At 34.9% G+C, this 60948-nt stretch overlaps 3 protein-coding genes, 1 long non-coding RNA gene and 1 pseudogene across 4 annotated transcripts; 4 read left to right on the top strand and 1 right to left on the bottom strand.

The window, feature by feature from the left end:
• Positions 1 to 12776: 12776 nt before the first annotated feature.
• Positions 12777 to 12894, top strand: LOC132639014 (U6atac minor spliceosomal RNA; annotated as a pseudogene).
• A 4605-nt stretch (positions 12895 to 17499) lies between these two features.
• On the top strand, positions 17500 to 20304 carry LOC132638112 (uncharacterized). Its single transcript, XR_009581608.1, has 3 exons — positions 17500 to 17647; positions 18841 to 18906; positions 19877 to 20304. It is a non-coding gene; the product is annotated as an uncharacterized LOC132638112 (long non-coding RNA).
• A 10321-nt stretch (positions 20305 to 30625) lies between these two features.
• Positions 30626 to 39267, top strand: LOC132634991 (MADS-box transcription factor 50-like). The gene is made up of 7 exons (XM_060351196.1): positions 30626 to 31302; positions 35630 to 35717; positions 36848 to 36909; positions 37035 to 37134; positions 37595 to 37636; positions 37731 to 37772; positions 38911 to 39267. Exons 1-7 carry the CDS (start codon positions 31121 to 31123, stop codon positions 39031 to 39033), a joined length of 639 nt encoding a protein of 212 aa, XP_060207179.1. The 5' UTR covers positions 30626 to 31120; the 3' UTR covers positions 39034 to 39267.
• A 6430-nt stretch (positions 39268 to 45697) lies between these two features.
• Positions 45698 to 48038, top strand: LOC132634993 (protein STAY-GREEN homolog, chloroplastic). The gene is made up of 4 exons (XM_060351197.1): positions 45698 to 46061; positions 46156 to 46329; positions 46996 to 47163; positions 47423 to 48038. The coding sequence occupies exons 1-4, from the start codon at positions 45945 to 45947 to the stop codon at positions 47786 to 47788; spliced, it is 825 nt and encodes a 274-aa protein (XP_060207180.1). The 5' UTR covers positions 45698 to 45944; the 3' UTR covers positions 47789 to 48038.
• An 803-nt stretch (positions 48039 to 48841) lies between these two features.
• LOC132634994 (B-type cell cycle switch protein ccs52A-like) lies at positions 48842 to 54182 on the bottom strand. Its single transcript, XM_060351198.1, has 10 exons — positions 53604 to 54182; positions 52821 to 52943; positions 52603 to 52707; positions 51460 to 51639; positions 51298 to 51360; positions 51008 to 51202; positions 49751 to 49852; positions 49575 to 49637; positions 49380 to 49448; positions 48842 to 49295 (listed from the first exon to the last, which is right to left on the bottom strand). The coding sequence occupies exons 1-10, from the start codon at positions 54177 to 54179 to the stop codon at positions 49242 to 49244; spliced, it is 1530 nt and encodes a 509-aa protein (XP_060207181.1). The 5' UTR covers positions 54180 to 54182; the 3' UTR covers positions 48842 to 49241.
• Between the last annotated feature and the right edge of the window lie 6766 nt (positions 54183 to 60948).

Here is a 60948-nt window from a genome sequence, read left to right on the forward strand (position 1 = left end):
TCATACCCACTAATCTCCACAGCCACTTTTGTAATCAGCCTGAGAGTTCGGGTTTATGCATGACATTCCTTAGGGGGTACGACATTACAACGCATATGGGATGACACTGAAAGTAAGGTTTTAATTTTCTAGATGCACTCAATAAAGCCAAAGCGAGTTTTTCCAAATGTGGGTACCTGGTTTCGGCGTCACCGAGGGTTCTACTTACATAGTAAACTTATTGCGTACCTTTCTCCTCTCGAACCAGGATGCCGCTCACCGCTATCTCAGACACCGCCAAATATAGATACAACTGCTCATTCACTTTTGGCGTATGGAGTAGAGGTGGGCTTGATAAGTACCTTTTGAGTTCTGCTAAGGCCATCTGACATTCGGGGGTCCATGCAAAGTCAGTCGTTTTCTTCAGCAACGAGAAAAACCGATGACTTTTGTCCGAGGATCTGGAGATGAATCGGCTTAGGGCAGCTATCCGTCTTGTCAATCTTTGTACCCCTTTATTGTCGTTGATCACGGTGATATCTTCAATTGCCTTTATCTTATCCGGGTTGATTTCAATCCCCTGATTTGATACCATGAATCCGAAAAACTTGCCCGATCCGACTCCGAAGGCACATTTTTCCGGGTTCAGCTTCATGTTGTACTTTCTTAATATGCTGAAAGTTTCCTGCAAAAATTTCAAGTGGTCCTCTGCTCGCAGGGACTTAACGACCATGTCATCTATATAAACATCCATTGATTTCCCTATTTGGTGTTCAAACATGCGGTTGACTGAACGATGATAGGTGGCACCGACATTTTTTAAGCTGAAGGGCATTACATTATAACAATATGTGCCAGACCTAGTTATGAAAGAGGTTTTTTCTCGATCCTCGTGGTCCATTTGTATTTGGTTGTACCTCGGAGTAGGCATCGAGGAAACTCAGTGTGTCGTGACCCACAGTAGCGTCGATCGTGCGATCGATGCTGGGTAAAGGAAATGAATCCTTCGGGCAGGCCTTGTTTAAATCTTTATAATCTACGCACATTCTAAACTTATTCCCATTTTTAGGCACTACTACAACGTTAGCTAACCAATTTGGGTATTTTACCTCTCGAATGAACCCTATATTAAGGAGCTTGGTTACCTCGTCCTTGACGAATGCATGTTTTACCTCGGCCTGTGGCCTCCGCTTTTGTTTGACAGGAGGAAAACTTGGATCCAGGCTCAACTTGTGTGTCGTCACATCCGGTGGAATACCTGTCATGTCTAAATGGGACCAAGCAAAGCAATCCGAGTTATTTTTAAGAAACTCAATAAATTCTTTCCTGAGCTCGGGGGTTAACCCCGTGCCCAGGTATACCTTCTTCTCTGGTAGATGAACGAACAGTATGACTTGCTCGAGTTCTTCGACTGTGGACTTAGTGGCATCTGAATCATCAGGCACCACGAAAGTCCTCGGAACTCCGAATTCTAACTCTTCGTCTGGTGTGTTCCTGCTCCGATCTTCCGAGGACATCGGGATCGAAATCTGTGATTGCTATTTGGTATTTTCGTCTCCGTCCCGATCTGGCGTTTTCGATGTCTTGACAGATTCTTCGACCGCGAACATTTCCTTTGCGGCCTGTTGTTCATCATGAATGGTTTTGATCCTCTCTTGGGTCGGGAATTTCAACGCCTGATGCATAGTTGAGGGTACCGCTCTCATTAGGCAGATCCACGGTCTTCCCAATAATGCGTTGTTTCCCATGTCTCCCTCTATCACATTAAATTTGGTCTGCTGTGTAGTTCCGACCGTGTTGATTGGCAAGGTAATCTCACCCTTTGTTGTTTCGTAGGCCATGTTGAATCCATTGAGGACTCGTATTGCCGGCACGATCTGATCTAGTAGTCCCAGTTGCTCGATGACTCTCCATCAGATGATGTTAGCCGAGCTACCTGGATCAATCAACACACGTTTAATTCTAAATTTTAACTATATGGAAGCATGGGTTTAGACCTATGCTTCGTCGTCCGTCTCTAATTTTTTTTTTTAAAGCGTGGGCCCCATACTAAACACCAACCAATATTTAAAAAAAAATGAAACCCACCATCTCTAAACTTACGGAAAAAAAAGTGGACCCCATATTAACAAAATCAAGCAATATCAAAAAAAAAAAGTGAATCCCATATTAAAAAAACAAACAATGTCAAAAAAAAAGTGCATCCCATATTAAAAAATCAAACAATATTCATGTAATTTCCAAAATATCTCATTAAATCAATAACGATGGATTCATTGCCACATGCCTATCAAACCATTAGTGAGAGCAAATAAAATTATTATACAACAAAAAAAACATGGACCCATATTATTGTTTTTCTTCAAAAGTTTAAGTAGTCAAACCATACAATTTTTTTTATTTTTTATGTTAGCCTAAGATGTAATCTAGATATTGAACTGTTATATTTGCTATTCCGCCATGTTATTTATTTGTTATGTTTACTAAAGTAAAAATACTTAAAATACTTATATTTTAAAATAAAATAGAATTTAATTACTTTTTCATTTTTTTCCTTACTCTAATAAATGTGAAAAAAGATTAATGTCATAAAAGAAAAAATAATATTAAATGGAGATCAAATAATTAATAAGGTAAATTAGTGAAATTCTAATTCTAATTGACGTTTCCTTAAAAAATCGTGCAAAAGATAACACGACAAGTAAAATGAGTTAAACCAAAAATATTTACCAAATATTAAAAAATAGTAGTTCTTCATTTAAATAGAAAATCAAATTTCTACTTTGTTTCATTTTAAACATGTAAAATTAATATAATAATTCGAATTAGAATTATCCAAATCAAAATTTGATAAAACAAATAATAGGTACTGTTTAGGCCCAATCTACATACATTAATAATAGAATATTTTACAACTTTAAATTAACCGAATAAAAACTCAAAGTATCAACTGATGCTTAAATATTGCTATTGTTTTATCTCAAAGAGAGAAAAAGAGTTTCTTTTAAATAAGTCTTCTCTTTTAAAAAGTATTAATAAATTTTTGCCAACTTTATATTCGTAGCAAACACTAATATAATAAAGTTTTGGATACGAAGCACAAACTACAATGTTATATTAATCGTGTTTTGAATATAACATATATATATATATATATATATATATATATATATATATATATATATATATATATATATATATATATATATATTACTTTACTACTATATAGAAGAGTCGGTTTATAAGCAAGATCGTCGTCCGTCCTTTGGTCCCACTTTTTTATTTAAGGGCAAAAAAATGACATTTTATGCTTTATATTACCAACTCTTCTAAAAAGTAGATAGAAATACTTTATTATATTTCTATTTTGCTACTATATAGAAGCATCGGTTTACCCATGCTTCGTAGTCAGTCACTCTTAAAAAAATGTGGACCCCATACTAAAAGGCGTCAAGCAATTTAAAAAATAAAAAAGGAAAATAAGTAGATCCCACCTCTCCAAGCTCATGAAAACAAAGGTGGACCCCACCCTCCTCCAAACTCATGAAAAAAAGTTGACCCCATATTAAAAAAAAAACAATGTTAAAAAAAAAAAACGTGCACCCCATATATTAAAAAATCAAACAATATTTATGTAATTTCCAAAGTATTCCCATCAAGTCAATAATAGTGGATTCATTGTCACATGCGTATCAACCCATTAGTGGGAGCAAATGAAATTATTGAACAGCAAAAAATATGGACCCCATATTATTGTTTTTCTTCAAAAGGTTAAGTAGGCAAATACATATAATTTCATTTTTTTTCTTATATTTAACCTGAGACCAGATCTGCCCGACTTTAGCCACTTGAGGGATGAGGGGTACATGAGTATATGCTTGAGACATAAAGGATAATCTTGGGTTAAGAAAACATTACCATAATAAATATCAGCTTCTATACTTCATCACACCAATCACAGCATCATATCCACTCTAATAATAGACTAACAGAACCAATACTCAAGCAAACAATAGCTTAAACTAGACCACCACATACTGATAATCAGATCCAAATATATATCTGAATTCTACTTCAGATCATTCAATAACATAGGATATATGCTTAACAAGGACAAATTACACAATGCATTCGTATATATTTAAACCAACAGGATGGCTTAAACAAAAAGTAAACTACACATTAATCAGGAGCATCTAAACATGTCTTAAACTGAACTAACATATAATGCAGGCAAGCCGACAACAAGTAATTAAGCAGGACAGTGAAACTACATTCTCTACACATTTAAACACACCCAAGGGATATATTGAGCTAAACAGCAAGTTAAGTATAGAAACAGATTACATATCAGGACTGGAAGATAAAGGATATGAAGTTTACTGACTTTGAACTGAAGCAAACATCATTCTAAACCAGCAAAGCTAACCATATATATACTTATATTAACATAAAGTCATTTAACTATACCAACAGATGAATGTGCTTGCATACAATTGAATCAATAGTAAAATCACAAACCACAATATTGCACCTACTAACAAAATATTACTAAACTGATGCAGGTTCTGCCAACATAATTTGAAACCAACCAACATCTAATCTTCATTATGGAATGACCAACCTTGTTATGACAACCAAAATTAATCAGCATGGAATGCTTACTCAATATAATACCGATTTAAAGGTCACTTAAGGCAGTTGATCTAACATGCTATACTAATCAACCAATTCAACTTTAATATAGCTAACTGTTGCAGGTAGGTCGAGCATAGAGGATCAGGTTAAAATGGTCTATAGGGCCATGAAAATTAGATCAAGCCGAGATGCCTAGACAAATTCTATTATCAAACTGAAACTAAAGTATTAGAAGAAGAGAAAATATTTATGCTGATAACATGAACAGGCTCACACATATTAAGCTTTCATATGTAAAAATGATGAAAGCAACTTGAATTAGATAGGAACAACACAGCTCACACATTTTTGAACCAAACTAAAATCAAACTCCTATGTCCAACATATCCGATGGCATAAAAAGAACTAACTTGGCGACTAAACCATCATGCAGGATTGATTAAATACGAACTGATGTCCACATACAAACAGACTTATCCATTAAACAAGCTAACCAACTCTAACCAAACAGCATATAGAATAGCAACTGAAGGATGTGAAAACAAATAGAAAAGGGGAATTACCTTCTCCGGGTGCAGCGAAATGAGGCGCGGAGTCTCGATTTCTACTCGAACACTTCGAAATTTGATTCCCAGAAATAAAAGGTCGCATAAACAATTGGGATTTTCTACTTAGGGGGATTTTAGCAACAGAATGGAAAAAATCCCAGTTTCCTTGGGGAATTCTGAAAAAAAAAAAAAAAAAAGGGGAGACTTTTATAACCGATTTTCGCGATTTCTCAACCTTGATTCTTAGGGGTGGTTTTCTGTTCCAAAAAAAGGGTCCCTAAAACTGTTCTAGGAACGATTATTTATAGCTCCTCCTCTAGGATTTGGGGCTAGGGTGTTCGTTTTGAGGAAAGGAGAGAGGAGTGGGGGAACAGGTGAGTGGAAATGGCAGCGGTATGGGAGAGGTGTGGGGTAGTGGAGGTGTCAGACGCGTGGGGTGGAGATGGCGGTGATGGAAGAGGGAAAAGGAGGGGCGGCGCTAGGGTTTTTTTGGGGGGAAGAGGAAGAGAGGCGGAAGGAAGAAGAGGAAACGAAGAGGCGGAAGAAGATGAGAGGTTAGGGGAAACCCTTATTTTGTGCGAAATGGGTCAGACCCAGTCCATAAATGGACTGGGTTAATTCTTTTTAGACCGGGTATTAAGAGAATAGGCTAATAAATTAAAACACGAATTATTTTAAAAATTGAGATAAGAGGTGTGGACTAGTCCAAAAATATTAGAGATTAATCGGACTTTGATTTGGGGTCCGGTAAGTCAAATCACGAACTGAGTGCAAGAAATAGTTCGGCTTCTAAATTTGAATAAGAGACCTATTTAAATAACTTGTGTTAAAATATTGATCGACATGAAATGCGCAAACATTAATGCTCAGATAAAAAATGGCGTTGTAATAGCCGCGTAATAATATTCCGAAAATCCACAGTAAGATAAATACTATTATTTAATTATACAAAGATAAATGCGATGCGTGCGTGTAAGCTGGTAAAATGCCGAAATGATAAAAAATTATGAATTTATAATAATAGTAATAAATAATAATGATAATAATAATAATACTAATAATAATAATAAAAATGCGGTAATAGTAATAAGAATAATTAATAGAATAATGCAATAGCGGTATTGATAAGAGGCTAATAATTATAGTAAACATAATATATATATTTTTATTTTTTCCAAAAATATTAGAAGCGCGAAATAGGTATTTCGGAGGAGAGGCGGGACAAAATTGGGTGTCAACAACTGACTTGTCTAGTCTATGAAACCTCTATCATGAGTCTGACTGGAAAACATACTTACTGAGACAAGGCCCCCAGCATACCTTAGATGCATAACTAATCATAAAACAAAAGTTGACTAAACCTTGAATGAGATGGGGCTCACCAATAAGCTAATACGAATGTTGTCCTACTGAGCAAATGTGTCGTCCTGTATATCAGTACCTGCATCGTGAAATGCAGGCCCCCCGGGCAATAGAAAGGGGACGCCAGCACTTTGAATGTACTGGTATGTAAAGCAACTAAATGAAATAGCATGGGACATGCAATAATAATGATAAGAACTGAAGGTGAAACTGAAACCTGGTCATGAACATGTTATATATATATATATATATATATATATATATATATATATATATATATATATATATATATATATATATATATATATATATATAACATGGTAAAAATATCATAAGTAGGGAGAGCAATAACTTAGAATCGATCCATGGTCTGGTGCTTGCGTCCCGCCAGCAGAACACTCAGTCCTTGCCAGGGAACATGAGATTTAACAAAATATGAAAGGATCCAGTCATTATGAGAGATCGTCCAGGACATGGGTGGAGCAATCCTCATCCTACGGTGGCTACGTAGTTTCAGGCTATCTGAAGTCTTCCTCGGTAATTAAAGCAACTCCCAAAATCATGAACATCTAAAATAAGTGGCACTTGCTGCCCATGGTTTTCATGAATATAATTTGCTTGTACATGGATATCATAAATTATAGCTTGTTTGCATGAACTTGTAAAACATGTATTATTTTCTTGAAAATAGCATAATATATCATAAACTAGCATGCATGAACCCATGGAATGAGATATATGGATTTTTCATATATTACGGACAGATTCTTAATAATCATAAAGAAATATTAAGAACTTAATGATGGAATCATAACAATTCATACATACTATAATCATGGACATGGACCTAGGGTTATCATGAGCATGGTATAAAGACCCTAGTTTTCGTAAAGAATCATAATTTATGGATTATGAGGCGTGGGAAAGAACAATAATGTTCCCACACGTAGATAGTAACTCTACATACCTTAGTCGCTCAAAAACTTGAATTAAAGACTTGAGCTTTGAAGAAGATTTCCAAAATCTTGAATTCTTGAACCTTGAGATGGGTTTTCTTGAAAACCCTAGTTTAGGAATGATGATTTCTTGTTTGGATTTTTTAGAGTATATGTTAGAATTGAGTTGGAATAATTAGAGTAGACTTACCTTGGTGTTCTTGATGATGGAGGAGGGTAGGAGGTCGTTCTAGGGCTTGAAGGAATGAAAAATAATGATTTGAACTGATATGGACGAATATATACTGTTCTGGAAAATTGAATTTTACGTCCAGCAAAATACTGTCCGTATTTTGAAATACAGGCCGTATTTTGAAATACGGTCCGTATTCCGTATGGACTGCACTACGTCTCTTCAGTAAAATGGCCATAAATCTTTGTACAGATGTCCGTTTGACCCCCATAATATACCGTTGGAAAATTATTTCAAAGCTCTACAACTTTCATCAAGGAAGTTTTCCTAAATTCGAAATAAGTTTTGAAATACGGTCCGTTTTTAACAATGTAGCCTCCAAATGTCAAATTCCAGAATGCTCAGAAATACTTGGTACCAGTTTACGAATTGAAATATGGGTCGTATACTGAAATACGGTCACTGTTCATGGGCGTAAACCGCCATCTTACAACTGAAGAGAAAATTCAAATTGCCACATTCTTTATCTGGTTTTCTAAGTCTAGGATCATGGTCAAAGCTTAGGTTAAAGGTACGAGGTGTTACACGTTCTCCTTGGTCGATCATTCCCTTTACCGAATGCCATGATACTGAGGCGGCTCTCAGAATCTTATCATCTTCGACCCTGATCTTCGATTGATACCTGTTATGTATATTAGCTCAGGCGATTGCCGGATACTCTATCAAATTTTGCATTAGCTCCATAGATGTGATCGAGCTTCTTGAGTTGAGCCCTTGAGTGAAAGCCTGGACGGCCCAATCATCAGCGACCGGTGGTAAATCCATGTGTTATATTTGAAATCGGGCCACAAACTCACGGAAGGTCTCGTCATCTCGCTGCTTGACATTGAACAAGTTCGATTTTCGGGTTTTGACCTTGATAGCCCCAGCATGGGCCTTGACAAAAGCATCAGCGAGCATGGCAAATGAGTCGATCGAATGCTCGGGCAAGTTGTGATACCAAATCATTGCCCCTTTGACAGGGTTTCCCCGAACTTCTTAAGCAGCACTGACTCTCTTTCGTCATCTGCGAGATCATTTCCCTTAATAGCACACGTATATGCAGTCACATGTTCATTTGGGTCTGTTATCCCATTATACTTTGGGATATCGGGCATGCGAAATCTCTTTGGGATTTTCATCGGCGTCGCACTCGGCGAAAATGGCATTTGAACGAATTTTTTCGAATCGGGTCCCTTCAACACCGGAGGGCCCCCCGGAATTTGATCGACCCTTTAGTTATAGTTCTCCACCTTCTTATCATTCGCCTTTATCTTTTTTTTTCGCTGGATTCGACTTGTTTCGGCCATTCTTCAAGCATCCTTACCAGCTCGACACTATGCCCGAGATGGTTCTCATTATTTCGAGTACCGTGCCTTTCTTCCATTTTCTCGGTCTGTTCCGATGGAGCAACATCGGGTGCTTGATTTCGATTTTGCAATTGCGCTATAATCTCTTGTTGGGCCTGTAACTGAGCCATAGCCATGTCTAACTGGTTTTGGAGCTGTTGCAACATGGCTCTGTTTTTCTCACCGGCCGGTACATTGCCCACCGACGATCCGGCTTGAACAGGATTAACGGGAGGCGCGTTGTTATTTGGTATGCCCCCATCGTTATGCTCGTGATGGCTTGGTTCCACTTGGAAGTTGACAGAATGGGAATCCGACATTTCTGGTATACCTGAAATCAAACCTTAAAGAACAAGTGTAAAATATCGAGCGTAACCAGAATGTTGTACTGAACCGCCACTACTATCTCTGGCCCCACGGTGGGCGCCAAACTGTTTAACCTTAAAATGGAGAACAATTAAATTTATGGTTGATGCCAAAGACATGTGGCTAAATTCAATTCGAGATTAAATTGTGAGATAAGCCAATAAGTAAATAAAGAAGTAGATCGACCAGATATTAATTATGTCTGGCCTCGGGTATAGAAACCAAGGTCGATACCCTCTGTTGAGTACCTACACGATGAATAATAAAGATGAACTTAGGAACAAATGAGAATGGTTTCAAATGATTCTTATTGCTTTTTGATATGAACTTTTTCTCTCTTTCTGTTGCCAACCCCCCTACAATGGATGGGAGCCTCCTCTTTATATAGTAGAGGAGTTCCAACCCTATTACAATTCTAAATAAAGGAAAGAAATCTGGTGACAGCTGTTGCCGAGATCGACACCGAAATATCCGATTGAGGGCGGATATTTTGGTCTTCTCCTTATGGCAATTAATCGCCCTTCCTTTAATGTCTCATCCCAGATCGAGCTCGAAGCCTCGTCCCCGATGAGCCGGTCATATCGTGCCCGAGCATAACCATGACAACGGGAAACTGAGCATGTCAATATCTTCGGTTTTACCCGTACACAGGGTCGTTCTTTTTAGCACAGACTAATAAAGTAATAGGTTCACGTAAATTAAAACGGAGAGAGTATTATATTTGGTATAATCTACGTATCCACAGTATATATGGCATGCTAATGGAATATTTACTTTTATATAAAGCTATCACAATCTAATATATATACTGAAAATGTATTAAAGGTATATTTTTTTAGAAAACAAGATTGTCTAGCTTTAAAATACAATTTAAAGAAAACTAAAGTACTCTGTAAAAAAAGACTCCTAATTTTTTGAGATACAATGTTTTTAAGATATTTATTATAAGTAATAAATATGGTACTTCCTGAAATATGTTAAAATGTTGTAAAACTTGCTATTCTTGAAGAACTGTAAAAATTGTGCCATTTACGTACATGATTTTCTAAAACTGACGCACCAAGTAATTTTTTTTTAATTCGAAGTGGGTTGAGCTGGGCCGGGCCAATGACCCGGTGAGCCATCACCCGGGCTCACTGGTGGGCCGGGCTAGCGGGCTGTCCACCTTGTCCGGCTCAGCCCCCTAATAATCCCACCTTGCCCAGCCCCTTACCTCCTTATCCAGGTCTGTGGTGGGCCGGGTTTGCCGGGCCAGGCCAGGCCACTTGTGAGGCTTAATTAAACTATCCGAACTACATGTCATCTTTTGGTTAATGATTTATCACAATACTTTCTTTCTTTCCTTTTGGGTGGGTGGTTGGACATGGCTGAAATTTGCAGGATTTCCTGTTAAGATAAATAATGAATACTTTTATTTGTTTTAACTTTTTCAAGGAGAGGGCGGGCACTGATAAGAAAAAAGTAATATTATAAAAATGAAGCAATTATTAACGACAAGAGACTAAAAACACATATATATGAACACCAAATGAAACGAAATACATTACTTAGTACTTTAGGAGTAATTAATTCTTTTAAAAAAAAGGCTTTTATATCCATTATTAATATTAATTAGATATGATACAATATTCTAGCAAATGCACCTCATGGTATAAAACATATCTATAAGTTTTAAAGTGATTATGACTAATCTTTATGATAAACATTACTTACAAATTTGATAAACAAAGCATGATAACTAACCTGCTAGTACAAGACTACATGTTAAACCACGCCAATAGTACAAAAGGATCTTTCTGTTGGATATATTAGTAGTAATTACTTAGTAAGTAATCTAATGTTGTTTCATGGAAGATAATGAAGACAACAACAGGGCGGTGCTAAACATAAAGTCGTCATTAAAACCGACTTCCAATACATGAGACCAACTAATCCAACTTTGAACCAATTAAATAAGCAGTTGGTATTCCAATGTTTGTCTCATTAGATAATAAAATATGCTTTGTTTGAAAAAAATTGTGCTTTCTTTTTGTAGAAAAACATCAGTGGGATTACTCGCAAGACTTTATTATTATTGGATATGTGATGATAGTGGAGGAGCCGTGAATTTTATAACATTGAGATTCAAAAAAAAAAAAAATGCTGGTGCCTGGAAATTGAATCTACAACCTAAAGAACTTCTAATCATATTTATTACGAATGATGTACGTATAATAATTCAAAATAACTTATCGATAAAGAGAATTCAATTAAACTCCTTTAAATCATGTACCATATAATGACTCAAGCTCAAACATGCAAAATTCTTCAAAGGAGAAGTGACTATCAAGACTGAAATCCAACATGAAGAATCGGATAGTAAGTTATTGATTAGGCCTATAAAATTGGAGCCAAGTCTGATAGGGTGAACGAAAGAATTCAAACTATGAAATAACAACAATTACTTCAGCAATGAAATTAGTCCTAGCAATTGACTGCGATAGAGAAGAAAATATTACTACATTTTAGTTTCATATTCATAAGAGTTTATTAATTCGTTCTTATTTAAGAAATCCGAATTGGTCGGAGACAACAACACAGCAAGATGAATTAAAGTAGTTTTTTTTTTTTTTGGTTTCCCCATCCGGTATCCGATACTTGCATTGGAGCCCGACTAATCAGGATTCTCGCTGCGTAGGGCTCATTCGGCGAAAGCGCTCTCTACCAAGAATTTTTTTCATACCCAAGACTCGAACCAGATACCTCTGGTTAAAGAAGGAGCGGCCCCATCTGTTGCACCACATTCCTTGATAGTGAATTAAAGTAGTTGCGTAAGTTTCTAGAGTCTAAATCTCTTTGGAGTTGGAAAAAGGATAAGTTGGTTAAAAGGCGGGGGCGCTGTGTGTTAATCTTTTCTCATCTCATTTTGGTGATCTCATGGTCAACTCCTTTAAATTTGAGAAAATAATTTAGATAAACAGCTATAGTTTCTAGGCGACTAACTAATCGTAGCTACTGTTTTTTTAATTACAATTTGTAGCTATGTTTTACTTGTTTTGCGTGTATTCGGGTTCAAATACACAGTTCCACTGTATTCAACTTTTGAGCGAGCTAAATAGGCTTAAAACGCGGATTTGAACCTGTTTTAAAAAAGGCAAAAATATACCTACATTGCAAAAATACAGTCAGCCAAATACATATGTATATAGATCAGTCAGACAACACATAGAGTCAAATGCATCTACATTGTCAAAATACAGTCAGTCAAATACATATGTATATAGATCAATCAAACAACACATAGAGTCAAATACATCTACATTGCCAAAATATAGTCAGTCAAATACATATGTTTGTAGATCAGTCAAACAACACATATAGTCAAATATTATTCGTAGAAAGGAAAGATGGTTGGCCTCTTTCCCGACAGGTACGAGAACAGCCTTCGGGATTTACTAGACATCTAGTTAAGGCTACCCACTTCGGTGGATCTTACCCAATTTTGTCTCGTAACTATGTTAAAAAGAAAAGAAAAAAAAAACATACAGGCAAATATGTCTAGTTTGCCCAAAAATGCAGTCACCCAAATACATTTACTTTATAGCTATGAACTGTAAATACAAACACCTTATCGCTACGGTTTGTAATAAAATTAAAATGTAATTATATTATACTTAAATACCTCTTGTGTTTAGTTACATCATGTAAAATTTTCAAAATAGAAACCAAGGCCCAAAAGGAACAGGGTACCCTTAAGCCTATGATAAGATAAAGCCCAAATAATGGCCCAAATCATAGCTACAGCGCTTTTCTTCAGCCCAAAAGAATCGAATTCCTGGCAATAGCAGTAGGTTAGGGCAATTCGCAGAATTGGCCTTCTTTTGGGGTGGTTTTTAAATTTTGGCCTCATATTTGTAGTCTTTAAATTTTGCCCTTCATATTTGTAGTATTTAAGTTTTTCCCTTCGCTTGGATACCTGAGGTTCTGGGTTCAAACTCCTGCTCAAGCATAAAATAAAAAAATAATTTGACAAGGCAGGGCTGGGGGGAGTGTATGCCGGATCCGTGTGGTATCTTTTATTTGACGTGCAATTGATCTTTTTTACTTATTTTTCTCTGATGTTTCTTCGAATGTATATCATTCGTTTAAGTGAAGTAATAAGTGATTTTAGCGTTGTTTCTCAGCCACATGTCTGTCAAAAAATCACTTCTAATAGGTAGGACATCAAATAACAACATAATGTGGCCTGTGGAGCTTTAACTTAGCATATCATTCACGAAAACTTCTTTCAGAGAAGAAAATTAGGAGGTTCACTAAATATATTGTGATCAATATTTTCTATTTGACAAAATAAATAAGTAATTTTTACTTGGCATAGCTTACTATGTTACATATTTATGGAACATAACTATACTTTTTAATAATTAAGTTTAGTAGCTATAATATTATATTTTTACAACTTATAGCTACCCACTTTTCTACCAATTAACTTACCACTTCCCACACCCCTATTTTTTAGCTGCACACTTTCTCTCTCCCCCCTTTTCCTAAATATACACGTTTTTAACTCCCCATCTCCCCTAATTTCGTGCTTTTCAAATCAGTTTCTGATTTCTTTCACTTTCTTTTTTTACTCTGTATTAACTGCTCATTAATTTCAACCTTTTACCCCCAAAATTCAACTCTATTTCCTAAAATATGTAAGATTCTCTGTTATTTTTGCGTTTTAAACGACGAATATATATTTGAATTCATCTGTTGAAATATCGAATTCAAGTTGAGTTCATAATTGAGGTAACAACGTTTTCACTGCAATTTTTTTTTTTTCTGAAAATTTGAAAAATATAGTCAAAATATATGAAAAATATATATGAAATATAGTCAACAGAAACCAGAATAAGTAATATTGAACATATTAATCAAAATATAATTAAAAAATATAGTCATAATTGAGGTAGCAACGTTTTCACTGCAACTTTTTTTTTTTCTGAAATTTTTCTAAATATAGTCAAAATATATGAAAAATATATCTTAAATATAGTCAACAGAAACCAGAATAAGTAATATTGAACATAATAATCAAAATACAATTAAAAATATAGCCAAAATATATATATGAAAAACAACTAAAACGTTCAGAAAAATATAAAAAATAAAAAAGTTGCAATTACACGGTGAAACGTGTAATTCAGTTGATGAACAAATCAAGCTTTGCATGATTTATGGAACATTAAAAAGAGATTTATTTTAGTTATATTTTGGGAAAAATATGAAGAGAGTTTTTGAATTCAAATTTTATGTGAATGATTAGATGTTGAATGAGATATGTGATTAGATATGAAAGAGAATAAGATTTGCGTGATTTATGGAACATTAAAAACAGATTTCTGTTTAGTTTGAAAAAGATTTTTTTTCCTTAAATAGAGGCATTATTTGCTCAACAGTTCCGTGTATTTAGTCTATATTTTGGCTATATTTTTGCGACGCGTCCAGGACCTAAATATAGGAAAAACCAGCTACGAATTGTAAATAATGAACTTGTAGTTATAGCTTGTTAGAAGCAGCTAAAAGGTAGCTATTTGTGAAAATTTTACAATAAATAATAAACCTGTGGTGGTTAGGGTGAGCACAGTTTGGGCCAACCCGAAATCCAAACCGAAATCTGAACTTTTTAAATATTTGGTTTGGATATTTGGATTATGGATTGGACTTCGGATTTTATTTTTAAAATTTATGGATTTCGAATTGGATATGGATTTAGTACTATGGATTTTTGGATATCCGAAAATCCGAAATTTTTATACCTTTATCTAGACTTACTTATATCATATGTGCCCAGTACTAATAAGTCTAGTTTCTAAAGGTCCAATAGATTAGTACCTAAGGCCCTACCCATTAAAATATTAAATCAAATATACAATTCTATACTAAATCAAATGTAATAGGGGTTTCTTACTTCTCAAGTCTCAAAAGTCTCACGTTAGTGTCACCCACGACATAGTTCTTTGTTATTTTTCCAGATGACTACTTAGATTTTATTTTGTTCATTTCCACTAGATTTTATTTTGTTCATTTCCACTTCTCCAGAATGCCTTTATTTGGTATGGATTTACTATATTGGACATGACTTGGATTTGCTAATCCTAATTTGAACTGGACGACTTTTTTTACTGAGCAATTAAGATTTAGATTTATCTCTGTGGAACTAATACATGAATTTCGTTCCTAATAAGTTTGCCTTAAGTCTCAAGAGTCAAATCCGAAAATCTGAAATCACTACAAAAAAATAGGTAACTTGCGGAGGTTAACTAGAAGAGGCTAAAACCTCCGCGAATTACAACTTTCAACCTCCGCAAGTTACCCCTTTTTTTTGTAGTGAATATCCAAACCGAATAATCCGAAACCAAACTCAAAATATCCAATCCAATACGAACTTATTTGGATTGGATTTGGATTGTAATTTCTTCAATCCGAAAACCAAATATCCAAACCGAAAATTTCATATCCAATCCGATGGCCCGAACGCCCACCCTAGTGCTGGTAGCATTTAGCTGCAGTTATTATAAACTTAATACCTTACATACAGAAATCTTGAGCCAACATTCTATCAAAGGTAGCAAAAAGCATTTGTGTTTCACGTACAAAAGAACAACGAATATGGAGTAAAGTTTGCATAGTTAGAATTTGCTAAAGATATAAATATTCACAGTGTATTGTGATATGAATGAGTAGATATCATTGAGAAATATTAAAACAAGACAAAAGATCATTTGACTTATCCAAAAACAACAACAACAACATACCCAGTTAAATCCCACAGTGTGGGGTCTGGGGAGGGTTAAATGTACGAAAGACCCTCGGCTCAAAAGAAAACAAGAAAACAAGGAGAGAAAAGTCAGATACCGACAGAAAAATCTAAGCAATGCGAAAATGAGAAAAAAACAAGGGCAAAGAAGTCATGATAAAATAACATGGAGAGACAAGACCCAACACATAAAAGCAGGAAACATAGGGCAACAAAAGGTAGAGCAAAGCTACGCTTACTAGTGCGACAGAAAAGCGAGACTACCTACTAGCCTTCTACCCTAATCTGAGCCCTCCACAACCTCCTATCTAAGGTCATGTCCTCGGTAATCTGAAACAGCGCCAAGTCCTACCTAATTACCTCTTCCCAATATTTCTTTGGCCTTTCTCTACCTCTCCTAAACCGTCCAAAGCCAACCTCTCACACCTCCGCACTGGGGCATCTATGCCTCTTCTCTTCACATGCCCAAACCATCTCAACCTCGCTTCCCGCATCTTGTCCTCCACCGATGCCATTCCCACATTGTCCTTGATGTCCTCATTCCTGATCCTATCTCTCCTAGTGTGCCCACACATCCACCGCAGCATTCTCATTTCCGCGACTTTCATCTTCTGCACGTGAGAGTTCTTGACTAGCCAACACTCTGGCCCGTACAACAGAGTCGGTCTAACCACCAATTTGTAGAACTTGCCCTTAAGTTTTGGTGGCACTTTCTTGTCACGCAGCACTCCGGAAGCGAGCCTCCATTTCAACCATCCTGCACCAATACGATGTATGACATCATCGTCAATATCCCCATTTTCTTGTAAAATAGACCCAAGATACTTGAAACTTCCTTTCTTTTGAATTACCTGGGTACCAAGCTTCACTTCCACGTTAGCCTCCTGAGTGTTATACCCCGTACATTTATACGACAAATTATCCGCAAGCAAATCGACTCAAGTTAAAGGAGGAATTATTTTCGGACATGAAATAAGAGCTTTTAATTTTCAACTTTGATTATCACAAAAATTGATTAATTAAAGTTAGACAAGTAAATTTGTGGGACATGTGTCAATGTTAAGGGCTACTTATATAAGGCATAAGATGACTTATATTCCTCCATTATTCACAAAACTCATCCATCAAAGTAGAGTTAGTGAGAGAAGCTCTCAAGTTTAGAGAGAGAGAGAGAAGTTCCCGACGCTACTATTCACGGCGGCGCACTGTTCACGGCGCCGCCACTGTTCACGCGTACTGTTCACGCCATTGTTCACACGCACTGTTCGCGCGTACTGTTCACGCCCGCCACTGTTCACGGGCGGCGCACTGTTCACGGCCAGCCCATTTTTGCCCCCTTCTACACAATTAATTGGAGAGATTTGAAGCTCAAGAGGAGGAAAAAGATGGAGCTCATGGTAGCCATGGCTTTCTTGAAGACATTTCATGGTGAAAAATTAGAGCTTGTCTCTAAGGTAAGATTTAATTCTTTTCTACATATTTTGGAGGTAGTTTAGACTTGTATAGCTTGGTAGATGTGTGTTGAATTCAAACGGGTTATGTATGTTGATGTTGAATTATAAATTGAGCCGTGTAAGGGGGGTGTTTTGAGTAAGAATGAGGAATTGATTTTAGTAGCATTATGTAGGAATTAAATGGTTAAATTTAAAGTTGTGTTATTTTATGGACATATTGCTATCCTTGCTAAATTGAAAGGATTGAGGGTATGATTATGTTCATATGATTATTGTTGTTGTTATCATGGGTTATGTGATGAGAATGAAGGAAATTAATGGTTAGAAACTTTATAGAGGTCGTGTGGGTGTGTGAAGAGGAGTGTGGCCGTGAGCCATAGTAATGAAAGAGAATGGTGAATTAAAATTTATTTAGCTTGTTAGAGGTGTCGTTGTGACATTGATGACGTAGATAAAGGGTTAACGAGTTGAGTTGGTGTTGAAATTGGTTGTATGTTGTTATGAGAAATTAAGTGATTTTTATATAATTTTTATGCAATTATGAAAGTAAGATGCTAAATGTGAACTATGGTTGTTATTAATGAATTTGGAAGAAAACAATGCGATTTGGTAGTTTCGTTGCAATTGTAGAAGTTTCGAATGGAATATGGAAATGGGCGGAATGGTTCGAATCCTTGGATATTGTTTAAAATGTTATTGAAATATGTTTGGGTAATCTTGAGTTAGTTGATGAATATGGAAAAAAAAAATGTTGATATTAGTTGGATGGTGTGAAGTTAGAATGGAAGAGTTACATTATGTGGAAAGGAAGGGAAAAATTTTAGATTGTTGGAAATGTTGTATGAATTGCTTAGAATGTCTTTAAGTATTGTTGGTATGGATTCGGGTTAGTATTTAAATATATATAAGCATCGATGTTGGCTTGAAGGTAAGTCGTCGAGTTGAATTTATGAAAGTTGTTGAATGATGTAAAAGAGAGTTACTATTATTATTTTGCCTTTCGAATTGGTTATCAATGTTACTAGGTTGGTTATTGTGGTTGTTGTTGTTGATTTTGAGCGAGATAAATTCTCGGGATGGCTTATTTACAGGGGAAGTGCTGCCGAATTTTCTGTAGAATTTAATGATTAGTTTGGAATGAATGACTTAAGTGCCCTTAGCTAATGATTGGATATTCGTTGGCATATTTGTAGACCTTGGGGAGCCCGAGGCGTAGATTGGGATTTACTTTAGATTGGCTATCTTGGAGTGCGTACGAGGTATGTAAAGCATCCTCCTTTCTTTTTGGCATGTCTTAGTTTTACATAGGCTAGATTAAAGCCTTAAGGAAATTCCAAATCCGAAATCCGAGCATGATATGATATATATATATATATATATATATATATATATATATATATATATATATATTCCTTGGCACTCTTATGTATGATTTGATGAAATATGAACCATTATGTTTTTGAAAGAAGTGATTTCCAAACTTTGTACAAAAAGGTTTCACTTTAATGAATTTCGTAATTTTTGAATGCATATCTTTCGCATAAAGGCTCGGATTGTTCCAACATTTTCATAAGAGTTTGCATTATGTATAATGAGTATGTTTTCCATAAGCGGGCCCGACTTGGATAAATACCCGTCCGTGGGTCCCGCGACGTTCCTTTATGTAATTCGGGAACTTTTGAAAGAATTCGTTATGACTATTATTTCGATTTTTCAAGTATGATCAGTTTACTTATGTTTGAGTTCATGATAATGATTTTATGCATATGACTACTCACGACTCTACTCGTGCGTTCTGTTATATCTTTCGCCGGTTCCCGGGCCGGTTCTGTTATCGTGCGCATTTTGATATACTCCGGAGTTATGCTGTGTTATGGTTCTCCGAGCTACTCGCTAATGAGGGTCGGGTTCCACATATATTTGGTGTTATGCTGTGTATGGTGTTATGTTGTGATGTGATATGTGACGGGGATACGGAGATTTGAAACTTTCTGGTGTTATGCTGTGTTATGGCGCCATCGACGGGAGGGCGACCATATTCTTCTGTACCCTATGCATGACTTACATGCTTGAAACTAAACATTTTGATATGATTGGATTTGTACTTATGTTCGGCACTTCTGCTTCGTTTATGTCTCAGGTTTGTTTTCTGTATATTCTGCTTTGCATACTCAGTACATATTTCGTACTGACCCCCTTTCTTCGGGGGGCTGCGTTTCATGCCCGCAGGTACAGACGCACAGTTTGGTGATCTACCCACTTAGGACACCCTCTTCTGCTGTTTGGAGTGCTCTTCTCATTTCAGAGCACACATTTTGGTATATATATTCGTTCGCTATGTATATATGTATTTGTTCAGGGGCACGGCGGGGCCCTGTCCCGCCATATGATTCGGTTTGTTTGTTTAGAGGTCTGTAGACGTATTTGTGGGTGTGTGTGCCTACTTCTGTACGGATGTGTTTGCATGACTCTATTCGTTATGGCAGCCTTGTCGGCTCGCACATGTATATGTTGTTCTGTTGGCCCTGTGTGGCCTTTGTTGGTATTTGCTGTGTACAGGGTTATTTTGGATAGTCCGAAAAACAAAGGAAACTCTGCCGAAATTTTCTTTGAAAATCTCATAAATATGAAACACCGCCTTGTCGGCTTCTGTTATATGCCTGGATGGGTTTGATATAATCTGAGGCAGTGTTTGATATTTGTGTTGGTATAAGTTATCTGTTTGCCACTCGGATTTGTAATTGTGTTCGGGTGCCCAATTCGGGCACTAGTCACGGCCACGGGGTTGGGTCGTGACACTGAGGTACACCACTAAACCTGTACTCCACGTACTCTGTTTTGGTCCTACTCAACTTGAATCCTTTAGACTCTAACGTTTGTCTCCAATCCTCTAGCTTAGAGTTGACTCCGCTGCGAGTCTCTTCTATCAAGACTATGTCATCCGCGAACAACATACACGATGGCACCTCACCTTGAATTTGTCGCGTCAATCCGTCCATCACCAAGTCAAATAGAAATGGGATAAGAGCCGATCCCTGATGCAAACCCATCAGAACTGGGAAGTGCTCCGAGTCTCCTCCTATAGTCCTCACTCTGGTCTTGGCTCCATGATACATGTCCTTGATCGCTCTAATGTACGCCACAGGTACACCTTTATCCTCCATGCATCTCCATAGAACCTCTCTTGGCATTTTATCGTAAGCTTTCTCCAGGTCGATGAATACCATGTGCAAGTCCCTTTTCCGCTCCCTATATTGCTCCACTAATCTCCTAACAATATGAATGGCTTCAGTAGTAGAACGTCCCGGCATGAATCCGAACTGGTTCTCTGAAATAGACACGTCTCTCCTCACCCTCATCTCTACCACCCTTTCCCACACTTTCATAGTGTGGCTTAGCAGCTTGATACCTCTATAGTTGTTACAGCTTTGAATGTCGCCCTTGTTCTTGTACAAAGGGATCATTGTACTCCACCTCCTTTCTTCGGGCATCTTCGCTGTCTTGAAAATGACATTAAACAACCCAGTCAGCCACTCCAAGCCTGCCCTTCCTGCACTCTTCCAAAATTCCACAGGAATCGCGTCAGGTCCGGTCGCTCTTCCCCTACACATCCTACGGACAACACCCTTAACCTCGTCGACCCTTATACTCCTACAATAACCACAATCGCGATGCCTCTCAGAGTACTCCAAATCTCCCAACACAAAGTCTCTGTCCCCTTCTTCGTTCAAGAGTTTATGGAAGTACGACTGCCATCTCCGTCTAATGAGAGCTTCCTCCACCAACACTTTGCCATCCTCATCCTTGATGCACTTCACTTGATCCAGGTCGCGTGCCTTCCTCTCTCTGGCCTTGGCAAGCCTGAATAACTTTTTATCCCCTCCTCTGTCCTCTAGTTCTGCATAAAGGCATTCAAACGCCGTCGTTTTCGCTGCCGACACTGCCAACTTCGCCTCCTTTCTCGCCATCTTATTATTTTCCCTATTCGTTCGCCTCCCTTCGTCATCCTTGCTGTCTACCAGCTTCGCATATGCCTGCTTCTTTGCTTCCACTTTACCTTGGACTTCCCCATTCCACCACCAATCCCCTCGGTGCCCACCACGGCGACCTCTTGAGACTCCTAGAACCTCTCTAGCTGCTTCTCTAATGATACTGGACGTCCTATCCCACATACTGCTCGCATCTCCCCTGCTCTCCCACGCCCCCAAAGCCATCAACTTTTCCCCTAATTCTTGGGCACTAGACAAAGTCAAACTCCCCCACCTGATCCTCGACCGGTCATCGGCGACCCTCTTCTTCTTCTTCCTCTTGATCTCCAAATCCATCACCAATAGCTTATGTTGGGTCGTAAGATTCTCACTCGGAATAACCTTGCAGTCTTTACAAAGGCTTTTATCATAATTTCTAAGGAGCAAAAAGTCTATCTGCGTCGCAGCTACCGAGCTACGAAAGGTTACCAAGTGCTCCTCCTTCTTAGGGAAACTCGAGTTAGCTACCACCAAGCCAAAAGCCCTAGCGAAATCCAGGAGTGAGACTACTCATCCGTTTCTGTCTCCGAAGCCAAAACCCCCATGCACATCATCATAACCCCTCGAAACAGACCCAATGTGTCCATTGAAATCTCCTCCTACGAATAACTTCTCAGTAAGCGGTATACCTCCCATCACTTCATCCAAATCCTCCCAAAAACGCCTTTTAACCTCCTCGTCCAAGCCCACTTGCGGCACGTAAGCACTAATAATATTCAGGGTGAACCCTCAAACGACCAGCTTAATCGTCATTAACCCTTCTAACCTCGACTACCTGATCCCTTAGCTCAATATCAACTAAGATGCCTACCCCATTCCTGTCTCTCGACTTACCCGAGAACCAAAGCTTATACCCTTCCACCTCCTTAGCTTTAGGTCCTACCCATTTCGTCTCCTGGACGCGAGCAATATTAATCATCCTCTTCTTAAGAATCTTAACTAGCTCTATAGACTTTCCCGTTAAAGTCCCAATGTTCCAAGACCCTACTCTTAACCTAGAAGCTCCCTTAACCCCCCCCCCCCCCACCCCTAGCCCCCGTCCCCGACCGAAAACATGACCCTAGTCTACCATCCCTCACTAAAGCCACTAAAGCAAACAAACACTAGTCAAAGGTTTATCCAAGACAAATAAAGGTCAATACTAAAGCACAAGTTAAGCTAAAGGCAACAAAGTGAAACAAATATACAATAAAGTAAAGCAGGCAAAATTTGAAAGGCTAAATGGATACTGCCCACTGGAGGTACCAGCTCCAGGTAAAAAGAACCTGTTCACTGCCGAAAATTCCAGTTCATACCGAAAAAACTGTTCATGTTGGAAAATACTGTTCACCGCCGAAAAATACTGTTCACCGCCGAGAATCACTGTTCGCCGCCGTATTCTGCTGGATACTTGTGTACCTGCGCAGACCTGACCGGAAACCTACTGGGAGAGGATTTCCTGGTGCAGGGTAGAGGAGGAAAGAGAAAGAAAAAAAGAGAAGAGAGGAAATGAAGCTCTAGCCGGCCGGAAAACGTACCGCCGGTGGTCGTCGGTGTCAGCGACAGAGGAGAGGGCGGATAGAGTGGGGGGTGGGGGTGGGGGTGGGGGTAGCAGATCTTACCGTTGGAGAGGGTGAGTAGAGGTGATTAATGTCATCTATAACAACTCAAATTGGATAATATTGGACAATACTACGACGTACTGAAATATCAAATTTAAGGAATCATAGAGTTCGGAGATAAATACAACAATTACACAACACCAACAGATACAAATTGACACCTTTTATGTTTCACCTAATAGAGACTACACAACCACACTTCAACAATAATTAAATAAGAGACCATCACACCACACTAGTTGCTACGGTTTGCCGAGGGATATGGTGGCATGGATGTGACCTTTGCTTCCCTAATTGGAGGTCTCAAGTTCTAACTTGAGAATGCCGAACTCCTAATAGGGAGCGATTCTCACGTTATTAAGCCCTTCATTGTAGATTTAAATCATTCGAGTTAGTAGATATCAAATACCAAATGATTGCAAACAATAAAAAAGTGTTAGCATTGAACAAATACCGATCGAGAGGTGTGGGGGTGGTTGTGACCCTTTCTCCGTTGACTATATCTCTCGAATTCTAGATTGGGGAATAAAAAAACTCCTGGTATACGAAGCGCTTCCCCCTTTAATGAGCTCTACACAATGCAAATTTGAATTATTCGAGCCATTTGTAAAGAAATGAATCTTAGGCCTAACTCAACCCCAAAAGCTAACTTGTGAGGAGAGGATTGTCGAAGTCAATATAAGAAGTTCACCATCCCTTAAACCACCGATGTGGTACATTTTTAACACCATTAAATACCAAATGTCAATATGCAGTTAACAAAAAAAGTTCTAGCATTGAACATGAAGATCATGAAAGGTCGGGAATGACTGATTTAACTTTCAGCACTTAACTAACTTTCAGCACTTAACAAGGTTATGTATTCTAAGAAAATATTCCAAAAGTAGATATTTAGAAAGTGTTTTGCTGTTAAAAGCAGGAACACGAGTTCATGGGCTAACTGAGGAGCAGCTATCATGGGCCCAATGACAACAATTCAAACTAATGAAACTGACAGTCCATCAATCTTTTTAATTTCCACAACCTGCTAATGGTGGGCCTAAAAATTGGAATCTGGGGCTGTGGTCAACTGGTATTTAGCTATTACAATCATACCGTCAAAATTATAAATTGAACCATTAAATTCTGATATAATTATATGATGCCTTGTAGTTTATTTGGTCAAACTATAAAAATTTGCTTATTTTACTATTTTTTCTTGAAAAGTAATAATTTGTGTATGACTAATTCATTTGAAAACCTTTTTGATAATATTAAAGCAATAAAAGGGGTTTTGGTCAAGTTTCCAAAAGTGCTTCTAAAGAAAATTATTTTTTTCAACTTCTTAAAAACAAGTGTATGCTATTATTTGAAAGCGTGCTTTTTATCTGAAAAACCTAGCCAAATATCTCAACTTTTTAAAATATGTATTTTTAATAAATTATACTATAACAAAAATCTTTTAGCTTCCGAGAAATTTGACCAAACAAGCTATTATTTTTTCTTAAACATAGAGGCTGCAAGTAACTAATATTTAAATGAGCTAAATTTATATGCACGTAATATGATAAATGTTTACACTATCAAATTAATGATTAGATAATTGTATATGAATTTGGTAACTTAAAAAATATGGCAAGTTAGGCAAGTTACAGGGACACTGATATCTTTATATTGTCAGTTTTTTGAATTAAATAAAGGTGGTGGCAAAAAGATATCGACGTTGTTTGGACATTTTTGCACTTGAATGAATTAAAACCTGCAAAATTGATTGTCAAAAGGACAACCAAGAAAAATATTAGCCCGTGATATGATAAATGTTTACACTATCAAATTAATTATTAGATAATTATATATGAATCTTTTGTCAGTGTTAATTGGTAACTTAAAAAACATGGCAAGTTAGGCAAGTTACAAGGTCACTGATATCTTTATATTGTCAGTTTTTTGAATTAAATAAAGGTGGCGGCAAAAAGATATCGAACTTGTTTGGCCATTTTTGCACTTGAATGAATTAAAACCTGCAAAATTGATTGTCAAAAGGACAACCAAGAAATTTAGCCACCAATTTATGCCGACATGATCATCCAATTAAAATACTTGAAAATCGCTTATACATGAAAAATGTTCAAAGATTGAACATTGAACTTCTTAAGTTCTATTTTAAATGAAATTTTAATTAGCTCAAAACTTAGACTATTTTTAATTGACTAGGGTTTTGGAACATACCTTAGGTACTTATAACTGTAAGATTTATTATGATTTACATTACTTATTATATATTTTCTAAATTAGCTAAATTTGTCTCCGAAATTTAAATAGCCAATTTCCTAGTTCATAATGAAAAAGGGATATTTTGACCTTCCTAGTATATACAACGAATCTCACAGTTTTTTTTTTCTCAGAGGGAAAGAGTGTACATGATGACAAGCAGATGATTAAAATATCTCATAAAAATTACACAACAAACATACTCGCTGAGATTAGTGGCCTATGGACTTCAGATAGTCCTAACGGAAAAAAATTGCTACATGTTAAAATTGAAACAGATTGCAAATAAATTACTGTAACAAGTTTCACAATAGTAACAACCATATCCAATATTTTTATTGATTATGGTAGGTTGCTTGTGCTTACGGCGGGAAGTTCAATACTGAAATGCATGGTAAATACACATAATATACATTAATTTGTTTAGTGTAAACACACTGTATGAATAAGTTTTTCCCCAAAATGCACCATGAGGGAAGGTAATAAAATCGCCGATTACTTAGCTAAGTATGAAGTAATTTTGGGAACTTAATGCTCTCACATGTACCCTCTATTTAATCCGTATCCTCGTATAAACATGGTTGTCTAAGAACTATATATCTTAGACAAGTGACTAGTCAAACTATGTAATAAACTTTCATGATTAATAATATTAATATATTTTTTAATCGAAAAAACAAAAAGAAAGACATGAGCGCTAAGGGGTCATTTGATCACTGATAAATTATCGTGTAATTATAATACTGCATACTTTAGCAATCATTGGACCATATGTAGGCGTATTTTGACGAATCTTCATATTCATTACAATACACTAAAATTACGATGTATAATATGAAATTTTACAAATTTACTGTTACTTATAAAGTCAAAGATAATGAAAAGATGAAATTACTGAACCTGTTTGGCCATGAAAATTATTCACTTTTTTCCGGTATTTTTTTCCCCACCTTTTTCATTTATGGTGTTTGGCCATAAAAATTCCAAATACAACTTACAACCAAAACTTGTTTTTTCACATTTCACATTTTTCATTTTCTATTTTGGACCTTTACGTTTGTTTTTCTATTTTCAATTTTTACCCCAAATTTTTTTGTGTTGCTTAATTTTTACCCTAAAAGTACATAAAACTTTTTTCTTTGGTCAAGGCAACTTATGTTGCTTACTTGTTTTCCACTCCAACAAACATTGAACATCATGTGCTAAAAAGCCTTTAAAGGAAAAGAAGCAGGTTGAAATTTTGCAACAAAGCCATATTTAGAGATGCTCTATTTTTTGTGTACACCGATAAGCTCCCAAGTTGCCTTTTGATGGAAATAAACCATTAGTCTTGAGCACTCCATAAGTTGATCTCGAGTATAATTGATATATTTCCTGCACTGGTTATGTTTATTAATTGCTTTGAATTGATTTGCTTGTTTTTAGAAATTCGGGGATACAAAACATATTAAATGTTTTTTTAGAAAAAATATTTTAACAACTAAATATTATTTGGAAAAACTATGGCCAAACACAACTCTAACTCCAACTTCAAAAATTCCAAAAAAGTGATTTTTTTTTTGTTTCTACGGCCAAACGCCTACTAAGATTATTTTAAACTTTGTGTTTTATCCCTGTATGAGTTATCTTATGTTGAATTCAATATAAAATAATTTCATAAATTATGGTATAAAATTATAGTTGCATGGCATATATCGGAAAAAATACAACTTTTCTTTTTCTAGTACATTGGAAGATTAGGAAGGAAAAGAGAAGAAACAGCGAGACTTGAACTTATATTTACTCCCAGTCTGGTCATGAATAGTTTTCATTTTATTTTTTTTTCCAAAAAATTGCTATGGACTTAGAATGGTTACAATTTTTTCGAATTCCGGATAAATAAATACTCCAAAAAGTTATTTTCACAATTTTTATTAGAAACCACTCAGAAAGATTAAAAAACAACTTCAATTTGTATTCATATTCAAACATAACTTCAATTTTCAACTTAAAAACAAATACTACTATTTCTCTTTTCAAATCACAATTTTATGTCCAAACGCCTACTTATTTTGTGAGAATTTTTTATCAATACCAGATACGTATATCACTAGACTAGATTTATTGATAGTAAGATTGACAGATTGATACATCTTTCCATTGGGATAGTGATACGTTTGTCTTGATAATTAGTTTGGACCACCTTTGAAATAATAATGATGAAATATCAAAAGGTCTACCAGCAAAACACGCCAACACAAGGACGAGCCACGTGAAGCAACGCTACGTGGCGTCCAGTAAGTGGCGAACAACATTAGACCCTCGTACGGACCGATGTTGACGTCTACATAAGTTGTACGGACGAACTAATATTTTTCAACTCCTGATGTTAGTTGTTGCCAAACCTTTTCTGGAACTATTAACTAAAAAGGCAGTAGAACGTGCGTTTAATGTTGTCCATATTATTCTTATCCTCAATACTATTGCCCTTTTCAGGTGCATATCGTTTTCCTCTCATTTTAGCCAACTAAAAAAAATATTGCTCGGCCCATTTTTACTTATCATGTATACTAAAAATGATTATCAATTTTTATTTGTTCAATTTAAAAAATCATGAGATAATTTATCATTTATATTCATTTTATTCTTAGTATTAATTATTGAGTTGACAAGTTCAAGAAATTGTTAGTCACTGCATAACTTTTAAAGTATGTTTTATTGATTTCAATCATTAGGTTACTTAGCAATAATTATGAGTGATATAGTATAGTTGTCATTCTATTTTTGACTCTTTTATGGACGTTTTAAGTCAATACATGATAAGTAAAAATGGTAAGAGCAAGTATAGAAATTCTCCCTCAACTTTAGACTGTACATATATTTTCGTATCTTGAAAATATTATTAATAAAAACTACCACTATAACAAGTGTTTAGTGAACGATGTCGTGTCGTTGCAATTGCAAACTAGAAAGGTTAAACAAAAGACCGAGTTTCTATAGATCCTTAAACTATCAAAAGTATCAATGGTGCAGTCATGCTTGCTAAGCAATTTGTTTTTATAACCCCACAAACATTGTGGTATGTCATGATCACAAATTTTATTAAAAAAATTATTTTTATCTTAAATTTTGTGTTCAACCAAACAAGTTCATATAAAATAAAATGGAAGGAGTATGCTAGCATGGAGCATTATTGAGTAGTACTATTTATTTAGTTTTTACTCTAAAAATAAAATTTTATTTGTTATATTAGCAAGTCTAATAAAGTTGACTAAACCATGATATTAAAATTTACAAAAGACAAAGAGGTTGATAATTTAGGAATAGAAAGCATGTATAGAAGCAAATTAAGATAAAAGTGGAGTCTCTACAGCTCGAAGTGGAAGGAGAATTTTGATTTTTTGTATAAAATTGGAGGGGGAATTGATTTGAATTATGAAAATTTGGTCGAGGTTAAGAAAGAAAGGAAAAGAAAAGTCAAAATGGGATCAGATATATATAAACTACTATATTGAGAAGTAGAACAATGTTGTATCTAATTAATAAAATGATTTCTAACTGGCAGGTCCTTGTGGTTCTTGCTTGGCACCAACAATTCTGACATAGTATTAATATTAATTATCAGCCAGTGAATGTCCAGAATAATACTGAATGTTTAACTCATACCATCAATTCAAACCTGTTTGTTCAGATATTTCGAATATTCAAAAAAAGGGGGAATTAAACCTTGCGAACCGCGATTATACATTCTTCTACTAGCTTTTCTAATAAACGACCTTGAGACGATATTTTTCTAATGGGTTAAGTTCTACAGTATTATTCGAGGCAACTTTCTATTTGAGTCATTATTTTAACGTGATAAATTATCACTAAAATGACCGCTGGAGCAATTTCTGAAAAGAGAGCTTCTGAATATTGTACATATATATAAAAAAACCTATTCTTTAAAAAAAGAATAAAAAGAAGGCATAATTGTGAAGCACCAATTTCATATTTTAGAATGTAAGAAGTAAAATTTTGATGTGCAATGAAAATATTATCACCTAAGTCATGGCATTGAAATACAATAATGAAAATAACTGAGTGAAATTTAAATTTCAAATATTTGGTTCTTCTTCAAGAATTGTCCCGAAATGAAACAACGAAAACAAATGCAACGTAAAAGGGGGAAAAATCAAATTTCGTTTGAAATGCGTAAATGATAATTAATTATTTGGGAGCAGAAAACACAATTAGGTTTAATTTCTATGTGTAAAATGTAAATATTTTTTGCTAGGTCATGTAAAGGTAGTTACAAATAATCGTCCATAATAAGCCAAGTAGTCACTTGAAAATTATGACGAGTTACTTAGCTTGTTATAACAGGTTATTTTTAGTTAGCTTTGTCATTTTTTGAATTTCTTAATTTTAATATATAGAGGAGAGAGTGAGGGGAAAACGATAGGGGGTTACAGGTAATGGTGGACCTAGCTTGTAAGATATGAATCTACCTGAATGCAATAGCTTTTGTTCAGATCATTAATAAATTCACTAATAATTTATGAATATTTAACTGTAAATTTAGTTATTGTTGCATATTAACTTGATCAGATTATTATAGAAATTCATAAACTTCAAATCCTAAACCTGCACCTAGTTACAAATGAGGAATCGAACGTTCACCAATAAGATGAAAGTTCAAGTAGCCAACAAACTAGTCTACTAGATTCTCAAGGTAAGATATTATTACTAATAATATAATAATTTTATTTATATTTTAGTGGTCGTTTGGTAGGTAGCCAAAATTATAATCCCGGGACTAATTTATCCCATTTGGGAGATGGGATAAAATAATCCCAGGATAAGTGGGATAAGGTGGGATATCCACCCTTAGGATAAGACTTCATTTTGTATAATATTTGGTAGGAGGCATAAATTTATACTTCCTATCAAACACGATATAAAAAATTAGTGTTGGGATATCCCAGCTATACTATGCACCAAACGACCCCTTAAGCCCGGAATCAGGCAGCATGAAGATTTATGTGCTGTCAATGACCTATAGGCACCTCTGCAAAAAATAAAAATAAATAACTCCCCCACTTGTTGCCTACCATATGGACTCACTTATATTTCTGTTTTTGGGGGTGTCGTTTTATCTAACATAGTGCTTCTTGCAAGTTTACCAAAAGAAGAAAATAGATGAGGTTTTGGTTCTTGCAAGTCTTTCCATTATTATTTGTCTATTTATATCTACTATCTTCACTGGTGGTTTCAACTCAAAGAGGCAATTGATAAAAATAGAAAAACAGAAAAAGAAGAAAGAAAAAGTTTCCTCATCTTTGCCCTTTTAGGGTTTTCTGATCCTTTGAGCCAAAAAATTTCTTTTTTTTTTTCCTTGTTCTATCTTCCAGATCTGATAACTCAAAAGGCAATATTTTCTTCAACTTCCTTGAATTTTTTTATTATATCTGAAAGTAATTAAGACCCTTTAATAGTTCACAATATCTTTAACTTTGACTTGTAGAATCTTTTTTTTTTTTCTATTAAAAAATTCTTCATTCACCTGAGTTCTTTTAGAAGAAGAAGAAGAAGTTGTTTAAAAGTTGAAAAAAAGAAAAATACAATTAAGAAGAATGGTGAGAGGAAAAACTCAGCTAAAAAGAATTGAAAATACAACAAGCAGGCAAGTGACCTTCTCAAAAAGAAGAAGTGGGCTTCTCAAAAAAGCCTTTGAGCTTTCAGTTTTGTGTGATGCTGAAGTTGCTCTTATTGTTTTCTCTCCAAAAGGAAAGCTTTATGAGTTCTCAAGTTCGAGGTACATATATTATTTCTGATCATCTTCTCTTCCTTTTTTATTTATTTATTTGTTGTTTATTTATACGATTCAAAGCGATAAAGTCGTGGATTGTGACAGCAAGGTTACTCCATTGCGTATTTAAATCATCTGCAATAGATTCTACTCGCCAGTTATGGAATTTCTTCATCTTCTTATCTCTTCAGTATGGAAATTCTTCATCTTCTTATCTCTTCAGTATCATAATTTTATGTGTATATAGGAAAATCTGAAAATGGAATTTCAGGAATATTCTTTTTAGTAACCAGTTCAGGATTTATCCATATTTATTCAGACAATTACATACTGTATATAAAATTTATAACAAGTACCAATTACAATGACCACCTGCTTTATCTGTCCAAAATGATCCCTTATTTTTCTGCCTAGCTATTTGTTTTGTTAGCTTCTCTTGATTCTCCATCAGTCCTAATTAGTTAATATACCAAACAAGAAGAAAAAGAACTTGTTCTGATCTTGGGGGATTCACTAGGCAGAAAAATATAAGATGTATGTAGTCTCCTTGAATTACAATTTCTATCGAGCGGCAGGTAGAATCATTTACAGATGACTTAAATATGCGATAAGCTATTATAAGTGGCAGAATGACCTTGTTGCTACGATCTACCCAGATTAGTCTTTTGTCGCTCTAATTAAAAAAACAAAAACAAAAAGAACATATATATATGTAGTGTGTTGCCAATAATCGAATCTGTAATATTTTTTTGAATGATTTATATGTTACTAGTATTTAAGACTATTGGTCAATCCTGATAAAGCTGGTCTTGTACAAATTCTAGATGATTTTATCTAGGAGTAGTTCTACAAAACAAGAAAACAAAATCTTGATGTATGTGGCAAAATGTTACTTGGGAGCAGTGGCCCTTTTTATTTTGTACTATAATTGAAATGAGGTTTAAACTTGTAAAGAAGTTGTACTTCAAATTTGTTGTTCCCACTACCCCACCAACTTTTGCCAGTTTTTATGTTCATGACTTGTGGAAGTGGGATCTCTAACTTCTGCTAAACCTTTTAATTTTATCACAATTTCACCAATTGTAAATTTTATATATAAGAGTACTGCACTTGGAAGTGATAGTGCATACATGTAGCACCTAATTAACTAGTACATCTATTTTTTACTTCACCTAATATACTATTTATACTGACCAACTTTGCAGTATTTCTGGTGTACGAAAATGCAATTTTTTATGAACTATCAAGTTCTGAAAAGAATATGCATAAAGCAGGTTTTCTCATCATTTTTAAGGAATTTCATGATTCATAAAATTATTCAAGATTTTCTTATATTGATGAACTTTTATGATCTAAGAAACCATCATTTAAGTGTTGTATTGTGTATCAAGGTCATTGTGAGAAAGTATTGATATGTAGTACTAAGAAGTCAGTTTGGTTTGCGGACTAATTATACCAGAATTATAGCTGATTTAATTAGTACATACTCATAAAGGTTAGAGAGGGCACACAATTATATTATGTCTAAATACGCCCCCTTATGTGTGGGCTTGATTCGTTTTCATTGGTCAAACACGTGAAATATTTTTTTGCTTTTTTGAACGGCAACAAGATTTGAACCTAGAACCTCTTGCTTACTTTGACATCATATTAAAGTTTGTGACCGTCTCATCTAAAAGCTCAAGCTGTTAGAGAAAGCACATTTTTAATTAATTAATTAATTATATTATGTGTCACACAATATACCAATTATTATTGACTCTTTGAATTTGGCTTATTTTTTGCTAATATCTATCATCCGAGCACCATGGAGATTAACTCACATGATATAATAGATAAACATAATAAGGATCAAAATTTGAGAAGCCTATAAGAAAGAATGGAAAGGGAAGAGAATGAAAGGGAAGTTAATTAGAAAGCTATTCCTATATTATTGCACTAGGTTGGCAGAATCTTTTATGTAGATAGAAGAGAAAGAATAAGAGAAAGCACAATCTTCTAGTTATTTAAACATTGACGTGTTCAAAGATCAGCAGATACGCTTAAACATAATCTTTTTCATTACTAATATATATCATTATACACAAATTTGTTTATAAGGGGAAAAATATATAAGCACTCAATCCGAAATATGTAGGTGATTATTGAAGTACGTAGCTCAATACCAAAGCTTGCAATGTGAGATTTGAGAAAATTACACTCATGAATATTGCAGGTAAAGGCATTGCATTTTATCTCCATTTGACTTTTACAACATTAATCTCATCCCCAACTGACTGTTAAACCTGGTCAAATTGAAACTGATCTAGGGGTAAAGTCAGCATACATCTTACCCTCCCAACATTGGTATGTTATGTGAGAACTGGGATAACACATGTGGCTGAATTGAGAGAAGCAAATTGTTCTATAATATCCCCTTCGTCACCTTTTTGATACTTAACAAGACACAGATCATTGGAAGAACTGGGGTCTAACTCAACTTTAAAACTAACTTATAAGGTAGGAATTGTTCAAATCACTTAAGGGAGCTGTTGGGTTTTTGAAGACGGTACAAAAAAAATAAAAATTGGAAGAATGATCGAGATTTTCTCTCTTTAAATTTTATTAAGTACAGAGGGCTTTAAATAGCCAATATTTGGAAAATAGGAAATCTGCAGAATAATATTTACAAAATCTAAAGTATCTCAATAACCTAAAGTATCTAATAGAAATTCAAATTAAAACAAACTAAACTCCTCCTACAACTGAACTACTTATTGTTCTAGTAAATCAACACAGAAGCAATTTTCAACACTCCTCATTTGCTTTAGTTGTTGCAATTTAAAAAGATACTCAGTTTTTGCTTGAAGATTTTTTTTGAGTGCCTTTTGACTTGCACACTGTTGTAATTAACATGGACCGTTCCACTTCCCCGGTTTCGGGGCAAAACAATCAACCAGATGTTGGTTTTTGTTGTTTTATTTGCGGGTGAACTTTTATAAGTCTGAACTCCAAGAATGATTCATGGAGTTCAAACTTTCACAATCTAAGTATGAAAATTTGCTGGAGTTTCAAGCTCCATGAATCGTTCATGAAGTTTAAACCTTTAAATGTTTCAAACTCCAAGAACGATCCATGGAGTTTAAATTGGTAATTGTTCTTGAAGTGTTTTCGTGTTTTAACTAGGATATTTTTGTCAATATTTTCTTTTCATGTTAAAAAGTAGCTAAACACCGACTAAAATTTAATTAGCGATCCAAAAATAACTATTTGCCAATTTTCCTAACAATCTAACACTCACTTGTACACTCAAACCTAGTTCACTAGAGCTTGGATAAAAATTAAAACATAACATGAGGGTCAACATTAGGTTAACCTAGATGGGATGTTTTTATCAATATAATTTTTCAGTGCCATCATTTAGCTTTTGACTTTGTTTCAAAAGTTTTACAAAAATCAATTCGTGACCGAGATTAGGTAATGAGATCCGGACAAATCGCTAGAATTTCAAATTGATGGACAAACTTGCCTTGTCATGGTCAAATCCTGATGGATCTTCAGAATGTGGTCATAAATCCTGACAAATTTCAAAACTTACCTTATTCTTTTCCGATTTTTAGTTGTATACTGATAATGTTATTAGGAGGAGGAGAGAAGAAGACAATGAGGAGGAGGGCAAAGGGAGGAGAAGGGAGAAGATAAAAGGAGGAGAAATTCTTGCGTAAATCTATATTTGCACAACTTTTCTTAACAAGGTCAAAAGTAAAATACCAATCCTTAAGAAGGCCATCCATTGAAACTTTTTGAAATAATTTAGCATGAGTCTGAATCTAATACCACGTTAAGAAAATGGATCTTAGGTCTAAATCATTCCCAAAAGCTAACTCCTAAGATGAGAATGGTCCAAAAATATAAGTTTACCACAGGAAAAAAAAATTGTTAATAAAACCGAAACTTCCCTTGGGACAATCTAAGGACAGGAAAAACTAATACTAGAAGCGCGAATTATTCTTTACTCAGAGTATTTTTGATATCTTTACTTTTGGAACTGAAATTATTCACATTGTTAAGTAAGTTAACATAGGCCAGGCTTAACGCCTTTAAAAGTGGCAATTTTGTGCAAATTGAGAAAGTATTTCTTATATGTGGAGTCCATTTTGATTTTTACTTTGTAAAGTATGAAACTAATTGTGAAATTCTCTCATGATGGCTTCATGCTATAGTGCAAGACCTTTCTACAACTAATTGCTGTACATTCTCATTTTTGTCGCACTTCTATTAATGTAATTAACTTGGTGGATAGTTAATTAATACTACCAGCATGTTTCTTATTGTGTTTCATCTTTCATTTTAGTACAAACAAGACAATAGAGCGTTATGTGAACAATGACAAGAGTCTGGGACGATTCAACAGAAAGATACCCGATCAACAAACTACTGAGGTTTGCATCAATCTTTTTTTCATTTTTGCTATATGTTATGTTACAATAAGTACATCGTGAATGTTTTATGTAAACCAGGTTCGTGTTATTTTTCATGTGAAGTTAATTACACTTGTTGAGATGCTGTCCCATGAATCGGTAGTTTATAGGACCTCTCCCATTGTGCTCTTTTCCAATCAAAATTTGTTTAAGAATGAATTATGTTCGAAACATGGAATTATGGAGTTTATAACTCAAATGGTCACTCAACTATTGGAGTTATAAAGTAAAGTTATCTTTCTTTATTTTATAACAAAAAGTGATTTCTTTAACCATGTAACACCAAAAATCATTCTTTTATAAATTTTGGGCACCTAACTCCTGATTTGACATTTATATCGGTCCACATGGACTTTATTAATCACACACTAAAAATAGAGGAAAACGTATTTTTGAAGCAACAAAGTGTGATCTCCATCGGCACATCCTCGCTAATTCGTCGGGCATTCTAAATATTTGGGTAAGTTGAATGAGTATATGAAAGTTGAATTCAATTAAGTTTGAGGCTGAATTTCCGCTTGAATAAATGTTAAAAGTTTTTGTGGGTGAAAACCCATTATTTTACTTGAGATAGTATTTATTAGACCAGCTTTTCAACTTCTTAAGTAACAGTCCTGCAAATCAACATGATGTATATGCATTGTTGTTAACTTGTTTCATTGCTGTTACGCTACAATACTATGCATATACAATTACGAATCGTGGCTACAGATACGAAGATTGTGGCTTGTACAGTTATCTAACAACAGGTTGTCTTGTTGAGTCTCTTATTAATTAGAGTTATAATGGTCAAAAATACATCCGAACTATCACTTTTTCATAAGTTTCATACCACAACTATCAACTGTTTCCTTTTCCTACCTTAATTATCACAATTTATGTATTAAAACACACCTCGAAGCTGACTAGATGAACTATCCTGAACTATCGAGTGTTGTTAAACTTTTAATATATAAATGGTGATAATTCAGGTAGTAAAAGGAAACAACTGGAAGTTGGAGTATGAAATTCATGAAAAAGTGATAATTCAAGTGTGTTTTTGACTTTATCTAATTAGTAATGTTTCTGAGAAATACTCTTATTTTGTGTAGCATTTGAAAGAGGAGGTTTCAACCATGACTAGAAAGCTCGAGCTTCTTGAAGACTCTAAAAGGTTAATTGTCTCCTAATTATTTCCAGTGTAGCACAATATGGTACACACTGCTGTCACTGCAGAATATATAAAACCAGCAAATGGTTCTGAAATGTTAAATTCTTTATTGTGCATTAATATTGCAGAAAGCTTTTAGGACAAGGTCTAGAATCTTCCACCTTTGATGAACTTCAACTGGTTGAAGAACAGTTGCACAGAAGTTTAAGCAACATTAGGGCAAAAAAGGTGCATAATCTTCTCTCTCTCCATTTGAGCTATATATATATATATATATATATGTTTGATGCTTCAATTCTGAACAAGTTAGTGTAGGCAATATGAGTCCTCACTATCTATATATGTCGCTTCATTTAAATCCATTTCACTACAAAACTATACAAATGGATTGAACTTATATGCACAAATATATAGTGTAAAGCTTTTCTCTTTATTAGTGTATTTTAATCTATTACATCTGGTCATTTACTCTATTTTTAAGTCGTGATTTTATAAACGACAATTAGTTAGAATGTTCCTCTATAATATCTAGTTGCATATGCATCTCTAACAATACTAAAGGACTCCTACACCTTAAGTGACCGTATACACAAATATATGGAATTTAGGTGATGCTTTTTCTCCATCTAGTGAAGCTTTGACAATTAAATTAACCGATCATCTTTATTTTATTTTATTTTTGTTTCAGAGTCAGTTGGTCAGAGAACAGATTGCTCTCCTGAAGGAGAAGGTAAATGCCTTAGAAGGATAATATATAATACTATCCATTGAAGACAGAACTGTAAATCCAGTTGGCTTATAAAGTAAATTATTTCTTATCTCAGGAAAAATTCCTAATGAAGGAAAATGCAGACTTGAGGAAAAGGGTGAGATATTACTCGAAATATTTCCGTACTATACGTATCAAATGTTTCCTTGTATAGATCTCCATGTGTTTAAGATTTGGTAAATGAAGTTGGATTAGTTATTAGTTCGTTTGAAATACTCTCCAGGAAATTATATTGGAAGTGAAAGGGCACTTCAGGTTAGGAGATTTAGTGATATAGAGATTTAGGGCATATGAGGACAACAAAGTTAACGAGCTAAATTTTAGCTTATTAAATGCATTAAGAGTGTGTGGTCTAGCGGTTATTAACAAAGTGAGATGAGAGCTATGAAAGATTAATGTTCAAACTTCAGTAACATATAGAGTTATTTCTTCCTATTAGACTAAGTCTTGACCCTTGATGGAGATATATAGGTACATAGTAATTTGATACTTGTGATGACAAGAGGTAACAAGTGTAATAATATATTTCCTGACGTGAACACAAACTGACAGGAATATTGTTATTATAAACGAAAAAATGTTAAGATATAAAATATGTTGAGTATGATCAGACGAAAAAATATGAAGATATGAAATATGTTGAGTATGATCAGGGTTCCGGAGTGGAGTGGAGCTAAGTTGTGGCAAGTGGTTCAATAGTATCTCCTTCGCCAAAAGATTATGTACTACATAAATAGAACAAAAGAAGTCTTTATTTTCTCACTATATACAAACCCTTAATATCCATGTTAGAAGGAGGATTAATTTTAGTGTAGTGGCAAAAGGAGCTTAAAGATTACTTGCGGTCGGCATATTTTAGGTGTGATAATTTAATATTTTTTGAATTCTCTTATATGAACTTTGAGCTCCGCTACTGTTAAAGAATGGCATTCTTACGCAGAAGTCAAAATATTAATGTGAAACGTAATGGAGTTTGGTAGATTTAACAATTAGAAGCACTGGCAGTTTGAGAAAAACATTAGAAATTAATCTGCACTTGTCATAAGTTCTGAACTTGCAGTTTTTATCATCTTATTTCTTGTTAATTAATTCTTAGCATATGGTGAACACTGCAATCAATTTAGCGATTTCAACTTTCGTTGATTAATTTATTGGTCAATTTTCACATATATGCTGTTTGACTTACTGCAAAATAAGAATTAAGAAATTAAGATTTTTTTTTTTTTGTTCTTCAGTGTGAGGTGCTACCATTGACTTTGACAACAGTTCCTCGAGAAATAGAAGACTATGAAAGACGAATAATGGAAGTAGAGACAGAGCTCTTCATTGGACTTCCAGTAAGAAAAAGATCCCATTAGTGAAAATGTGTAATTAATTCATAGAGTTAAAATAAAAACAAAATTACTGTCAGTATAGCTTATTTTCTTCCTATAATCAGTTATGCGTTAATAATCATCATTAAAGTCAAATGATTGTACCGCCGATAGAAACGTATATTATTACTTTACTAACTATATATAAGAGACAATGAAATGGCTTTTGTAGTCCTCACAATAGTTTTTAATAAAATGTCAAACTTTTCAATTAATTAACTTTAAGTCTTGATCTTATATTTTAAAGTCAAATTTATCTTTTGTTTTTATGGTGTACTTTTTAAAAGTTGTCGAACCTTCTATCGTATTTTTTTTTTGTTTTTTTGGTTTCTTATATGGTCTTCGGTATCCGCATTGGAGTCCGATTAATTCGAATTCGTGTCGCATAGGGCCTATTCGGGAGAAGCGCTCTCCATCAAGGATTTTTCCATACCTAGACTTGAATCCGAGATCCTGGTTAAGGGAGAAACAATCTCGTCCTCTGCACTTTATTTTTTCTATTATTTTATTTTATTGATCTTATCTATTATCTTAAAAATAGTAATTCTTCGCTTGATTCTTGCTTCTTGTTGCTCTCTCGTTTTCTTGATTCTTGCTTCTTGTTGCTCTCCCGTTTTCTCATTTTTCATTTGTTTCTTGCTATAGATTTTACTTGCAGTCATTTCTTTTACTTTATATTTGTATTATGAAATTTGAGAATTTCTGACATTTCTTTTACTTACCTGTAGGCATTTCTTTTACTTTACGTTTATACTTTAATGAGCTCATATGTGTTTAAAAAGATTTTTACTAAATGATTTTCAGATAGTTTTAAAATTATTAAATGGTGCCATATAGTGTTGAAAATGGAAACAATGTTATTAGTTAAAATCACGTTATCTTTAAAATATCTTCTTTGGTTAACTATAATTAATCTTTTAAACACAAAATAAGTTTGAATCAAGGAGTTAAGAGTGTCGGCTATAGATATGGTCGGATTCGGTAGAGCTTTGGTTCAAATTATGTATTTATCTTAAAAGTTCATCAAATATGTATAGATTATTAATTTAGAACTAATTAACTTCAAAAATCAGGATTGAGAACTCATAAACTTCAAATGGCTCTACATCTGTTTTGAAGTAAATAATTTCATCAAAATAAAAGTTAAAATATTAAAAGGAGTGAAATGAAAGTTTTGCTTTATTGAAAATAAACTTAATTGAAATTTAATTATTACTAACATAAATTATATTTCTTTAATTAAAATATCTACTTTTATAAGCTTGGGCCTCGTGGAACTAGTATATGTACAATATTTCCTTTTTAATGCTTTCTTTATCTCAATTAAGTATGAGTTAATACTTCATTTTCCATCCTCTTTCCTAAGTAGCCTTATCTATTCTACCTAAATCCAAAGCTGAAATCGACTTGAATAATATAACTGTGACAATGTATGTCACCTGTTTATATCGTGTATATCCTATGCAAATTTTCATTACCTATAGACATGATAACAGGAGATAATCAAGTTATCTTTTACCTGTTTTAACAGGTAACCTATTTTAGTTTCAAGATTAAAAACTCATATTTTAAAGAGCCTTAACTATAAACATACTTTGGGTGACCTGTTAGTGCAAAAAAAAATCTCTATTTACACTAACCATATATTTTTCTTTAACAACTTTTCAAAAATTGGGTGTTTGGTTTTATTTTGTTTTTGTTATAAGCTGAACAATTACTAGGTGGAGTAGAATTTTGAGTTAAAGGGTTTTGAATTCTAGAAAATACAGCTTATTTAATTTTGGATAACTTATCTTTACATATTAAATGGATTTCATTTCGTAATACGAATACAAAATTTAACTAAAGTTATTAGATTCTGCTTAACCCGTAACCAATATTCTATCGTCACCTGTAAATTCAGTTGATATGTGCATCAGGTTCAAAAGGCATATGTTTATGGAGATGAGAATTTGCTTAAGACTTACCCAGAGTTGCAACAAGCTCTAGTTTGGATTTATTTCCAACTCAACACATTCAAGGATCGTTTGGTACATGCTATAAGTTGGGATATTCCAACACTAATTTTGATATTAATTTTGTACCGCGTTTGGTAGAAGCTATAAATTTATCGTGGGATAAATTTATACCTTCGACCAAATAGAGTATAAAATGAAGCACAATCTTAAGGATGGGATATCCACGTTATCCCATTAACCTTGGGATTATTTTATCCCATCTCGCAGATGAAATAAATTAGTCCCGAGATTATAATCCCAGGATAAATTAGTCCGCGTACCAAATGACCCCTCAAGAATTCAACAAAATAGAGTGCTTGGGCCCACTCAAAGAACCAGTCTCAACCTCGGGTCATTTCCACTTTGTCCCTATTTTGTGCTCGTCTTTAATTTTTGCCATTCTGGGCAAATAATTTTTTCTCGAGGCTTAAATTTTATATTTTTGCATCATATTATCCGACAAATTATGCTCTCCGCTCTTAAAGAATTTATGCCTCACTAGGCATAAGTTCGATTTTGAAGGACAAAAATTAAAGACCAGCACATTTGAAGGCCAAATCGTGCAATTTCGGGTCATTTGCACCTTTGTCCCTATTCTGTGCTGGTCTTTAATTTCTACCCTTCATAAATTCCGCATCATAATATCCACAAGTTATGTCAGCACCCTTAGGATCGTTTAGTACGGCGTATAAGAATAATGCTGAATATGGTGTATTAGTAATGCTGAGATTATTTCTTATACATTGTTTGATTTGGTGTGTTAAAAATAACATGCATTGCATACTTTTTTTTAAGAAATTGGTTGTTTACAAAAATACTCTCCAACTTAATAATTGGAAAAGGTTTTCAGAGAGTTTAGGGGCAATAGTGTCTTAAGCCATGCTTATGCATGTATTAAGAACCCTTACATTGCTAATACCATGGTTTGCTATGTATTAGTTATACATAAGATAATACTAAATTGGGTGGATAATGCATAGGTTGAAAGGGTGTACCAAACAAGGTATTAGTAATACACAAAGCTAATGCATGCATTATTTTTTCTAATACTCCTACCAAACGACTCATTAAAGAACTTATGTCGCGCAAGATATAAATTCAATTTTGAAGGAAAAAATTAAAGACCAGCCCATTTGAAGGGCAAAAGTTAAAGACCATTCCATTTGATTACTTCTGCAGTTTCTTCCTCATCTTCTTCTTCTTGGTCCAATGAGGTTCATGGGACCCTTGTCGAAAAGCGTTTACCAGTTACCACAGCCTTTTAAAGAGTCCTCAAAGGCACCATTTTTTCGTGCGGAATGTCCCTCACAGGCACTGGTCTTTAATTTTGCCTCTCAAGTTTGAAATCATTATTTTTTGATCTTCACCTAAAATTCATGGGTTCCGGGTTCGAACTCCTACTCAGTCAAATATTAAAAAAAATTCGTAAGGCAAAAGTTTGTAGTAAAAGTTAGGCCTATTCAAGCAAAGTTAGGCCTTTAAGGCAAACCTCTGCTTGGATAGGCCTAATTTTATTATAAACTTCTGCCGTGCGATTTTTTTTTTTGACTGAACCGAGAACCTCAAGGTCTAAGGCGAAGGATAAAAATTGAAGACCAACCATATGAGGGACAAAAATTAAAGACCCGTGCCTTTGAAGGACAATCGTGCAAATGACCCCTTTCCCACAAGGAGCTGGATCTGTGGGCCTACTTCATCATCTGATCCATCTGGGCCTGATGGTAGGCCCAATAAGAGCAATGGGCCCAACCCCCAAGGCTTGCAATGGGCTGCACTTTTGTTCCTATTTTGTGCTGGTCTTTAATTTTTGGCCCTCAAGACATATAAATTTTTCGCGGGGCATAAGTTTATATTTTCGTATCATATGCCCTTAAAGAACTTAAAGAACTTATGCCCTGCTCAACATAAGTATGATTGCTAATGGCAAAAATTAAAGACCAGCTCATTTGAAGGGAAAAAATTAAAGACCAAACCGTTTGAAGGACGAACCGTGCAATTTCTTCAAGTATATATGCAGTAGGCCATTTTGTTTTAATCAAAGTTAGGACAAAAAAAATATTGTAGGGAAGCAATAGATGAAGAGTGTGGGCAACAGATAGGGCTGAGCATAAATACCGAAAATCGAAAAACCGAATCGAATCGAACCGAAACTTCAACGAACCGAACCGAACTGAACTAGTTTGGTTCGGTGTTTGGTGTCCACCTTCAAAAAACCGAAACCGAAATAGCCGAACCAAAGTTTGATAAAACTGAACCGAAAAATCGAACACACACCGAAATTTAATACATTACCCAAAAAAATTAAAATAGTCCAGGCCCATTAAGTTTAAAGCCAAAAAAATCCAATTGTAACAAGCTCTCTTTTGCATTTGTATCCCTAATTTTCTACTTCAGTTGAGAAAATCAAATATGTTAAGGAAGACAACTAGGATGTGTCTTTAGGATTAATGTATGTCCTTTATGTGTTTTCTTAATTATTCTTACGGTATGTATATAACACCTAGTAATCCTATATCATGGTTATAGTTTTCTATTCTTAAATATCCTGTTTGTTTGATTTTGATTTCAATTTATCAGTTTATATTTTATTGCTTTTGAAAATATGAATTAGTGTCAAGGGAATCGCTTCTAATATCATATCAAAAAAACCGAATTGAAAAAATCGAAACCGAACCGAACCGAACTTTAAAAAATCGAAACCGAACCGAACTTTAAAAAATCGAAACCGAACCGAATCGAACCGAACTAGTTTGGTTCGGTGTTCGGTGTCCACCTTCAAAAAACCGAACCCGAAATAGCCAAACCGAAGTTTGATAAAACCGAACCGAAAAACCGAACGCCCACCCCTGACAGATGCATCCGAAACTGTTGACTTCAAGCTTATTACATACTGCGTTCGTCTCAATTTATGTGGCAATATTTAACTAGGGACATAATTTAAGTAAGAAAGAAAGATATTCAACGTTTGTGGTCTAATATAAGTTATAGATATTTGTGTGGCTAAATTATATAATTAGGTAAAATGCGAAGGTTAAATTAAATTATTTTTAAATTAAAAAATATGATATTCTTTTTGAGAAATTTTTTTAAAAAAATGTCATATTAATTAAGACGGAAGGAGTAAGATAAAGTAGGAACACTTTGTAATTATTTAAGTTAAAATTTCAGGTCTGCTTCTTGTTGGAATTGATCATCCTTTTACCCACTTTCAGAAAAGTCATTTATTTGTTTTCAAAGACAAGGGAAACATGTTGTATAATAAGCTTCTACAATTTAAGCATTAATAAGCTTCTGAAAAAGAAGTTTACCAATGGCAAAGAGACAAATGAAGCAGTTGAATGATTTGCCGACCGCGCAACAAGTCCAGGCTAAATAGAAACCACGTAGCCAAGTCAATAACGTTTTAAACCTGCTAGTTTTGAAAAGAACTGTACATAAGGCAAATATATATGAGTCAAATGGAAAAACTGTGATGTCTGACACTGTGACCACATTTTAACATAGCATGATTTTCAATCGAACCAAGTTAATAAAGAAGGTTGGACCAATTAAGGAAAGAATATAATTCTATAATATACGGAAATAAGTATTGTAGAATTATACAATTTGTTATGGCAAGAGTTGATAGATATAAATCGAGATTGTTAGTTATTGCAAGGTGGAAAATGAATTCATTTTGATTCTTGGATTACAGTTAGAATATTTTTTCTTCTACCAAACTTGCCTAATCTCTCCTCCCAAAATATTTGAGTACTACTACTATCTACTCTAGAATGAGAACCAAAACTAACAAGAATGCGACTAGTCACTAGTTATGTTCGTGAAAACACCTACCTACGTGTTTATACCTAAATCATGCATTAAAACCCTCTAATTAATATTATTCCCAACTCACAAAGAAAAGTATACATCACAACTTAGATTGGAAGCTCGTATAAGGAATCCTCATTAACACCTCACACCATTTTCTTCTTCTAATTTGGACAACCCAATACGCAATCCTCACTGTCCATTTTTGTCTCTTTCTAGCCTTTTCCACAACTCTTTGGTGGCTTTTTCTTCCCACCTCTCTAATACAGTACACGTATGGTGAGAAAATGATAAAAAAAATGGTCCTTATCTTTTAGTATGTTTGAAATAGCCCTTGAGTATCACATGAACAATTTTAATTTTTAAGTTTGTCAAACGAGCATATTTGATCTCGATCAGATATCTGTCAAATTCTGGTTGTTAAATTTAATTTGAACTATGAAAAGATGAATAATTTAATGGGAATTCATATTTGGAAGGACAATTTTATAGTTTATGTTATTTGCGGTCTGGTGCAACTTTTTGAGGTGCAATTTTTGCTATTTATTGTCTATGTCACTTTTTTATAATTAGAAACAATTTAACTATAGCCACACAAATATCGACCACAAAATTCAAAAATGCTCTTTTCTTTCTTAAATTTTGTGTTAAGTCTAACAGTGGCACATGAATTTGGACGGAGGGAGTAAACATTTTATGGAGATAAAAAGTGTTTACTTTTGACAAACTCAAAGAATCAAAATTGCTCATTTAATACTCATAGAACTATTTTAAACTTACTACCAAATATAAGGGACCATTTCTGTCATTTCCCTCCACGTATGAATGCTAATCTTCAAAGTCACCAAAGCCTAAGGCATCTAAGAAAAGCAAAAGCAAAAGCAACAAAGTAAATCACCCCCTAATTTCCTCCTCACTCTTTGCCAACTTTTTAAACACCTAACCAGCACTAGTTTTAAATATTCTAGATAAATCAAGATTGTCTTTAGGGAATTTTCCTGAAATATTGGAGCTCTAAGATTCAAGGAGTTTTGGGTACCCAATTTCTTGATTCTCAAAAAGCTCCAATTTTTTCAGGGTTTATATGAGATGGGAACTTTGACTGCTTCTCTAGTGGTTCCATCTAAACTCAACCCTGAAAAGCAGAGCTCTATTTTTATATACAAAACAAGAAGAAAGTCCAACAAGAATCAATCCATACTCCCTGTAATTAATTTTTACTCCCTTTTTAGAATTTAATATTCAGATAGTATTTGTTTAGTCCAATCTTATTAGTTTATTTGTATTCTTTAATGAATAGGTGGCAAGGCTATTTGGACCAGCTATATTTGAAGCTTCAAAGCTGAAGGTTCTTTTCTTGGGAGTTGATGAGAAAAAGCATCCAGGAAAGCTGCCAAGAACATATACACTGACTCATAGTGATATTACCTCTAAACTTACTTTGGCTATCTCTCAAACCATCAATAATTCTCAGGTAATTACTTCTCTTCATTAACTTGATGACATACTATTCTCTATTCTTTGTGTTTTTTGCCGCTGAGGAAACAAGAATAGAACAGGGGAATAGTAGTGTAAATTTGGTGGCATAAGAATATGGAGGTCGTTGATTAATTAATTGCTTGGGTTAATTATCATTAATCACTGATCATCATCCATTGTTGATCCTAAGTAAAGGCGGATCTAGAATTTAATCTTTATGAGTTCTGAATTCTAGAATAGCAACTTCAAATGCTAGTAACTTGGTTGAGAATTTAATTTTTGTATACTTTTTGGAGCCAAAATACTGACCCCATATCTGAAAGCCTAGATGTGGATCTAGAATGTAAGAAGCAGTTGCATGTGATAATCGATCCACTCCTCTATTGTTCTCCACTTAAATATTACCTACTATTTTACGCTTAAATACTAGGCTTGTGTGTATAGCAATATTTAAACCTGTGACTGTCACCACTAGAACTCTTAGCAGTATATTTATATAGAAAATTGAAGAAAAGTTTGGAAATATGTAAAATATATTAAGTGGTGCCTTGAAATCTTGAATCCACCGCTAGACTAATCCTTTCTTCTTTTAGTATATATTTTTGATAGAAATTTTATTGAGAAAATTAAGAGATGTGGAAATTGGGTGTTTGATTTGCAGTTGCAAGGTTGGTATAATAGACTTCAAAGGGATGAAGTGGTTGCAGAGTGGAAGAAAGTTAAAGGGAAGATGTCACTCCATGTCCATTGTCACATTAGCGGAGGCCATTTCTTGTTAGACTTGTTTGCTAGACTCAGATACTATATCTTCTGCAAAGAACTCCCTGTGGTAAGTTCAATAATTGTTAAATACTTTATTTTCACAAAGAGTTTTAAGTTATATGCATCGTTACTGTAAGAAACTTTTTACACTATCAGGTCACCTCTTCCTGTTACAACAAGTAATTTATTTTATTTTCAAGATTACAAATTTCACATTCTAATTCTAAAGAGACTTAACTTAAAAGTTTTACATTGACATACAACTTAAACTCTTTCCCAAGATGGATAATTTTTTTTATTATTTTATTTTATTTTTTGTGCATTAGGTTCTGAAGGCTTTTGTTCATGGAGATGAGGGTTTACTAAAGAATTATCCAGAGTTACAAGAAGCTTTAGTTTGGGTATATTTTCACTCAAACATTCAAGAATTCAACAAAGTAGAGTGCTGGGGTCCACTCAAAGAAGCAACCTCCCCCTCATTTTCTTCTGGTGGGGTAGGGGTAGGTGGGAAGAATACAAGTTTTACAAGCAATAGCAACAAGAAGTGGGATTTACCAAAGCCTTGTGAAGAGACTTGTACATGTTGTTTTCCTCCAATTAGTGTAATCCCTTGGCCTTCTTCTACTAATGTTGGTGGGGTCAGTGAGGAAAATGGGACCATCCAACAAGGCTTGCAAGAGCAGCAAAGTTAAAAAAGAAAGAGATGATTCTGTTGGTTCATTATGTGATTTGATGTAATTAATTAATTAATTAATTATCATTATACGGTTTTATGGAAGTAGAAGTATTTGTTTATTTGAAATGTAAATAATAATTCAGAAGTCATGATTAAAGTAAAGACAGAACATGCATTTAGTACGGTGATACATATTACTCTAGGTCTGTACTAGACAATTATTGTAAGTTGGGTTGTGCCTAAAGCATTGTTAAGTTTCTTTTTCATGATCTTGGCTTGATGTCTGCCTAATTTAACAGTTGCACTTGATGGAAACATGTATCTAACTGAGGCACAGAGAAAGCCCGGCAAATTTAAGAATGATTCTTGGATGAACTATGTCTTAGATACTTGGTCAATCCAAACTATAACATGCGATGTTTGATCGTATCAGAAAGATTTGTATGAAATGCTACTTTTGTTTGAGCTTTACTATCGATCAATTACTAACCGTCATGTTCTGAAATCAAAATAAAAAATATAACTAAACACACATGAAAGAGATATTGTTACAGCTGAGATTTAGCATAAACAAGCAGAGACAAAGCTAGAGGGGCGAGAGGAGGTCCATCCGAGACAATCTAAAAGGTTAACCTTTTTTAATGTATAGTGGATGATGAACTGTCTTAGTGAAACTCCTGCCTCCTTCACTGTCTTGGATAATAAATTGTGCTTTTCCTCTATATTACACCAAGAATATTTCCATAGCTCCTTCTCTTTCACTTTATAGAAGGCAGAGTGGCTCCACTTATCTTCCATTGTCATTGCTCATATGCTTTCCTCTCTTTTATTTTCTTTTGCCTTCTTTTTCTATCTTAACTCGACTCCGTAAATTAATCCAGCTCTTTGGGATGAGCCATTTTTATACATAACTAATCAGGCAAAAACCTAGAGGAGATGAGTAAAAAAACATAGATCCAATTTGTTTACAGCAGATATTACCAGAGTACAAGGAAATTTGGTTTTATAGTCCATTACAACTGTTATTTTGACTCTTTTCGAACGAGATTTAGTCAAATAACACAGGATATCTGTAAATAAAACACAGCTTGCTCAGTATGTATTCATGAATCCGAGGAAAAAAGGTATACTTTAACTTTTATTTACAAGAAGAATCTGAGGTTTTCCTTACATTAGATTTCCCTAACAAAAGAACCTCTTTCACTCTCCCCATATATTACAGGATGAATAAGAGATGTTAATGAGAATAAAATAACATCTCCAACTGTACACTCATGACATAATAAAAGAATAATTGATTCAAAATAAATTGCAAGATGACAGAGATCATCTGATCAGTTGCATGTTTAGCCTTCCAGCTTCCTGCAACTTATTGCCGCTCCATCGAGCAGAAAAATGTGGTGCGGTCGCTGTGCTGATTGTATTTCTTGAGGGAACAATTTCTAGTAGTGGAAAATAATTACAATTTATCACCTGATCTGAGTTCTACCAAGCGAAGTTGCACCAATTTCAGACTCGGTGTTCTGCACGGATAACAGTATTCACATGTAAGATGAATGTAACCAAGAAGCAAACTGACATTTATCGTCTTTTAGCATAAGACTTACCTTAGATTTGGGAGAAGGGAAAACATTCCAGAATCTAAGTGTTTCATCTCCTGCTCCTGTTACAATTGTCTGCAGAGGATAACATCAGTTAGAGAATTATACGTACAACAAAAATGAAGCTGCGGCTGCACTGAAAAAAGTTAAAAAAAGAAAAAGGAAAAAAGAACAGACAATGAACATTTTTTGCTCATATACCTGTCCATCTGGAGAGATAGCAAGATATAAGACTCTATATGTATGGCCTGTCAGAGTTGCTATCTGCATTAACAGCAACAGAATTTGTGAACAAACTAGTAAAAGAACAATATATCAAACAAATGAATGACTATCCCTGTAAGTTTACAGCTAAGCCAGCTGAATGATTGACATACCTTAGACATTGTCGGATATCTCCAAACTATTATCTGGTTTTGAGAGTAACCATGTGTGCTGACTAATTCATTGACATTCTTAGACCACACAAGATTGCAGACCTGCCAGGGTATCAACATAGTTTGGATATTAGAAAGATTTGCAGTTGCGAATATGAACACTCAAAACTGTCTAGAGAGACAACAAGGGGAGGAAGGACAGTTGGGAGAACCTTTTATTCTAGCTCCTTGTTTGGAAATACAACTATTTTTGCACAACCATGTAAATTTTTCTAGTGTACAGTCTCTTCCCCTCCCCCTTCCCTAACTCACAGACACATACATATTCAATGAAATTAGAGTTTTGCTCCTCTTAAAGCCACTTTTCCAAGGGTAACAAGAGAGCAGAAATCTGGAGTTTCAACACCCCTGGTGCCTATGATGCGTCTTTACTCACTGAATCCACCTTTTATGATGCTTAAATTTTGGCGCACTTTTCCCTCTCCAAGTAATTGTGGTAAACTTGATTGACTATTAAATTCTCAAGTTCTGGTTGGAAAGGAGGTGCTTGCATGCCTCTAGCAGTCTCTCCTTTTTTCCCCTCTGTTTCTCTGTGCTTGACAATTACATCTTCTTTTAATAAGTTTCATTCTTCTCTTTAAGATGTGAAGTACTTACTCTGGTCAATTTAACAACAGAAAAAACAGGGAAGACCTTCAAAAGTTAGTCTTGAAAGGGGTAGCTACAATTAGGTGAATTGTAGGGGCGAAATGTACTAAGTTCATAGTCCCTTTGGTTATTGGTTTGTAACCTAAAACTGCTTGAGTTAGTGAAGTTTTTGGGCAAATCCTACTGCGGTAGGTCGTGCTCTTTCACTCCCTTGAGCAAGGAGTTTTCCACAGTAAAATTCCTTGTTTTTTACATTCCGCAGTTTACTTCTTGTTAAGTGTCTGAAGAACCCGGTTCTTCAGCACAGTAGGTGGCAGCTCCAATAACAAGAAAGTATATAATATGGATCATTCACCTAGTGGTTCCTTTGCATTGGTTCTGCTGTCCAAATGAGGCAAACAACTCTCCAGCTATTACCAAGTAGAATGAAGAATAGGGCAGGAGGACTAAAAGCAAAATTGTTCTTCTGATAATGTAATTAGGTAGCAAAGTGGTGGCTGTTGGGAAAACTATCAGGACTACTATACGGTAAGATGTTATCGAATGAGAAAGCATGAACAGAAGGGCAGAAAAATAAAAGTGGTATTGGATGCTATAGCGGGGGAATACCTGACTGCCAGTGTCCATGCAACTGAGATGTGTATTAGTGGTGGTGTTCCAGAACCTAATGCATCGATCAGCTGTGCCACCACCAGAAGCTAGAAGCCCATGGAGATGGGGAGACCATGCAATGGCCTTTACAGCAGCAGTATGCTCACAGTATTTCAGCACAGGTTGTGTTGAATGGTTGTTCCATACAAAAAGCTGGGACATCAAGATTTATTTTAAGTCAACTAAAATGCAGAAAATCAACCACAAAGCATCATGAGAAACTTTAGTTGAAGAAATTAACCACACACCCTATTATCATTTCCACCTGAAGCTAATTCACGGTTATCATAAGACCATTTGAGCCCACAAACCTGCAGATAGGTAGTTGCTATTAAGAAACAGAAAAGGGAGGAAAGGAAGTCTGATGAAAAGAAGATGTTAACCAAGCAGAGGAAAGAAGGAATTCTCACCTCTGATTTATGACCAGTCAGCTTACTGACATGATCTTCTTGAGCACGTATATCACGCTGAAGAATACTCTTGTCTCGGCTTCCTGAAGATAGCATAGACGAGCTCCATGCCAGTGCGCCAACTCGTAATCGATGTCCCTCCATGGTTCTTACCCTCTTACAACGCGAGGCATCCCATAACTATGCGGAGGAATGTTCAGACCAGTTAAACACTATTACTTAAATGTCAATATCATCTTCAACTAAGATATGGTAACTCAAATTGATTTTTAATTCAAATTCTTGTGCATGCAGTTTAGAGAATTTGAGTCCCATCCAATAAACTGTAGGACTAATGTAACCAACTTTAACTAGTTAAGGATTGAGAGATAGTAGTTCTTGTTGTAGAGATCCACTTTTTTTTTTCCAAATTTAGGAAGCCCAATTTGAAAAACAAAGGAGACAAGGAAATGAAACCACCAAAGTATGTCTTTTGATACAAGTTTATATGCCGGTATACTATTGTGAACTTCAGATTATTGTGAAGCTACTGAGGGGCGGAGCTATGATATAGGGTAAGAGTTCGACAAACCCAATAGCTTTTGCTTAGACCTTGTATTTATATTAGGAAATCCATTAAGTATGTATTAATTGCAAACCCAGTAACTAAAATGGCTATGGGTTCGGTGGCAAGTTTTGAACTCATAAACTGAAACTAGCTTTTCAAATTGAAATTTATGTTGAATTGTAAAGTTCATTGGTAATTTGATTGTGACCATCATAAGCAACGGTATGTCGACTTCACAGAGAATGCCTTAAAAAGATTCTCATTGATATGGAATTCCCAAAAATTGCAGAGAGAAAAGTCCTCCGCAGAACTGTTCAATCCCCATGCTCCTTCTTCCTCATTAGGTAAGAATAGATTAGGTGGTCTAAATTTATTCATATAATAATGGAGACAAATGCAGAAAAAGAAACTCAGGTTAGTCTTGTGAAGACATCTTTTCTGTATCTGACAATAACACTAGTGCTAGGATATGCACTTTCCTCCGAATGAGCAGAACAAATTCCAGATTAAGTGGGTGACCATATGTCTTCCACACACGCATATAATTTCCTATAAGATAAGTATATGAATTTAGTAATGGAATTTATAAATCTCACCTGGACTTTGCCATTACTTGTTCCAACAGCAAGATGCGTACCCCGTTGTGCCCAACCAACTGAACTAACACTATCATCAATTCCAAGGTCACACAACTTCACTACCTGCACAAAGCATTCCAGTAGAAATTAAATGATCTATATTTGAACACTATGATCGACCATGAGTCGCCTAAATTCACTTCAATACAGAAAATTATCAGAACCAATAAACTCACCTTGCTACTAGATGCATGCCATAGATACACACAGCTCCCTAGCCCTACAGCTAACACATTATGCGAAGACCAGTCCACAAGGTTCAGGTAAAAATCGTCTTGCAGTGCCGGTGCATCCAATACCTAATGAAAACCAAACAAGCAGCTAAAATAAGCCCTTTCAGATTGAAATTTAGTACACTAAAACAACCTTAAAAAATCACTTTTGAGTACCCAAAAAAAAGCAGCATTACAACAACAATTACACCTCAATTCCAAACTAATCAGATCAGCAGGAAGGCGAAGTCCAAATAAGAGTGTCACATAAGCAAAAATCAAGATTGAAAAGAGAGGGTCAAACATACAACATATGACATTCTTACACAACTAATTCACTTGTTTCTCCTAAACTCAATTGAGCTAAAAAAAATCCCATGTTTGAGTACGCAAAATAAAAGCATTACAACAACAATTACACCTCAATTCGAAACTAATCAAGATCCAAATAAGAGTGTTACATAAGCAAATTCAAGATTAAAAAAGAGAGGGTCAAACATACAACATATGACATTCTAACACAACTAATTCACTTGTTTCTCCTAAACTCAATTGAGCTTAAAAAAAATAATCCCATATTTGAGTACTCAAAGTAAAAGCATTACAACAACAATTACACCTCAATCCCAAACTAGTGGTTCAACAGTAATGCAAAATCCAAATAGAGTGTTACATAAGCAAAATCAAGATTACAAAAAAGGGGTCAAACATATGACATTCTTACACAAAACCCATAAACAAATGTACCTTAAAAGGCGATCTTGGAACTTTCCGGGTCGTTTTAACCGGGCTAGGACTAAAACCCGGAAGTTGATCATCAAACCCAAAAGGCGACAATGACTGTAAAGATTGCCTGGTCTCAGTTTTATACCGAAAAATATTACAATTGGGTCTACAAATCTGCAAGTTTCTTGAATTCAAACCCGAAGATTTGTCAGGTGTAACGGGTGGAACAACCGACCCGCAATCTGACCCGAATAAAGCTGAACGAAGCAGTGTAGTATATGCATTGTTTGAATCTTCAGATAATGATGATTGTGGTGGTAATGGTAGGTCAAATAGTGCAAAATTAGATGAAGATCTACTTGGAATAAAACGATCACTGTATATTGTTCTTGATGGTGATGGGTGATATGAATTAAAACCTGGAATTAATTGATTAGTTCTTGATGGTGTTTTTGGAGTTAAATTATTTTGTGTGTTTAGTGAAGATGATGTGGAATTTTCCATAGTAGATCGAAGAAGAAAGAAAGATGAAGAAGAAAGAAAGAAAGATGAAGAAGAAGGTGAAAGAGATCTAAGGTTGAGAAAATTTAATGACATTTCGACGAAAATAATGATGTAATAATAATATTTTAGTGTTTTTTTTTTTAATGTTACTGTTGTAGTAAAAATTTCCCGGGAAAATCATTAACTGAGAGGAAGGGAGTTTTGCGGGAAAATTAAGATAGGTTTTATTGGGTTCCTAATTAGGAAAGTTATTACTGCAACGTGAAAGACGATGTCGCACTGTTGGGACCTCTTTTCTTTTTCATAAATTAGGAAATTAAATACTCCCTATTGGTAGAAGGATTGGGAAGTGGGACTTCAATTCAATGATTGAATTGAGTCAAATTGTAAATGAGTGGATTATTAATTTGTCCAAAGGTAATTTGGGATGTAATGAATAAAAAAAAAAGGGCAATCCTGTACACTAAGTTTCTATTATGCGTGCGGTCTGAATAAGGATCGGATCATAAGGGTCTGTTGTACGCAGTCTTATCTTGTATTTCTGTAAGAGGTTGTGAGCCGTGCAGCAACTTTACCAGTTACGTTAAGGCTCCCCTCCATGAGTTGTAATGAGTTGAGTTAATATAGGCTAAACAATGAATCAGAATTTAATGCGTCAATTTGTTTTTTGTTTATTTAATTACAATTTATTTAATTATTTTCTTCTATCGAATCAGAAAAATTTCTTAAAAAAATTTGACAAATTTTTTTATTGATTCATTAGGCTACATATTTAGTCTAACTACAAAAAAAAAAAAAAAAATTATCAAAATGAGCTGAACTAATAAATATGTGGTTTATTATCTTGCCCAAAGCTTAGATAGATTGGACAAATTATGTTTTCTTGGGCTATTTTGTCACCCGTAAGTATTACTTCTAATACTTTTACTAACTACAATTAATGTAAGAACAAATTAGTTAGCTCGGCAACCCTACCAACCAACGTCTTGTCTTGACATGAACAATAAGCTCCTTATTTTATTCAAATATTACAAAAAGTGGGAATATAATATAGTTCTTTAATATAGTGAAAAAACAAATTTAATAAAGATCTGAAAATTGTTCAGAAAAAACACGGCTTATGTCTGCCAGACGAAGAAACTTCGTGATCTTAAATGTATTGCTATAGATTATTAAAATTCTTCATGATTGTGTCCTCATTTACTATAATATCGACACACTGATTTACCTCCCTCCAAACATATCTAAGTACGATTTTATTGGCGTTCAACAAATACATAGCATATAATAATACCGAAACGGTGTAATGCTCTTTCTAAAATGTTTTGTTTTAGTATGCTGATTTAGTTAAGAAAAAAAAGATATTTAAATTGTTGGGGTAAATGGTAAATGCCTGTGTTTTGAACTAATAGGATGAGTTTAAGTGAGTATATTATCTGCGATAATTGTATTTGTTCAAACAAAAACCAAAAAATTGTATTTGTTCTTTGTAAAAAGCAAGAGCTTGTTAATTATCACAAAAAAAATATTAAAATGATTATTCTTTTATACTCCTAGTTACAATATCATTGAAGCAAAGGCAGGAGATCAAGACAAGAGTTTCCTAGCAATCAAGTTGAGCTGAATGCTGATGATATACAAAAAACATCCGCACTCAATATTTACACCATATAAACACATCATGACACATATCTTATGTTTATTGTTAAGTGATGTATTCTCTTTGAATTTTCAGGGTGATTGAATGTGGAGTCTGATTATTTCCATCTCATGTTAAATTATAAAATTGAAGTTTGTCGGTAGGAATTGCCGTAAATTAGACCCTTGGCGTGGAGTGAATCATTAGTTTGAGTTGAAACAATCGTTTCGTCAAATTGATCATTGGTTTGTTGACATTTAAAAATATTAAAAATTTGGTAAGACAAGTTATTGGAATAAATTGATGCTCCATTGTAGTTGGCATAACAATAGAGTAATTGAGGAATCTTCCTGAGGGTTAACAAAAAAGACAAAAAGGAAAATGCATGTAGCTTTGGTCCTCTAAATAATTAATTACACGCTGTTGATGGTGTATAAAATTTTACATGATCTCTTTTTATAAGTGTGGTGTTTGGATCAATTTATGCACACTTAGATCGATTCCACGAGCTTTCTGGTAATTCTGTACACCAAGATTTCAATAGATTGAAAGAAATCACCGATTACCTCCGCAAAAAATTGAATCTGAGACTTCATGGTGTTCAACCCACTTCGTTGTTCACCATGCTATATGGGTGCTAAAAACTTATTATATAATTAGGTCACTCAAAAGATAATTATAATTATTATTTACTTGCAGAAATGCAAGGTAAGGCTACGTACAATATATCTATGTTGTCCGATCATTCCCCAAACGTCGCGCATATGCGGGTGCTTAGTGCACGGGGCTGCCTTTTTCTAAATAGTATTGCCTGGTAATAAGAAAAAGGCATAATACCCCAACCTATGACCGAATTTCCATGGACACACCTTTTCTTTACGGGAGGTCCTATTACCTCCCTAAATTATTTTAACATGGAATAAATGGCAAAATACATCAAAACACCCCTGAACTATACCCGAAATGTCGATATCATACCTAAACTATACGAGCGACCTATTACACACCTTAACTTGTTAAAAGTGAATTAAATTACCCCTCCACGGACCAAAAATCAGGCGCGTATTTGTCTACATTTTTTAGCGCGTTGGAGCTGTAAAAAGGGCCATTACAATTTTAAAAAAATGGAAAATAACTTGATAAATCGTAATTAATAATACGGTTCAAACCAATTCTCACCCACCCCACATTTACTTCACCCACCCACATTTACCCATACCCGTTTAGAACCCTAACTCCCACTCCCCTAAATTTGCTGAAGAACACGCCCAAATCGGAGCTCAAGACCAGTTGTTTTTGAATCAAAGGTAACTAAATTCAACTTTATTTAGCTTGTTCTACTGTATAAGCTCAAGTATTGTTGTAATTCGCAGCTGTAAAAATCGCTCGGATTCACCCTTTTTTTTTTTGTTGCATTTGTCTGTACTCTTTCATTTCGCAGTTGTACTCTTGCATTTGTCTGGTTAATTTGATTTTTTTTTTCTCTTTTCTGTTAAAGATTGTTATACAATGGCTAAAATAGGCTTAAATAAGTTTTGTAAGCAAGAGGATGATCATGAGTTGAAGGATGTGCGATGCAAACATGGATTTCTTTTGCCATTGTTGACTTCTTGGACCCCAAGGAACCCTGGTAGAAGATATTGGAGTTGTCCATATTATGGTGTAAGTGAAATTTATTTCAAAAATTGAACTTTGAAGAAGTGAATTTGCCTTTCAAATATTGGACTTTGAAGAGTTGAAAGACTGATTTTTTTTATTGATTTTATTACATTTTAGGGCGCTAGATCATGTGATTTTTATCTTTGGAAGGATGCTGACATTGATCCAAGATCCAAATTTGTTATTCCTAAATTGGTGGGAAGAATTGGTGAACTTGAAGCATCATTGGAGGCTTTTGGAAAAGATGATTACAAGCCTTCTCCGTCAACAAACTCGGTGGAAAGCAAAATTGATATGAACAACATAGAAATTCAACTAGAAAATTTTGGAGAAGACATTAAGAAGATGAAGGAAAAAGAGAAGAAGTGGAAGAGCAAGTTGGCTAAGTCCAAGAAAAGGGAGAAAGTTCTTTTGATTTCGTTATTGTGTATTTGTATTGTAGTAGTAAGTTTTCTATTTCAAAACTTTTTTTTTAGAGGTGTTTCAATGAAGTTGCCCTAAGCTCTTGTTGTAGTTTGGCATGTCGTTAGCGGGGTTACACTTGTTAGTGTTGTAAACAACTTGTTAGTGTTGGCATTTTGTGAAATGAAATGGCAATGTTGGCTGTAATGTTGTTGTTGTGTAATTCTTAGTCTTGTGCAATTGCTTTGCAAAATTAGTAAGTATAAGGCATAAAACAGTGACAAAATTTCATTTAACATTGAAAGAACTTTAATTAATCGAAGTCATAAAACATGAAAAGAAATAAAGAGACCTATTCTATAATTACGATCTCCGGTGCCTTCTTATTAACGAAGAAGCATATGCGCCCGCTGACCTCGCAAGCTTGAAATTCCAAAACATTTCCTCTTTGCAGTCCGTTGTCATCAACAAACGTCTTCCATCCTTGGCAAAGACGCTTATATGCACCCACTTTATATTGCATATAGTAGACGTGAACATTGTGAAGAACAACCGCTTCATGGTCGTGGTTTGGAAGGAATTGGAAAGTATGGGAAGGAAATATAAAGTCATCCTTGTCAACGTATGATTTTGTTAACTTCTTCTCAAATGTCGTTAGGATGGTAGTTATTTTTGGTTTGAGGGGTTGCAATGAGAATTAGTGAAAGAACTATGATTAAATAAGAATTGGGTGAAACATTAACCACCAACCACCTCACTTAAAGAAGCCAAAGGAAATGGTCAAAATCTTGAATTCTGAAAATAGATTACAATGACTTCAAAAAGTGTACCAAGACTTGACCAAAACTGAACAAAATCAGTGCCATTCAACCCAACAATTAAGGCTAACAAAACTGCCAACGATAAAATCAAACAAAACAGCTTATTACTGCCAATTCAAGTGCAGTCACAGCTGCATACCCATTGATCAAAAGAGAGTGACTTTACATAGACAAAAACTAACGTTAAATGCAGTCACAGCTGCATACCCATTGATCAAAAGAGAGTGACTTTACATAGACAAGAACTAACGTTAAATGCAATCACAGCTGCCAATTCAAGTGCAGTCACAGCTGCCCAAAACAAACTTAAATGCAGTCATATCTACCAAACCACTACATATAGTTAAGGCAAAGTACATCAAATCACAACTTAAACTGTACCCAAAATATAGATTTGATGTATTTTGCCTGTAGTTAACCCCAACCAAATGCAGTCACAGCTGCCTAAACAAAGTTTTTAAAAACTACATAAACAAATTCACAAAGCAGTCACAGCTGCCAAAAACAGTTAGTAAAGCAAGAATGGTCAAATTCACAAGACAGTGGTGCTGCCTTGGCTCATTTGTACAGCTTTAGTCCTGGTTTGACTCTGCTTTTTGTTCCTTCCTTGTTGAAGCTGCCTGGAGGTCATAGCTTGTCTTTCTTGCCATTTCACACCACCACTTGTTTTGTGCTGCAGTTCACCAGTGACAACTGCACTAGATTTGATGTTTCGAACCCTTTCACTAGGCAATCCAGGCTGCTCAAATGAATAGAACTACTTGTTAGTGGTACTTAATTTCAGAAAATGTTATTTAATTGTTAAACATAGAACAATCTTACATTGATGATAGTTGCTCCACTTTGTGTGTGCAACACTCCCATTCCAACCATCTTTGGCCTTTTAGTAGCAACACTCTACAAATTATACCAAAATATTAGCAACTAGTTCAACACTGAACTGTACATGAAGTATGTGAAATTATTTACCTTTTCAGTTGATCCCTTTGGCCTACCCCTTCCTCTACCAGTTGGAGCAGGTGCCTTTCTTGGGCCAGAAGAAGCACTTGCACTTGCACTTGGGCCAACACTTGCAACTGAACTTAGGCCAGCAGAAGCACTTGCACTTGGGCCAGCAGTTGTAGGCTCTCTAAGACATTTCCTTTTATTATGACCTGGGGTATGACACTTACTGCATGTCATTTCAACCCCCCTTTTGGAGAGTTTTCCTGTTTTTTTTTTTTGGTTCACTTGCCTCTTTCCTCCTAACAGTCTTAGGCCTGCCTGGCATCTTCCTCACTTCAGGTGGTATAACAGTAGGATTTGTGGATGGTGGCCACATCTTCAAGTTCAAAATTGGTTGAATAAAGTAGCTATATGTCTTCATATAGGTATCTCTAGAATACTACTGAGAAATGTAATCCATTGGGTTTAACCTCTTGTGGTGAAGAGCAGAAATTGCATGAGGACATGGGATGCCTTTCAACATCCATGCTCTACAAGAACAAGTTTGTCTAGTCAGATCCACAACATGTCTAAAATGACCTTCAAGAACCTCATACCCTGTATCAAAATTCCATTCAATACTGCATTTCATAGACCTTGCAGTATGCTCTGTCAGAAATTTCAATGCCATTGGAGAAAAGTCATGAATCCAACTGTCACAAAACTCCCTCATCTGTCCTACTCTCTTCATCATTTTGACTCTTATTTCTTTAAGCATAGTTATTACAGTCTTATGCCTTGCAACCAGTATCCAAGAGTTGAAACATTCAGCCATGTTGTTGTCTATAATGTCACACTTTGTGGTATATTTCGTGTAAACCTTTCTCCACCTTTCAGGGTTGTAGTACATCAACTTATTAAGACATTGTTCTCCCAAAAGTTTCATGTAGTCTAAGTTCTCATTTAGCTGAGACTCAAAAGTTGACTTTGCACACCTCCAGAAGCAATTCTTCCTCTCAAGGCCTCTGTATTTTTGGGACCAATTGGCTAAAACATGCCTAGCACACATTCTATGTTCAACATTGGGCAACTACTCTTTTATGGCACTTTCAAGACCCTGTGAGGAATAAAAAACAGGCAGTTAGTAAAGTAAAAGAACAAAACTGCCAAGAGTTATGAAATTGAGTGAATTCAACACTTAAATCTTACCTTCTGCATATCTGTTATAACAACAATGTCTGTCCTATCTCCCAGCTGAAGATCTTCCTTTAAAATTCTAATAAACCAAGTCCAATTGTGCTTGTTCTCAACCTCAACTACTGCCCAGGCCAGTGGCATCATCTGATTGTTTCCATCTTTACAAACAACAACAAGTAATTGACCTTTTGAGATTCCCTTTAAAAAGCAACCATCCAAA

This window comes from Lycium barbarum, chromosome 4, assembly GCF_019175385.1.
Source record: "Lycium barbarum isolate Lr01 chromosome 4, ASM1917538v2, whole genome shotgun sequence".
Classification (NCBI taxonomy): Eukaryota; Viridiplantae; Streptophyta; class Magnoliopsida; order Solanales; family Solanaceae; genus Lycium; species Lycium barbarum.

Excerpts from the sequence above, each read along its gene's own strand:
- LOC132634991 (XM_060351196.1), top strand. The coding sequence starts at position 31,121 with ATGGTGAGAGGAAAAACTCAGCTAAAAAGAATTGAAAATACAACAAGC. Across the intron at positions 37,135-37,594 it reads GCAACATTAGGGCAAAAAAG|AGTCAGTTGGTCAGAGAACA; the intron begins GTGCATAATCTT and ends TTTTTGTTTCAG. Across the intron at positions 37,773-38,910 it reads ATGCAGACTTGAGGAAAAGG|TGTGAGGTGCTACCATTGAC; the intron begins GTGAGATATTAC and ends TTTGTTCTTCAG.
- LOC132634993 (XM_060351197.1), top strand. The coding sequence starts at position 45,945 with ATGGGAACTTTGACTGCTTCTCTAGTGGTTCCATCTAAACTCAACCCT. Across the intron at positions 46,330-46,995 it reads AAACCATCAATAATTCTCAG|TTGCAAGGTTGGTATAATAG; the intron begins GTAATTACTTCT and ends TTTGATTTGCAG. Across the intron at positions 47,164-47,422 it reads TCTGCAAAGAACTCCCTGTG|GTTCTGAAGGCTTTTGTTCA; the intron begins GTAAGTTCAATA and ends TTTGTGCATTAG.
- LOC132634994 (XM_060351198.1), bottom strand. The coding sequence starts at position 54,179 with ATGTCATTAAATTTTCTCAACCTTAGATCTCTTTCACCTTCTTCTTCA. Across the intron at positions 51,361-51,459 it reads TGACTGGTCATAAATCAGAG|GTTTGTGGGCTCAAATGGTC; the intron begins GTGAGAATTCCT and ends ACCTATCTGCAG. Across the intron at positions 49,449-49,574 it reads CTATCTCTCCAGATGGACAG|ACAATTGTAACAGGAGCAGG; the intron begins GTATATGAGCAA and ends TATCCTCTGCAG.